Raw genomic sequence first — 72,089 nt, forward strand, 5'->3', positions numbered from 1 at the left:
CTGACAGCTATGACACCTATAACTACAGGAAACAATAAACACAGCCCAGCTTCTAACCAGATTAACATACAACCACACACTAAAGATCTATTTACCTTAGTTTTAATTACCTAATACAACATATGCAGCTTTCAACAGAAAATTACATTCAAGAAGATAGAACATACTCGGACTGTTGGGAAAAATAAAAACTAATGTGTTTGAAGGAAAGAAATCATCTGAGGCAATGCTGACCTCATAAAATGGATTTGGAAGTGGTTCTTCTTCAGTTTTTTTGGACAAAGATTAAGTAAGATTTGTGTTAATTCTTTTTTAATCATTTGGTGGTATTCACCAGTAATGCCATCTGGTCCTGGAGTTTCCTTTGTTGGGAAGTTTTTGGTAAACGATTAAATCTCCTTATTCATTACTGTTTTTTTCAGGCTCTCTAGTTCTTTGTGAGTCAGTCCTAGTAAATTATAAGATTTTAGAAATTTATTCATGTCTTCTAAATTATCTTAGTTTGTTAGCATATTGTTCATAATAGTCTCTTGTGATCCTTTTTTATTTTTGTGGCATCAGTTGAGAAAAAAACACACATATACTGGATATACACATGCAGAAGAATGAAATTAGACACTTATCTTAAGCAATACCCAAAAATTATATCACAATGGATGAAATGTCTAAATATAAGACCTTTAACTGTGAAACTCCTGGAAGAAAACATAGCAGAAAATCTTCATGACATTGAACCTCACAATGATTTCTTTGATGTGACACCAAAAGCAAAAGTAACAAAAGCGAAATTAGGCCAGTGGGACTACATCAAACTAAAAAGCTTCTGCACAGGAAAGGAGGCAATCCACAAGGTGAAAAGACAATCTACAGAATGGGAGAATATACTTGCAAACCATGTATCTGATAAGCTACGGAAATCCCAAATGTATAAAAAATTCCAACAACTCAACACCAAAAAACAAATAACATGATTTAAAAATGGGTAAAGACCTTTAATAGATATTTTTCCAAAAAAGACATATGACAAAATGCTCAACATCACTCATCAGAGAGTATAAATTAAAACCTCAATGAGATGGTACTTATACCTTTCGAGGTTACTAAAACATATATGGGCCGGGCGCGGTGGCTCAAGCCTGTAATCCCAGCATTTTGGGAGGCCGAGGCGGACGGATCACAAGGTCAGGAGATCGAGACCATCCTGGCTAACACTGTGAAACCCCGTCTCTACTAAAAAATACAAAAAACTAGCCGGGCGAGGTGGCGGGCGCCTGTAGTCCCAGTTACTCGGGAGGCTGAGGCAGGAGAATGGCGGGAACCCGGGAGGCGGATCTTGCAGTGAGCTGAGATCTGGCCAGTGCACTCCAGCTTGGGTGACAGAGCGAGACTCCATCTCAAAAAAAAAAAAAAAAAAAAAAAAAAACATATATGCACACACATACACACACACAAGTAACAAGTATTGGCAAGGATGTGGGGAAATTGGAACCTTTGTCTACTCTTGGTAGAAAGGGAAAACGGTGCAATCACTAAAGAAAATTGTATGGAGATTATCTCAAGAATTTAGAAATATTACATGATCCAGATATCCACTTCTGAGTATATATCCAAAAACATTGAAATCATAATCTCAAGAGGTTTAGCACTTCCATATTCATTGCAGCATTATTCACAATAATCAAAAGGCAGAAACAACCTAAATGCCATCAATGAATTACCTGATAAAGAACATGTGATATAATACATTTGACTATTATTTAGCCTTAAAAACAAAGGAAATTATGCCATTTTGAACAACATAGATGAACCTGAAGGACGTTGTTTCAAGTGAAATAAACCAGTTACAGAAGAATGAATACTTCATGATTCCACTTAAATGAGGTATTTAAAATAGTCAGATTCATAGAGAGTAGGACAGTGGTTTCCTGAAACTAAGGAGAGAGGAAAACAAAAAGTTGATGTTCAATGACATGAAGTTTTATTTACTCAGAACCAAAAGTTTTGTAGATCTGTGGTGCCTATAGTTAACAATACTGCGTTCTAAACAGTTAAAAAATGAGAGGATATATCTCATGTTAAGTATTCTTACAAAAATAAAAAGTAAAGTAATTTTTAAAAAATTATAAATAAGAATAAAAAATTCATCTGGAAAATGTCCAACTAGGTGAAGATCAAACAAAACACATCTAAATAAAATATGGAACTAAGAAGCAGTCTCAAAGGAGATTTAAGAATTATTTTGGACTTAATAAAAATACAAACTGTCAAAGCTTGTGTGATGCAGTGAAATCAGTGGTTAGAAGAAAATTTATGCATGGAATGTATGTACTAAAAATAAGAAAGGTCTAAAATCAGTACCCTAAGATTTCATCTTAGGAATTTAGAGAATGCAGGGCAATTTAGCCTAAAGCAAGCTGAAAAAATGAAAATGAAAGCACAATTCAGTAAAACTGGAAACAAAAATAATAGAGATAGTCAATGAAACTAAAGGCAATTCTTTGAAGGTATTTAAAAATTGATACACTTCTCTCCAGACTAATTAAGAGACAGAGAGAGAACACAAACTACCAGTATCAGAAATGAAGCTTATACATTTATATAATAAAACATATTTTTAGCAACAAGAAGAAATGACCTATCAGGCCACTGAAAGACATGGATGAATCATTAATCTACACTGCAAAGGGGAAGAAACCTGTCTGGGGAAAAACAACAACAACATCTACGACAACACAGATTGGATAAGTTCCAGAAAACGCAAAGCTATAGAGATGAAAAACAGATTAATGGTTACCAGTGTTTGAATACGTAAAGCACAAGGGAATGTTATTTTTAGAAGAAAGAAACTATTCTATGTGGTACTGTAATGGCAGATGTATGACACTATGCCTGTATCAAAATCTGTAGACCCTTACAGAATAAAAAGTGAAACTGAACGTATACAAAATTTTCAACAGGTCATTTAGGAGATTGAAGAATCTTAATACAGAATTCAGAATGTGACAAAACAATGTAACTGCATTTAAAATGTATGGGACAACTTTACAGCCAGGAATAAAGGGAAAAACTGCTAAATTAAGTAACTTTCAAAATCAATACAATCTGTAAAATAAATGCAAAAAGAACTGTACATAGCATTGCACTTTTGTTGATAAAATAGCTTCCCACAGAGGTGTGGCATAATAATTTTGATAGCTCTATATGTGTAGGCTGGTATTTAACAATTAAGTAAATGAAGGTGGGAGTGAGATTTCTCACTGTTGAAGTGTAATATTACAGGTAATCAAGGAGAGAAGGCTAAAGAGATCCATATGGAAATGTAAACATAAGTATGAACTTTAGTATAAATTAATATACATATATAGATAATTCTAGACATCTAGTGTAGTACCTTACTGACAGCAGGAGCACCATCATCTCAGACAAACACTGCCACTTTAAGTTGCAATTCCCTTTCTAGTTTAAATCATTTCAAGGAAATAACCTCTCTTCTAACTATAAGCAGCCAGAGAAAGCAGAGATTAAAACACTGATAAGACAGCTCAGACACAGAAGGAGGTGGGGGAAAAGTCTCTTGGTTAACTGCCAGACTTCTCCCTCATACAATGAACCCCAATAAAACAGTGGGCCTTAATAAACACGTTCCTTTCCCTTCAAGTGCACTAAAATAGGAAAGCTAAAAGCAGACTCAGGGGTATGCCTGCAGCTGCAAAAAAAAAAAATAAAAAAAAAAATAAAAAATAAAAAATAAAAATAAAAAAAGACACACAACTTTCCCTCCCAGATAAGCATAGCAAAAAAAAAAAAAAAAAAAAAACACAGAAGCAGTCCAAGCCTCTAAAAACTCTCCCACTTTAAATCCTTAAAAATTCTTAGTCTGTAAAAAAGTGTGCCTCTAACCTAATGCAGCCAAATGCCCCTCTCAGGTTTGTTTTCTCTAAAATAAACCTGTCTTGACTGTCAAGCTATCTTGTCAAGCTATCTTTCATGTTTCTTTCCTCTTTAATTCTTATGCTTACACACACACACACACACACACACACCCACACACACACACACACACACACACACACTCTTTGCTCTGTCAGCTGAAAGGGCCTAGAAGCAACAACATCCTGGAAGCAATCAGTACACTTAACACTCAGATCTTGATTTCTAATACTATTCTCCAATAAAAAGAACCAATAAAATGGCTGATTCTAAGGCTGACATAGCAAACATACAATATGAACCCAGAGCATTGTGTAGTGGCAAAGAGTAATAAATTGCTCAAAAATTAAAAATTAAAAGAAATAAAACCAAAAAACACCCACCAAAGAGACAGAGGAACCCAAATGAAAGAGCCCCTAGTGGCCAAAACTATAACAATTTGTGCACCAAACTAAAGTACTATTAGACTATAATCCAAAGTATGCAATGATTGTCCATGAGTACATACTGAAATAAATAGTTACATAAAAGTATAGAAAGGACAAATGACCAGGCAGAAGAATTCCAAATAATTAATTTAGATACTCTGCCCTTAAGAAGGTTAAGTACAACTCCCCACTTCTTAAGTATGAGCAGAGCATGACATCATTTCAGAGAATACAATATGGAAAGTGAGGACAAAGAGTAACTTCACAGTAGAGAAACCTGACAAGCATTACCTCAGCTAGGTGATCAAAATTAACACCAACAGAAATAAGTTATGTTGATATCCTGTAACCTTGAGAAGATATGATAAAAATAGTAATTAATATCTTTGGTCACTCTCCCCAAAAATGCACAACTCCATTTCATTCATGAGATAAACATGAGAAAAAGATTCCAATTGATTATGTAAAATACCTAATCAAAACTGTAAAAATCAATAAAAATGAAGAAAGCCTCTGAAGCTGTCACAGCCAAGAGGAGCCTAATGGCATATGACTGGTGAATGTAACATGATATTCTGAATATGACACTAGATCCAAAAAAAAAAAAAAGAGAGAGAGAAGAAAAAGAAGAAAGATGGAAAGATAAAACGAGGTAAAAACTAAACTAAAATAAGTATGAAAACGGGTTTATTAATTATAACAAATGTACTATGCTAATGTAAGATGTTAACAATAGACTAAATTAAGTATAGGGCATAGGGAAACTTAATATTAGCTTTACAATTTTTCTGTAAATCTAAACTATTTCAAAGTAAAAGTTTACTTTTAAAGGAAAATATTATTTGAGCAGTCTGATATGGGCTGAGTTTTGTCGCCCCACAATTCATATATTGAACCTCTAACCCCCAGTGTGATTGTATTTGGAAATAGGGCCTTTAAGGAAGTAACAAGGTTAAAAAATGTCATAAGGGTGGGCCCTAATCCACTAGGACTGGTGTCTTTATAAGAAGAAACACCAGAAAACTTCTCCACACCTGCACAGAGGAAAAGCCATATGAGGATATAGTGAGATGCAGACATCTACAAGCCAAGAATAGAGGCCTCACCAAAAAGGAAATCTGCCAGTACCTTGATCTGAGACTTCTAGCCTCCAAAACTGAAAGCCAATGCATTTCTGTTGTTTCAGTATTTTGTTATGGCAGCTAAAAGACCAATACACTTTCATTAACAGTGATATCAACTTTAATACACTGTGGTTGGAAAGAGATACCCAAATAAATTTCAGGAAACTTGAAAAATATTCATCTAATGTGAGTATACTCTAATATTAATGAATATGCTGTTTGATTTACAGTTGAAATAAAAGTACTACGCATGTTTGTATTGTCAGATAATCATGTTTGAAGGATGAATAAGCTTAGCAGTCAGAGAAAAAAGATTTGTGCTTAGGCAACAATGGAACTGTTACACACTGATCATCTAATATTTGTGTATTTTTACCATTTCATACAGTTAGAAGGTCAAGTTCGATATATGAGATCAAATAATTACCTCACCTGTGATTTAACTATTTTTTCAAAGTAAGAAATATTTGCATATGCCTATTTCTTTGTATAAGTCTCCCTTTGTTCTGATGTTTTGGTCTAGACTAATATAGTCTTGAAATATGATATCCTCACCAACACCACCATTATGTGCTTTATTCGCATTTCTCACTTACAAGAAGTTACACCCTAACTAGAGCAATAGCCAGAACAGTAAATTTAAGCCAAATTAACATATAATAGCTTTGCTGGTTGCAAATTCAAATAATGATGCTTAGAGGTAGAGTGCCTGTCCTAATTTAATGAGAACACTAAAAAATTAAATATCTGCTCTCTTTCTTTGACTTAATTCAACAAAATCATTGAAGTGATTTTCCATTTTACTTTAACGAACGGATTTTAGAAAGCATTTCCACCCACTTCAGAATCAACATTACACGGAGACTTTGCAAATCAGAGTTTTAATTAAAGCTCTTCTCAAACAATAATGAAATTACATGAAAAGTTTATTTGACTAGGAACAATAGAAACTTATTAACTCATTGGACTCTGCTCACTGAAGGCATGATTTTTAATAAACTTAGTTAAATATCAGAGCATTCTCTTATTAACTGTAATAGTAATTGGAGTTTGGAGTGCTAAACTTATTCATAAAATTTTACACAAAAATGTCTGAAAAAGTAGTTGATGACTGGCCAGACGTGGTGGCTCACACCTATAATCCCAGCACTTCGGGTGACCGAGGCAGGTGGATCATGAGGTCAGGAGTTCAAGACCAGCCTGGCCAACATGGTGAAACCCTGTCTCCACTAAAAATACAAAAATCAGCCAGTCATGGTGGCAGACGCCTGTAATCCCAGCTACTCGGGAAGCTGAGGCAGGAGAATCGCTTGAACCCGGGAGGCGGAGGTTGCAGTGAGCCGAGACCACACCACTGTACTGTAGCCTGGGCAACAAAGCAAGACTTCATCTCCAAAAAAAAAAAAAAAAAAAAAGAAAAAAAAAGAAAAGGTGATGACTAATCATTCACAATTCTTCCTTGGGTAATGCTCTCCAGAAGTAGGACGTAAGTTCTTTGAGGGTGGCAATGTTTCTTTCATTCTCTTCTCTATCCCCAGCATTAGAAAAGCACTGACATATAATAGGTAGTCTCTAAATACTTATTTATTGAACCCATTATGACTTTTACAGAAAGCATGAACTTGAGAATTGTTTCTTTTTTCCTAAATAATATTGCAGAAACTATGACCCTTGCAGAACCTATGTGAAGTGGCTCTTGACAAAGTTTAAAGAAGATAAATTCTATAATGCAGGATACATTGATCTGCATTGCTATCTGTGCTACCTGGCTACTAAAAATTTTAAACTGAATCAAAAACAAGATTATGTTCAGATCGTAGTATTTTAGTAGTCTTATTATTTTCTTTGGTAATCTCAAAGTACCTTTTTGAGAAATGCAAAACCAAAGTTAAATAAAACAGTGAAGAATCCAGAAATTCTACCATATTACAATTTAGCTGTAAAGTTTTGAAGGATTATTAATAGAAGTAAATATAACTATTTTTTTGCTCCAAAGTTATAATTTATTTTGAAGGAAATTTTGAAATCAGTATAAGGAATATGGAATCATTATAGCTGTTGATTTTTGAAGTGAATACTCTGGTGGAGAGGAGCTCCCTATTACTTGAATATTTTTGAGATATGTTAGATAAAGATTCTCGACACAATCAGAGACTTGAATATACATTAACTAAGGCTATTTGTAGCTTGGAAAGTCCACAAGACTATGCTTATTTTCATATATTTACAGTCATCTATTTTACTACTCTATAGTCACAAAAGCACTAAACTTGGTTCATATGTCTTTAGTTCAAGTACCTACTGTGCAGACTATTTTTGGGAAATTGGATAGTCTCTGTTAGTCATTTGGAATTGATCAAAACATTCTTCAGAGACTCATCAGTAAGGACTAAATATAATATAATATATATTCTAAAATATTATATAAAATATTATATCTATATATAATAAGTCATTTATTGATCACCTTGTATACCAATATCTTTCACTTACTTTTCCTTTCACTTATTAGGGCTACTGTTTACCAAGCAATAAGCTAATCTCAAAGATGCAAAAGCAAACAAGTACAAACATCCCTCCCATATCCAACAGATGTATTTCTCATGATCTGGTCATTCTAAATTACAGTTGAATGAAACAGTGCTTCAGTTTACGTAATAACTTGCCAAGGACTACACCACTATCTGTGGCACAGCTAGATTGGAACCACGTCTGTGTATATCAAGACCCCATAGGTAAGGTCTTTCATCCAAAGAATCCAGATATTCATGGACATTTGATCATTTATTTTCATACAATTAGTATAATATAGGGAGTTCTCTCCCTCCTCCTCCTCCTCCTCCTCCTCCTCTTCCTCCTCCTCCTCTTCTTCTCCTTCTTCTCCTCCTCCCTCTTCTTCTTCCTCTTCCTCTTCCTCTTCCTCTTCCTCTTCCTCTTCCTCTTCCTCTTCCTCTTCCTCTTCTTCTTCTTCTTCTTCTTCTTCTTCTTCTTCTTCTTCTTCTTCTTCTTCTTCTTTGTCATCATCGTCGTCTTCTTCTTCTTCCTCTTCCTTTGTTTTTTTGAGACCAAGGCCAGGTCTCACTCTGTTACCTACGGTGGAATGCAGTGAGCTCACTGCAGCCTCCAACTCCTGGGGTCAAGTGATCCCCCACCTCAGCCTCCTGAGGAGATAAGACTACAGGTGTGCACTACCATGTCTGGCTAATATTTGTATTTTGTTTTTGTAGAGATGGATCTCACTATGTTTCCAAAGCTGGTCTCAAACTCCTGGCCTCAGGCAGTCCTGCCTCTTTTGTGCCTGGCTTCTTTTGTTCACTTTTATGTTTGTAAGATATATTCCATTGTGTGATGCCACAATTTATCTTTTTCCATTTATTAGTTATGCATATTTTGCTATTTTCCAGTTCCTGTCAGTTACTAATACTGCTCATATGAACATGAGATTCATGCTTTCTGTTGAACATCTGTATGCATTTATGTCATGTAAATGCCTCGTAGTAGAATTCCTGGTTCTTAGAGTGTGTGTACATCCACCTTTGATAAGTACTGCCAGTTTTCCAGTGTAATTGTAGCCATTTCCACTCTCACTAGCAATGTTGGTCTCTCTAATCCCTTTCAAACACTGTGGGTTTTTCCCCATCCATCTTTTTCATTTTAGGTAGTCTGGTGGTTGGGGAATTGTATTACTATTTAATATTTATATCTATGATGTGTAATAAAGATGAGCTTGTTTTCATATGTTGATTGGTCATTTGTATATCTATTGTGATGTGAATATTCAAGTCAGTTGTCCATTATTCTGTTGAATGTTTAATGTGCAGAGACCCAGGAATTTTGACCCTGGCAACCTTAATATTTAGTACTCGAAATTCACTAAATTTTAAAGTCTATGAGATAAGAAATATTTGATTTTTTCCTGTTTTCTTCAGTACTGTATTCCTGGCTCCTAGACTAATGCTTCAGTTATTGGATTTTCAGTAAATACCAAAATGATTAATATAAATCTTTTCATCATATTAATGTATATATGACAGCATAGGTATATATCAAGCTGGGATTTTAGCATAGAGATCTACCTTAAAGCTTTAGTCTTTTAAATAGTTGGCTTTTGCCAAAATCAGTTGGTTTTCCAGAAGTTGGAACAGGTTTGTAGTAAGTGTATCAATTTAATTGTTTTCTATACACATAGGAAACCTCTAGGCTCCGTTTATATTTCCCATCATGATGCCTGATGCTACAGTTTTCTTCCACTTTAGGAAATCTCTTTGTCTTCAACTTGTGTATAATTGTCATACTCAATCATAGTATTAATCTCAACTGTATTCTCCCTCCAGCTCTAACTGTCTTTCCAGTGCAAGAAGTAGAAAAGAAAACACAGCTCCTTTCAGTTCAACACATCAGAGGAGGCTAGAAATCCAATTTCCTGATTCCCAGCTCAGTTTTCTCTCTATTACAAACATAATACCACTGAGTGAACTTTAACTACTATATCTACAGAAAGTTCTAACATTCGGAGTCACAAATCGACATGTATACAGTTTTCTTCAAATTCAGAGGGTGCACATAAAAGGGAAAAAGGGAAAAACAAAACAGTTGTGAGGAACATATTTGGGTAGGGATTTGATTTATAAACTTTAAGTTTAATTTACTCTTGAAATCCACACATCCTGTTTTTTGTGGTATTGTTACTTGAAGCTACCAGAGCATTTGATCCAGACAGGACCAAAATAAACAGAAAAGAGGACTGCTGGTTAAGAAGAAGAGAATAGGCCTGGTCATAAATAAAGGCAATGCCTGTGATAAAGGATTATCATTATGGATTCACACACCAACAACATATATAAAAATATCTAGACATAATATATAATAAAAATAATATCTTTTGAAGCACATCATTAATAAATTAGAAGCCTTACACTAGCAAACTTTTCCATCTGATAGTAAAATTAGAAACACTGAATTATCAAATCTCATCAAATATTCCTGTGTATAAGGATGTTGTACTGAATTATACTGAAATTGTGGAGAATGCTGAACAGTACCCAAATATCACCAGCATTATTCACACAAACATTACAAAATAAAATGACACCCTAAAAACAAAGAAAGGCATTTCCATAAAAGGAATGAATTTATTTTCATTTGATAGTTCATGCCATCATTGTATTTTTTGTTGACTGTAGTGCAAACTAAAAGCAAGGTTGAAACAGAGAACAAGTGAAATTACCAGTAATAGCAGGTTCCAAATTCCCTTTCCCATCACATCAACCACAATACAAGAATGGTCAATAATAAAAATCAAGATAGAATGCATCTTTGTTTTTAACACTCAATGTATTTTTTTAATATAGACCTATGAACGTGATAGCAGCAGTGCTCTTTTGCAATGTCTTTTTCTAACTCTTTTATGTTAGATTGGAAAATAAAAGCATTCTAACAAATAAATTATATTAAAACTGAGTTTCCCATTTTTAAACTAACAAAATATTAATTCCAAAACATTTTAACATTAACCTGAGTAAGTAGTTTACAGGCCAAATCATATAATTTCCTTTTAAAATTTTTTAATTGTTTTTATTTTTAACTTTTGTGGGTACATAGGGGTTCTATATATTTACATGTTACATAAAATATTTTGATACAGACATGCAATGTGCAGTAATCACATCAAGGTAAATGGGTATACACCCCCTCAAGCACTATCATTTATGTTACAAACAATCCAATTATAATTAATTTTTACTGTGGTCACCCTGTTGTGCTAGAAAACACTAGGTTTTATTCATGCTTTCTAACAATTTTTTCTACTCATCCCCACTTTCTCCCAACCCCCCACTACCTTTCCCAGCCTGTGCTAACCATCCATTTTTACACTGTCTATCTCCATGAGTACAATTGTTTTAATTTTTAATAAGTGAGAACATGAGAAGTTTGTCTTTCTATCTCTAGCTTATTTTATTTAACATATGACATCATGCTGTTGCAAATGACAAGATCTTATTTTTTTATGGCAAAATAGTACCCCATTGTGTACATGTACTAAATTTTCTTTATCCATTCATATGTTGATGGACACTTAGTTTGTTTCCAAATCACAGCTATTAAGAATAGTGCTGCAATAAACATGGGAGTTCAGATATCTCCCACCAGCAGTTTATGAGGGTTACCTTCTCTCCACATCCTCACCAGCATTTGTTATTGACTGTCTTGGATAAAGGCCTTCTTACTGGGGTGAGATGATATCTCATTGTATTTTTGATTTGCATTTCTCTGACAAGCAGCGATGTTGATCATGTTTTCAAATGCCTGTTTGCTGTTCATATGTCTTATTTTGAGAAATGTCTATTCAGACAATTTTCCCAACTTTAAAGCAAATTATAAGTTTTTTTCCTATAGATCTGTTTGAGAATTGATGTATTCTGGTTACTAATCCCTTGTCAGCTGGGTAGTTTGCTAATATTTTCTCCCATTCTGTGGGTTATCTCTTTACTTTGTCAATTGTTTGCTTTGTTGTGCAGAAAACTTTTTAACTTGATGTGATCCCATTTGTCCACTTCTGCTTTGATTGCCTGTTTTTGTGGAATGTTACTCAAGAAATCTTTGCCCAGGCCAATGTTCTGGATAGTTTCCTGAATGTTTTCTCATAGTAGTTTCAGTTGGAGGTCTTAGATTTAAGTCTTTAATCTATTTTGATTTGATTTTTGTATATGGCAAGAGATAACAGTCTAGATTCATTCTTCTGTATATAGATATCCAGTTTTTCCAGTACCATGCATTGAAGGGACAGTCTTCTTTCAATATATGCAATATACGTTCTTGGCAGCTTTGTCAAAAATGAGTTCACTGTAGATGTACAGGTTTGTTTCTGGGTTCCCTGTTTTGTCCCACTGGTGTATGTATCCATTTTTAATGCCAGTACCATGCTGTTCTGGTTACTATAGCTCTGTAGTATAGTTTTAAGTCAGGCAATATGATTCCTCCAATTGTCTTCTTTTTGCTCAGAACAGCTTTGGATAATTCTGGGTCTTTCATGATTACATATAAATTTTAGAATTGTCTTTCTTATTTCTGTGAAAAATGTCATTGTTATTTTGATAGGGGTTGCATTGAATCTGTAGATTGCTTTGGGTAGTATAGACATTATAACATTATTATTTTTTTCAACCCATGAACATGGAATATCCTTCCATTTTCTTGTGTCCTCTTTAATTTCTTTCATCAGTGTTTTATAGTTTTCATTATAGAAATATTTCACTTCTTTGGATAAGTTAATTCCTTGGTATTTAATTTTATTTGTGGCTATTGTGTAATTTCTTTTTCAGATTGATCAGTGTTGGCATATAGAAATGCTGCAGATTTTTGTATGTTGTGTCCTTCAACTTTGCAAAATTTCTCAGTTCTAATATTTTTTGGTGGAATCTTTAGGTTTTGCAAAATATAAGATCATATCATCTGCAAATGATGATACTTGCTTTATTCCTTTACAATTTGATGTTGTTTACTCCTTTTGTCATGTCTGATGACTTCATTTAGGACTCCTAGTACTATGTTGAATAATGGTGGTGAAAGTTGGCATCCCTGTCTTGTTCCAGATCTTAATGAAAAGGTTTTCTATTTGTCCCCATTCACTATCATACTAGCTGTGAGTCTGTCATTTATGGCTTTTATTATGTTGAGATATGTTTCTTCTATGCCTAGGTTTTTAAGGTTTTTATCATGAAGGGATCTTGAATTGCATCAAATGCTTTTTCTGCATCAGTTGAAATGATCATATGGCTTTTGTCCTTCATTCTGTTGATATGATATATCACACTGATGGATTTGTGTATGTTGAACCATCCTTGCATCCCTAGGATAAAACCCACTTCATCATGATTTATTATCTTTTAAATATATTGTTGAATTTGGTTTGCTAGTATCTTATTGAGCATTTTTGCAGCAATGTTCATCAGAGACACTGGCCTGTGGTTTGCTTTTTCTGACATGTCTTTGCCCATTTTTGGTATCAGGGTACTAGTGGCCTCATAGAATGAGTTTGGATGCATATCTCCTCTGCTATTTTTTCATAATAGTTTGAGTAGGATTGCTATTGTTTCTTCTTTAAATGTTTGGTGGAATTCAGTAGTGAAGACACCAGGTCCCAGGCTTCATATTACTAGGAGACTTTTACTATGGCTTTGATTTTGTTACTTGTTATTGGTCTATTCAAGTTTTGGATTTCTTTATGGTTCAACCTTAGTAGGTTGTATGCGTGTAGGAATTTTCCGTTTCTTCCAGATTTTCCAATTTATTGTTATATTGTTGCTCACAGTAGCAAGTAATGGTCCTTTAAATTTCTGTGGTATCACTTGTAATGTCTCCTTTTTTATCTCTGATTTTATTTGGGTCTTCTCTCTCTTTTTCTTATTAGTCTGGCTATAGCTTTGTAAATTTTGTTTATCTTTTCAAAAAACTAGCTTTTCATTTCATTGATCTTTTGTGTTGTTTACTTTGTTTCAGTTTCTTTTATTCCTGATCTGATCTTCATTATTTCTTCTACTAATATTGGGTTTAGTTTGCTCTCGCTTTTCTAATGTTTAACATTCATTATTAGTTGGTTTATTTGAGGTTTTTCTTTATTTTTGATGTAGACACTTATAGCTATAAGTTTTCCTCTTAGTATTGCTTTCACTGTATGCCGTAGGTGTTGGTATGTTGTGTTTCAATTATCTTTTGTTCCAAGACATTTAACTTCCTTCTTAATTATCTTTTGTTCCAAGACATTTAACTTCCCTCTTAACTTCCTTCTTAATTCTGGTTATTCATAAGCATTATGTTTAATTTCCATGTGTTTGTCTAATTTCCAAAATTCCTGTTATTATTGATTTTTAGGCTTGTGTATTGCTGTCACAGAAGAAGCTTGACATTATTTCAATTTTTTGAATATTTTAAGGCATTTTTGACCTAACATATGGTTTATCCTTGAGCATGATCCATATGCTGAGGAGAAGAATATGTATTCTGCAGCTGTAAGATGAAATGTTCTATTGGTCCTTTTGGTCTATAATGCAAATTAAGTCCAATGTTTCTTTGTTGATTTTCTGTTTGAAAAATCTGCCCAATGCTGAAAGTAGGGTGTTGATAGCTCCAGCTATTATTGTGTTGAGTTCTATTTCTCTTTTTATTTCTAATATTTGCACTATATATCTGGGTGTTCCAGTGTTAGGTGCATATTTTTTAACAAATGCCATATTCTCTTGCTGAATTATTCCTTTTAGAATTATATAGTGATCTTCTTTATCTCTTTTTAGGTTTTGTCTTGAAATCTATTTTGTCTGATATAAATATAGCTACTCCTGTTCTTTTCTTGTTATCATTGGCATGGAATATTTTTTCCAATCCCCTGTTTTCAGACTAAATATATACTTATAGGCAAAGTGTGTTTCTTGTAGGCAACAGATCATTTGTTCCTTTTTTTAAATCCATTCAGCCATTTTATGTCTTTTGATTAGAATTTAGTCTATTTACGTTCAACGTTATTATTGATTAGTAAGGCCTCACCCCTGCTATTTGTTAATTTGTTTTCTGGTTGCTTTGTGGTCTTTTCTACCTTCTTTCCTTTCTTTGTGTTTTCTTATAGTGAAGGTAATTTTTTCCGGTGATTTAATCTAACTTCATGCTCTTTACGTGTACATGTTGTATTTTTTGAGGTTATGATGAGGATTGCAAATATTATCTTGTAACCTATTACTTTAAACTGGTTATAACTTAACACTGATTGCATAAACAAACAAATAAGCAAAAAGTAATGAATAATGAAAATTCTATACTTCAACTTAGACACATTCCTTGCCACTTTTCCCTCCCCTTTCCACAAGCAAAAAGTAATGAAAATTCTACACTTTAGCTTAGACACATTTCTTGCCACTTTTCCCTCCCCTTTCCACAAGCAGAAAAGCTTCACCCCATTGCTACCACCATGACAAGCCCATAGGGAGTACTGCCAGGCTGCCAACAATGTACATTTCAGGCCCAAGGTCTCTTCAGTCAGCTTATGGTGAATACTGACTGACCTGGGACTCACCCTTTAGAACAGAGCACTGGACTGCCCTCTGTCCCAGGGCTCATCCAGAAATGCTATCCAATAGCTTAGGCCTAGAATCAGGGACCCGAAAAGCCCGTTTGATTCTCTATTCCACAGTGCCCAAACTGGTACCTAAGATGCAAGGCAATGTTCAAAGTTCTCTTTAATTTTCTCTCTGCTTTTCTTGATCAGAGTCTCTTCATATGTACCACTTCTGGGAATACGCTGAGTCTCATCTCAAGTCAGCATGTCTCAGAGTCTTACCCAAGGCTGATGACATATTACCTGAGTATCACTGCTGGTTACTCTGGGCCCAAGGACTCTGTATTCATCTGGTGATGAGTTCATCCAGGACTGAGTCCCTTTCTTCAAGGCAGCAGATTTCCTTCTGGCCAAGGATATGTCTTTCTAGAAATGTTGTCTGGGAGATAGGGCCTGGAAAGGGGAGCCTCATGACTCTGCCTGGTGTTCTATCCTACTGTGGCTGAGCTGGCATCCAATAAGCAAGACAAAGTCCTCTGTGCTCTTCCCTCTCCTTTCCTAAAGCAGAAAGAGGGTGTCTCTTTTGAAGCCATGAGCTATGTCACCAGGGGTTGAGGGAGGGGTGGCACAAGCACTGCCTTAGATACTCCAGCTGCTGCCTCAGTATGTTGCATGCCCCCCCCCCAGTCCACTGGCTCTGAGTCAAGTTTAGCACTAAGAGTCATCTAGGAGTCACAGTCATTACGGCCTAGTCTTCCTCACTAATTTATTTGGAACCCAAGAGCCCTTTAGCCCATAGTAGTAAGACTTGCCAGAACTCAAGTTCTGACCACTAGTATGAACAATTCCCCTCTGGTTAGGGCTAGTTTAAATGCTCTCTCAGTGGGCAGGTATCAGCTGAGTTGAGCACAGTTTTGCTTTCTGCTATGATAGGGCAGCAGTGAGTTAATGCAATGTCTCACAACTGATGCATGCTCCCTCTTCCAAGCATACAGATTTTCTATCTATGCCACAGCTACTGCAATGGGTTGAAGGAGGGGTGGCATCGGCAAATCAAAACTGTCTTTCCCAACTTCTTCAGTGCTTCCTTCAGTGATATAAAGTTAAAACCAGATACTGTGAGTGCTTACCTGATTTTTAGTTCTTATGAATATACTTTTTGTGTGTAGATTGTTGTTAAATGTGGTGTTGTTGTAGAGGGGATGATAGAGGGAGCCTTCTATTTTGGCCATCTTTCTCTACCTCTCTTGTCCTATCACCGTCAGATGCAGAATTTATGTAACCTGGTCACATGGACAGCATCTATTACATTGACAACAAGTAATTTGGTTTCTGAGCTATGAAATAAATGTGTAGGGAAATTTTTTTTCAAATTTATTATTAATGTCTTTCAAAACTCATACTAAAATAAACCAGATTAAAACACTGCATATGAAAACAATGAACCAAAAAATCCAGTTATATACTATACGTTCATGAATTTGAGTTACTTGTTTTTAGGTCAAGAAGTAAAGAAAATGAAGAAGGGAACGATATTATTAAATAAGTACTTACAAAGAATTGCATTTTGACTTTTTTCTGACATTATTGATAGTACAGTTTCCCATGCATTATTAATCTGTTATGTGTATCAATGAAATATTAATTTAATTATCTAAATTAATCTAATTTTTTCAATTATTTTGTACAAATAATCTTTTTTATAATTGGAAATTATGTTTGTTTTTATTGCTAGTGTTGCATGAAACAAATTTGAATTAGAAATAAAGACACTGTAAGAAACATTCAAACACAATGGAATTATTATACATCAGCAGTAACTTGTGAGGAGATGGAATAAAAAACACTCATTAAGATTGCTCTTATGAATTTGACACTTACTTTCAATTTTGCAGATATTCCTAACCTAAAATCTACATTTGCTTGATTACACTGAAGCTAAACTCTTGGATGCGAAATAGATTTTAGTAATTTACGGTATTGCTGCCCAAATTTGAAAGACAGAAATTAAGCAGAAGCCCTCTTCCAGGTGACCTTCTGACAGCAAGCAATGTCATAACCACATGAATACTGAGAGACAGTTGCAGTGGCCATGCTTCACATCTAGTAGCCAGCCAAAAATTCATGAACAGTGTAGAGAAAGCAATGGCAGTTTTCTGATCTTTGGGTTACAGACATAGGAGTGTTCTCAAAATCAGTGAGGTACAGATGTCCCCTGATTCTCCCTCCTTTAGCCCTTCTAATCATGCTCTAAGAAACAAATATCCTGTTTAAAATTCCCTAATATTTGAAATATCTAATGAGCAATATTTTTGCTGTACTATATGCTGACTTATAGGAAATAAAAATATGTGGGAAACTAAAAAAAGAAATCTAAATACATGCATGTATAAAGATATTTATATATATGAAGATATTACAGAAGATACAAATGAACAGAGATATACTTCATGTTTCAGGAAAAGTATAATTTTTTTAATAATCTAATTTCACTAACATATGAGATTAAGTCAAATGAAAATAATAAGTGAATTATTATGGAGCTTATGAAACATGATTTTATCTGTAAATATAAATAGATATAAATATTCTAAAAATAAAAGTGATATGGATATTATATTAGATATTAGCTAAGATGTAGCTATAAAAATTAATTCAGTATTATGCTAGAAAAAAAACTGTAAATAGATCCCCAAAATACAAAATAAATAGCAGAAAAATGTGTTCTTATATCTAAATAATTATACAAAAAATAAATCATTAAAATCAGTGAGGAAAATACAAATTAAGCAATAAATGATTTGGGTAAAATAGGTATTTCAATTAAAACAATGAAAAACACAAATTTTGCCTCACATAATAATTCAAACTTAGTTCCTTAAGAAACTTAAGTTACAAATTGTAATCATATACTCTAAAAGGATATTTACAATTTGATTTAAATATTATGTAAATGATTTAAGAATGGACATATACATTGAACAAAAAGACATTGCAAAAAATCACAAAGAAAAATAAATAATGAAAATAATTTCAGCATGTAAAGCAAATATTTTTATGCCAACAATCTCTTAAATGAGATTGAAAACAAAAAATTGAGAAAATATTGGCAATGATTATGGGAGACAAAGAGTTAATTTTTAATTTAATTACAATACTGAGATTACAAACAAAGCAATAAAGAAATTGTGTCACCGGAAAAGTGGAGAAAGAAACTGAGTTATCCTCAGTAATAAACAAAAAAGAACATTCAAAATAAATGATTCTGTTTCACATTTTAAAACTAAACTTCAAGAATTTTTTTCTTATTATATAATTAGAGATGAAGATAAACAATATGAAATAAAAGAACAGATTTTAATGTTGTTTAAAATGTTGAAAATTAGAAACAATATAAATTTGCACCATAAAGGAGCATTTGAATTAATTTTGCTGATGAGTTGTTAAAATCTTTCTTTTAATACTGAATAAAAAGATGATCGAAGCATGGGAGCAAGTGATGAAAATCAGCATCTAATACCTTAGGTAAGAAATTAGTCATTTAAAAAATGTCTATAAATTACTCTATTTATTTAAATATATCCTGGAAAGAAATGTATAAAAATATCAGTTAATTGCAGAATTAGGGGTGATTTTTATTTCCTTTATACTCTTCTATATTTTCTCATTGTCTGTAACAAGCAGAAAAGTATTTTTAACATAGTACATTAATTGCATAACCCAACAAAACAAAAAGTATTTTAATCTACAGTTTGGATATTTTTTTTCACATTGAATGAAAATATGATATCTTACAAAAAACCAGATAACTTTAATGAAAAATGAAGGGGGTATTGTAAGCAGAATTCAAAAAACATCATTATAAAATTGTATTTTCTGTTTAAAATGACTTCACTATGACATGTTATTTTTGCTTAAATAACATGATTAGTGTGCCAAAAACAGCATTAAAACAACATGTAAATCTTACAGAGTCCACATTGCAAGTAATAATTTAGAGAAAAATATCAGATTGATGGTAAATTATAAATGATACCTTTGATCAATATAGAGTATATCTGTTTCTATAACCAGAAGTGACTACATCTATAAATGCTTGTTCTCTTTCCTGATTTATATTGCAGGTCTCAAGCATAAGGAACACAAATGACATTTATATTTTCCAGTACTTTATTCTGAATTTTCTCAGCCATAAATGGAAATTATTATGCAATGCCTATATTTTTTCAATAGGGCTCTTAGGATCATCAAAATGAACTGAAAATATAACGCAGTGATAGCAAGAAGAAAACTGAGGACATAAGAATGTACAACAGGACAGAATATTCAAGTAACATTAAATAACAATTTTTATAGTATAAATGAGGTTAAGCTTGAGTATTAATTGGGATGCCGTTGAACACAAGTGACAGAATATGTAATCCATACCAGCTTAAGAAAAAAAAATATACTGGCTTATGAAATAGAATTTTTTATGCTAGTATGAAGTTTTTCATCCAGGCTTGATTCTGGGACCTAAACAATGTTGACAAAACCCAGATCCTCCAGTTTCTCACTTCTAAGTTACGTGGGTTAACCATGTTAATCATTTTCAGGATGATCCATACATCTAATTGTCCAGAACTTTTGTATATTTTGCTCATTTCTGTATTATAAGTGCCTATGCTTGGCACAAGGTAGATGTAGCAGAGATATTTGTTAAGTAAATAAATAAACAAAAGATGAAAGCAATATGGCTACAGTAATTCCAGCTTCCCATCCTTGCAGTTCCAGTGGAAAAGAGTTTTTCACTTATATGAGTAGCCCCGGTCTAAATCTCTGTGAGTCTCTTTAGTTCATCTTTTTTTTTTTTTTTTTTTTTTTTAGAACTAATGACTTACAATAAATCAATTAATTTTTTTGCAATTGATAATTTTTAAAAGATTAATCTAGTCATTTACTGTAAATATCACTCAAAAGATTATTTTCTTTTTTTGCCAGTTATTTTATTTTATTTTATTTATTTTTTTATTATTATACTTTAAGTTCTAGGGTACATGTGCATAACTTGCAGGTTTGTTATCAAACAATGGGTCTTTATCCAGATTCGGGCAGAGGCCAAGCCCAAAAGATAACTGTCCTATCTCAATCAAGGATGGAGGAGAAATGGGTATTTACACAGATGAAATACCAAAAGAATGTGGTATAATTTATAGGAACTCAAACAATGGCAATGAGTCATTATTGTATATCTATGTTACTAAAAAATAGCCATACATAATCCTAATATATAAGTTATGTCTATGAAGCAATGGATAGACTTTCCTCTATTAAGACAGGTAAAACTTAAGAAACGTTCTATAAAATCATTCAGGGATAATGTTTTGCAAAATGCAGGTTTTGTTGATTGAGCCAAGATACTCCAAGTTTGCAGTTGGCTGCTTACGGGGAAATCAATAAATGCCTTTCTTCTTAGAGAGGATGACATAGAATAGAGCATAAGTCTGAAAGAAGACTAAGAAAGCGCTGACCTATTAAGACGAATTAGTTACCTTTTGTATTAGAAAGCAAAAACAAAGCACAAGAATGGATGACCCCACTCACGGAAGGCTTTTCCATTACAATTTTATCTTCGGTATTCTTCAATGGATTGGTAAAAATGTTTTTTGAATGGGTTTCAAGGCATAAATCCATTGATGTACTTAGAGACTCAGCTATCAATACAGCGTCTCCAGGCTGTCTGGCACACAAGTCACCTCCAGGCAGTGTTTTAAATGAAGAGTAGGTAAACTGCCTTCATATTTATTGGAGACTTTCATCTATTGATTAAGAATTATACTAAATAATAAAATATGAAGAAAAATTGCCCATTGGCTAATATTTCCATATAATATGTTGATGATGTGATTCTTAATACAACACCATAAAACCATTCCATAATGTCTTTCTCAAAGTGCTTTGTAAACACTTTGCAGGTAGATTCCTAAATATTTTCCGGATAAACTTTTTCTCAAATAAACCACTTGCTCACTTTGTATAGATGGAAATTGAAATGTAAATGTTAATCTTGCAACCTTAAGTCCTAGGGCTGATTAGTTACTTGAGATAATTACATTGCATTAATTCAACCAAAGTCTACTGATAGTTTACTGTCTTAAAGTCAGTGTGCTATAGTGTTTAAGAACGTAGACTCTGGAACCACACCCCTACTTTACCACATACTGGCTGTGCAACCCTCATAAAGTTATTTAAACTTCTTTGTCTTAATTTCTTCATCTATAAAATAAGAGAGGTAAGAGAGTACACGAATTTACAGGACTGTTGTAAATAGGTTAATATATGTAAGTCACTTAGGAAAAAACACCGTGGCATATGATAAATACTCCATAAATACTGGCTAATATTGTTATTTTGTAAACTTTTACAACAATCCTACATGGCAGAGACTGGTACCTAAACACTCACACTATCTGGATATGTATCTCTCTCTCTTTTCTGTGAAATGTAGCCATGTGACTAAGCAACAGCTAAGAGACTATTAGCAGAAGTGAGCTGTGCCACACCCAAGCCAAGCCTAGGAAAGCTTCATTATACTCACTCTGATTTTCTCTTCTGGCTGATTGTAATGTTAATGCCAATGATAGCCTTGAAAGGTAATTGGGGAAAACGGAAGTCTCTGACTGCCTGGTTCCTGAATGTTGTAGAGGACATCTGCACAGCTAACCTGTGTACTTGCCTAGCACTTTTTCATGGGTGTTAAATGTGTTTCCAGTGAGTAGAAACATATGTCTTTCCTGGCTATTACTTTACTTTTTTGGATATTTTTACTATAGTCTGTGCTTTTCTAACTGCATTGTTGGCAAGAAATAAAAAGCTGAAGAAGCTTATAAACTTATTTTTAAAAAAGCAGAGACACAGGTGTAGAGCCAATCTCTGCCATGTAGGATTGTTGTAAAACTTTACAAAATAACAATATTAGCCAGTATTTATGGAGTATTTATCATATGCCACGGTGTTTTTTCCTAAGTTCAGAGTTGTGAAAAGTTTCAAAGGGAAAAAAGTATCCTGAACTGTAGGAACTCAGGGGGTTCCAGGGAGACAAGAGCAAACATGCAGTTGGGAAATCTTGAAATGTTTCCTGCAATTGTGCCTTTTGAACTGTGCCTTCAGTAAGCAGTAGGATCATGACAAATCATGAAGCTTCTCAGGCACAGGAAGTAGCATGAAAAAATGCAAAGGGAGAAAGTGTCAAATTGTTTTTGGAGAATAGCAAATATTAAATTTGCATAAAGTGGAAAAACAAGTAACTAAGGATGAACAGGTGGGCTAGTCTTTTTTTTAAGAAAACCTTTACTTTCATTTAGAAATAGTCAGGATTGATGATATGAAATGAGAAACACCTAAAAGTATGAGAACAGCAGCTTGTGATTATAGTCATAATTAAGGAAGATTTTATAACAATTCATATTGTTCCTTGCTGAATTTTCTGCTTTTCATACTCCATAATTCAGCAATGCTCTACACCTTGTATATACTGAACTTCCACTATTTTACATCTCTATACCTTCGTATGTATTGCTCCCTTAATTGTAGCACCACCTGGTTCAGATGTCATCTTTTCTTTTTAACTTGCTAACTTTCTGAAGTGCAACTATTTCATTATTCTGTGACTGCACTGTGTATATGAGTTTGGCACTTACTAGATACCTGATAAATATGTATTTAATTAATATACTTCTGCTCTAGATTGCCTCATGAACTATATCTATCTTTACTACAGCACAGTGAACTCACTGAATACATTTGTTATGTGTCACCCAGCTTTGTATTATCACCTTGTCAGGAACATAGTAATGATGTTTATCAAAGTAAATTGACATGTGGTATGGATTAGTGTGATGAGAAAATAGAAGTAGAGGAACTCTTTAAAAACGTACCAAATTTTCATCCTTAAAGAAGCATCATACAGTTATTTCAAACTCACTGTTCAGGTTACTAGGTTAACAAAAATGCTATACGTTACTGAATTAGTAGCTAATACAATATAAATGAGTTTGGGATGCCACAGGCCTTTTGTAAAAGCATGATGCTCTTTGGATTGATGCTTTTAAATCATGGTGAGACTGAAGCTGATAGACTCTCAGCAAACTTAGTGGTATCACAGCAAAATAGGTTGAGATACCAACAGCTCTTTTATGTAGGTAATCATTCACTAAGTCCAAGACAGATATAATTTAAAATATATTATTAATAAAACTTACAATATGATGTGAGGTGCAGTGATATGGTAATGTTTTTGGAGATGCATGAACCAGACTTGCTAAGAAGAAATTCTGTGAGGGATTCAACTTACTTGACCAGCTATCCCCATCCACTAGAACCTTAACTATAAATGTCAGGTTTATCTTCTTGTCTTGTTAAAAAAAAATATTTAAGTGATGTTTTCTTAGTTAATAAGTTGGAATTAATAAAATGTCTTAGTTAATAAGTTGCAACTCAATTTTCTAAGTAATAAATCTTTTTCTTTTTAATTTTTATTTATTTATTTTATTATTATTATTATTTTTGAGACGGAGTCTCTGGCGCCCAAGCTGGAGTGCAGTGGCCCGATCTGAGCTCGCTGCAAGCTCCGCCTCCGGGATTCACGCCATTCTCTTGCCTCAACCCCCGGAGTAGCTGGGACTACAGCCGCCTGCAACCATGCCCGGCTAATTTTTTTTCTATTTTTTAGTGGAGACGGGGTTTCACTGTTTTAGCCAGGATGGTCTCGATCTCCTGACCTCGTGATCCACTCGCCTCGGCCTCCCAAAGTGCTGGGGTTACAGGCATGAGCCACCGCGCCCAGCTAGTAATAAATCTTAATGTTAGTGTGCGGGTATATGAAGAGACCACAATATGCATGATATAAAATGCTTTGTTCTTAGATGTTAGTAAAACTTACAGGCATGAGCCATTAGGGAACTGCTCATCTTTTCTCTTTCCGCTTAGCTTATCTTGGATTGACGGCATCCTTGTAATAGGACTGACATAGCAATTTCAGAGACATCTCAAGCTACAGAAAGCAGAGTCCTTAATATATAGTCTTTATTATGTGTTTTCATATAACTCGGATATTTTATTCATGTTATTATTATTCTGCAGAGATCTTCTCAAATACCATGGTTATATATGATTGCCAGGGAATGGCTTCTATGGTGGTATCAAAGAAAACGTATAGTTTTTCTCGGCTTCTGATAAGAGTGAAACAACTTCCACATACAGTGTCACAGAAGATGTTTCTTCCATTCTTTTAAGGTTTTGCTATCTATAATTTTGTTTCCTGTGTTGAATCATTATTTCCCCATGTATCAGTAAGTAGATCTGTATAAAGGTACTCACTATTTGTTGCTTTGATTTTACATTTTTTGTTTTATACTCTCTTAATTTGGTTTGCATAATGATAAAACGCAATAAAATTAATAACGTTTATGACCAAATCCTACAAATACTATATAAATCTATAAGAGGTGTGTGAAATGAGTAAAAGCACCAGCTCTGGAGCCAGTGGAACTGGTTGCAATCTCAGCTGTACCATGTGACATTGGGAAAGTCACAAATGCTCCAAGACTACATTTCCTCATCTTTAAAATGGGAAAAATAATAAAGCCTGCCTCCCATGATCGCTGTGGGGATTAAATGAATGAATAATATACAAAACTTTTAGAAGTGAAGCACCATAAAATGTTTGCTTTTGAAATATACAATGATTTGGTTCTTAGACTATATTGAAATGAGTGGAAAGCCTGAGGAAGAGAATTTTTTAACAATATTATCTGATTATCACAAAAGCATGTAGCTATTTAAAACATTGAATCAAAACCACTAGAAACTTAATTTCATTTGGGTCATTAACACTCCCTAGGAAACTTTCCTTCAGCTGTTTCTTCTAATGATTTCCCTTAATAGATATCCCTAAATTTTCAAATGTCTTCTCATAGCTCCTATATTACTTATGCCTCGGCCTCAGCACACGGCTGTGCTTCCCACTTTTCTGAGTAAATTAAGCACATCAGCCAAGAACCCTTTCCACTTCCTTTCAGGGCAATATCAAAGCTATTAGGACTCACATTTTTCCCTTTCTTTCTTTCCTCTTCCTATAATGAGAGAATATTCACCGGGTGTATCTTTTATCCCGTCCTTATTCCCCTTCTCAAGGACTTTATTCTAACAATCATCAATTCTATATCAGAACAACTCTCTTCGGGATTCTATATGTACCTCAAATTCAGCATGTCCAAAATTGAATTTGATTACCCAGCTCACTCTTTATAAACTGATGTTCTTCCTGTCTTCCCTATCTTGGTGAAGAGGACCACCCCCGAGCCCAGTATCCAAGGTTATAGTCACTTTGTATCTTTCCACTGCCTAATTCACCACATTCAGTGTAAATCTCTTTTTCCGTTAGACAAAAAACTTCCTTCCCCATCCTCATTAGAATTCCATTAGCTTGTCCATCTTCATCCGTATTCTAATGTTTGAATTATGGCAACAGCCTTCTACCAGGATGTTCTACCCCTAGACTTGAGGTATGAAAAAACAAAGGGTAACACCAAAAGAAATCTATTTTCTAACCCGTGGTATATTGAAGCCAGTTCCTGCTGGTTCATGAGAACCAATTGTTAAATGCTCAGTGATTTTTTTGAGTGGATTTTCAAACCACAGGTAGCTTAAAGTCACCCATGGGGAAAACATCTAAACTTCAAAAAGCAGCAAACACTTCAACAGATTTACCAGCACACGACAGATCTCCACTCTAAAGCAAGACTAATACTCTTCAAGAATAATTTCTATGATTTCATTTTCATGTTTAAAATTGGTTATAGTGGTTTCATCTTCTTCCTGCTCAACCATGGTGGTTAGAGTGGAACAACAGGACTTCTCAACCTCCACACCTCTGCTGCTTTTCTACTTGGTAAAGCCTACTGTTCTTGCCAGCAGATGTACTGCCCTTGTGCCTGTCTCAGCTCAAAAGAATCACGAACCTCAAAAATCGTAAAATGATTTGTCATCTGCATCTTCCTGTTATTTTGTCTTTTAGTGGCTTTTTGTCCTGTATATTGAGAAATTTGCTACATGGATCTGGTCCCAGATGTCGCTTATAATCAGGACTATCTTCCCCTCCCACACCTTCTTTTCCTTCTACCATGAGTAGGGTGAGTTCAAAAAGCTGACATTATTTTCCTAGTTTCATTCAAACACTAGGGACAAAGGAGACACTGCGTCATCACCTTTCATTAGGAACCAGGGAATAAAGCTGCAAAGCCTGACAAATGTAGGTTTTTATCATACTTTTTACAGAGTCATGATCTGGAGTTTGACTGCCTGGAGAGTTTGTATATGCAGGGAAAAAAAATCAAAAGATTAATTAGCTGCTGCTGCAGAATATGGCTAATTTTCTCATCCTCACCATCATAAACAAACAAGAAAAATTATCAAAGTATTGAGGATTACTGAAGGGAATGTAAACAGTCCCAACCAATATAACCTAAAAGATGAAGAAAGGAAACTTAAGACCTTTCCACAGTAACATTACTAGTAGTCACTGTGCTAAATAGAGATCTGATTATAGAAGTAAGAGTCTTTGCCAAAGTCTCCATCATTCTGTCATCAGTGATTGTGAGACATGCATCTCACTAGGTGACTAAGTGTCACCATCTACCACTTGACCTTCAGTATTAGAAGCTTTACTTCAGTAACAATTGCTACCTAATTCTAACCACTTGTTGCCGCATACTTGGGGACATCAACAAAGAGAATGACAGGTATAGTCTAAGGCTTCCCAGCTTCCTTCCGTGCACAGCTAAGGTAAAACACTCAAAGAACTGATACTCTGAGGTCAGATGAGTTTTCATTACATGTTTGATATCCAGGCCACAAAGAGAAATGTGACAGTTTTACGATGTCCCTGTCTTTTAAGTAACCACACTTAAGTGAAAGTCATATGCCATAATAAAGCATTAAAACATCATCTATAAATGTTTATTTCTGAATAAAAAAATCTATAAACTCCATGAGGAAAACAACTTTCTCTGCTTTGCTCACTACTCTATCTTTACCACCTAGGATGCTGCTTGGCATTTTCTAAGGTCTTAAAAAATATTTGTTGGTTTAATGAATATATGGTGATATGAACGTGTTATTAAAGGAAAGGAGCACAGAGGCAGAAGTTAATAATTCCATTTCAGAAGCTTCAGGCACTAGTCTACTCCCCACAATATAGAATAATACAGCGGTTCTGCCTTTCAGGCACTATCTATCTGAAGAAGACCCTGACACACTGAATAAGAACTTAGTTTTGTCTTCTTCTGAATGTGCAATGTGGAACTCAAGTGTCTATGTTTCCAATCAATGTTTTAATTTAAAAAAGCTCTAATTGTTCCAAAGGTAGTTCATGTAAAATATGATGTGATTTTACAGATGTTCTGGAATATACTTATATCTACAATAAAAGCATTGTGGCTACTGGCCAGTCATCAGGTCTCTGTTCATGGTAGGCCACAGATGAGAGCTCTGTAGCTGGCAATAAAGCTCAGCATGGAGGGCATTGCAGGAAGGCAGAAAGTGCCATCACTCTTGCTTAATCCATGATACCTTGATTCCAACATGCTTGTTGCCAACATAGACATAATTGAAGAACTCTAGAAATTTAAAAGACCATATTACCTCTTAAAATTTTCCCACAAAGTGGATGGAAAAGATCAAAAGCAATGAGCAATGTGGAGATCAACATAATTGGATAAACCCTAACGAGGTCATCATGTCGCCTATGGAAAGGGCCATTCTATAATCAAGCAAAAATGCCAAACCAGTTTTCCTAGTAATGACCCAGTTTTTGAACCTGGAACTGTAGACATAGATTGGGGATGATAGGCTTTTGAATACTGGCTCTTCTGCTCTTTTGATTCTCTGTCCAAGGGATCTTGTATATCTCAGCTAAATTTAAAAGATGAAACATAAGCTTATAGCTCTAGCATAAATAAATCACATGGTAAATGTTCTATAATATTGTGTTTACAATAAAGACTAATAATAAATATCTATCAATTATTGAGCATGCCATTCTATTTTTTTGATGTCTCCAGGTATGTGGCAACAGTAAGTTCAAATCAGAGAGCAGTTGTCACTGAAATACAGCTGCTAACAGTGAAGGTCAAGTACTAGAATTGATCTTCAGGTCATCTGCTAAAATGTATGTCTCCAGAGGCTTTTAAGACCTGCAGAGCTTTCCAGCTTTTCATCTCAGTCACTATAATTAATCATTAATTTTATTTGAACTAATCCGAAAAGTTATGTCAATGTTTTTAAATTGCTCAACGTTTACAAAGTAGGAAGTTGGCCAGAAATGAGGAAACACCATTTAAAAGATGAAAAAATCAGAAATAATTAGTGAAAGAATGAGCAAAATGTATGAAGAGTTGCAAATGACTTTTACATATGCCAAAATCATCAATGTGAAAAACCACATCCTGTGATGAAATATTGATTTTCAATCAAATTGTCATTTTATATAGACTCTCAAGCTGACCAATATGCTTTTGGCCAAATTATTTTTAGCCAAATCACCTGGTGTTAGCAAATGGGCAATTACAACATGTTGGGAAATATGCTGAGAGCTGGATAAGTGTAAGATGCCATGGAAGAACACAATTCCATCTGCCTGCAAGGTATGAGTCAAAGGAGGCATCCCAGAGCAAGGAATCCATAGGCGGAACCTGGAGGGGCTAACAGTATTAAACAAGGTTAAAGTAGAGAAGAAGAACAAAGAAAGAGACTACTACACATGGAAAACTCCAGCATGATAGGAAGCAAGTACAGTTCTCTTTGACTGGAACAGAGAAGACAAGAAATTTATTGTCAGCACATAGCACAATACCTGATATGTATTAAGCGCACTGTAAATATTTGTTAATAAGTTATTTCATCTTGCTTATCTGTAACCTCTATGAGTATATATTCCTTTTGCACTGAAGAAAAACACACACATATTTCTCAAAAAAGGAGATTATAATAATACTTTTTAAACAAATTCCATGATGCTCTAAATTAAGTGTTTACAAAACAGCTGACCAAGGTTGTTCATTGACACCGAACTAGTGGATTCAATCGAATGTGTCAAGTGCATCAATTTCCAATTATATTCTTTGAGCAAAGATATCTTTTTCACTGTTGTCTCATCAGAAACTAGCTCAGTACTTATGGCACACTGCACATATTTAATAACTCTGGACTGAATGTGAATATGCTGTTTCCAACCCTTGTGCACTTAGTCTGGAATTCTCTATTCATCTTCATGTTCATTACCTCTTGGACATTTCACTTGGATGTCTCATAAGCAACTCAACACAAAATTTCAAAATATGTACCTTTTTCTCCATTCCTTATACTAGTAAATGGCACAACCACATCTAATATTATTAACTATTAACTATTTTTTCTCAATTAATGACTGACTTCATCAATTACTAAGACCTATCCATTCTCTCTTTCTAAGTCCTTTGAAATCATTTCACTGTCAATATTTCTCCTGCCATTCTCCAAGCTCTCATCCCTTATTAAGTGGATTATAGTCATATCCTCCTAATTCTACCGACTTCCACCTTAGTGTTGTCACAGTGATATTTCTAGAATGCAAATTTGATTAATTTTTACCCTTTAAAAAAATCCTTTAATATCATTGGGATACCTTTCAGGATAAATTTTATACTCTTCTTTAAGTTAGTCTTTCTAGTAATCTTTGAGATTAAGACTACCTAGCTCTACAAAGAATTTAGAGATCCCAAAATAATTTATAAATAGTATCAAAATGTTTCTATAAAATATGAGATATCCATTATCCGTAAAACATAAACATCATGAGTTATTTACTAAAAGTGAAATATAGGATACTTTTTCATGATTTTAATCTAATCAGATCACTCCCTATTATAATTTTACATACAACCCACACATTTTTCACAGGTTTATTGTTCACCTTTTTTAATTTTCCTATGCCTGATTTTGACACTCAGAGACACATAGGTTTTTAGCCAAGGTGACATGACCCCTCAGCATTTTGCAACAAAATAATTCATAGATACAAAGGAAGGATTAATAATAATCCTTAGTACATTTTACTAATTTTTTTTAGCACTTTTCTCTCCCTAATTTCCAAGAAGTTTCCCTGCCTCTTTGAGTATTTAAGCCACTGGGGAGTCAATATCCATGCCTTCTTTTGTTATATGTTATACTTGCTCATGTCTCTTAACTGCAAGCTTTCTGGGACAGTAAACTATTTGTCCAGAATTGGTTCATCATATATATTTCCTGTCTTAAACAGTAAATAAGAAGAACCAGCTGGTACCTGTAATGTAAAAGAACAGCATGAACAGAGCAACAAAGCAAATCATGATTCAGAATGTCACAATCATCTTGGATCTTCACATTTGCATCAGAATGGTAGAATGTCCAATTGCCTTGTCCTCCTCATCTAAAATAGCACATTTATTGAAATGATATCTCCACACTATGCTATATAGACTGTTTTTTCTTCTGCATACTAAAATATTTTCTTCTACTTTGCTAATTCACAGTTTGCATGGGTATTTTATTGCTGCCTGTGTATTTTCTGCCAATAACTTTGGTTTGTTTTTATCAGTTTACATTGTTGGTTGTATGTATTGAAGCTTCAATTTAAACAGAAAAGCAGTTAACTTCATTTAACTTTTATACCTGTTCTTCCTATGGATGCCACATTACTGGTGTTTCTTTTTAAATGTAATCAAAATAAACTATCAAGCACTCATTTTCAACTGACCCAAAGACTAAATTTTTCTTGTTAAAATATCATTATGTTTTCTTATGCTTTCTCTTGCACACTATAGACTAAAACAGAGAGGAAGTTTCATTTGAATCCCTATGTCAGAGATGTTTGAGCCAGAGCAACTCCATCTTGACTAGGGGCTTGGTAAAATAAGGCTAGGATTTTCTGGGCTGCATTCCCAGGAGGTTAGACATCCTAAGTTACAAAATGAGATTGGAGATCCGCACAAAGTACTGAGTAGGAGATCAGTACAAAGTCATAAGGATGCTGATAAAACAGGCTGCAGTAAAGAAGCTAGCCAAAACCCACCAAAATCAAGTGGCGACACGAGTGAATATCTGGTCATCCTCACTGCTACACTCCCACCACTGTCATGACAGTTTACAAATGCCATGTCAATGTCAGGAAGTTAACCTCTATGGTCTAAAAAGGGGAAGCATGAAAAATCCACCCTTTGTTTAGCATCCACCCCTTGTTTAATAAACAAATAACCATAAAAATGGGCAACCAGCATCCCCCAGGAGTAGCCATTCTCTTATTGCTTTACTTTCTTGATAAACTTGCTTTCAATTTACTCTATGGACTCACCTCAAATACTTTCTTGAGATAAATCAAAGAACCCTCTTTTGGTGTCTGGACTGGGACTCCTTTTCGGTACTACCCACAACTACAAACAAATGCCCAGTAGAATAAAACTCCATTTGGATTTCAGCTGATTAGTGTAGAAACAAAACATTGTTGATATTTACAAATAATTTTATCAGTAATTTTATGAAAAGAGAGCCTTTCTATCATGCCTAATAATGTAATAATTAATTACCAAAAAATGGCCACAAAATCCTCTCTTCCTCAAGGCATGTACACTTGCAATATGACTTTGCTATTAGGAGGTGAGATCTATCTCTCCACTTATTGCTTCTGTATTAGACTTCATAACTAATTGGACATTAGCAAGTAAGATTAAGCAGAGGCTTGAAAACTACTTATACAATCTTAATCTATTCCCTTTTACAGTTGGGGATATTTTTATCATCATGTAAAGAAGCCCTGGCTAGCCTAATGGAGGAAGCACATGAAGCAGAAACAAGCCATCCCAATGGCGGATCCCTAATGCCAAACAGGAAAGTTGCAACTGTCCTAAACTCTCAGCCGCAGTCAAATCACCAGCCCCAGTCAAATCACCAGCTGATGGTAGAAATCAAACATGCTAACCCAAACCAGAGGAATAACCCAGCAGCTGATCCAAGAGTGGCAAAATAGTAAAATGGTTGTTACTAAGCTTTGGCTTAATTTGTTATGCAACAATGGATGAAATAGATAAGGGTTTGCTCTCTGTATCACAGTCAGATAAAAATGACAAAGGTGCAATGGGAAGCTGCAGCTAAGCTGGTTCTGTCTTGTTTCATGCCACCAAGAAGTAATTATCCTTTAATTTCCTTTACTCCTTAGGGTTTTTTTTTCCTAATCTCAATCATCAAAAAAAATGTTATCCAAAACCCCAAGCCACCCAAGAAAACACAGTGACTCAAAGAGACAGTTAAAAACCTAGAAAAGAGTTTATTTGTGCATTTTAACAGCTGCAATTTTCCTTCCTCCACTACTAAATCTGATCATAATACCTGCATTTATTGCTGGAGCCTCAGAAAGCAAAGGTGGCTTATAGAATCATACTAATTTTAAACAATATTCATGATTTAAAAAAGGAACTGGCTATCTCAGAAAGTTTGTTATAATATAATTTAACAATATAAAAAAATTACATTTAGATAACCTTATCATTTAAAATCCTTTTAGCTTTTATTAGTCAGATAAATATTGAAAACTGATGTCACTAAATTCTCCTCTGTGATAAAATACATATTTAGTCTTCATTTTTGACACCTGTTACAGAGCTCCTAAAACCATTGGAATTTCCTGATTGATAGGAGCGTCTATTGTTATTAATTATCAGTCACTTTTGATCATGCCTGTGTTCATGCTAATGCGGTGACTTAGGTTGGAGCTCCTAGATAGCCTCAGGATTGAGCTGGTCAACAGAAAGACCTACTGATTAGAGGGTTAACACTTTCAGCCACACCTTCTGACATCTGAGGAGCAGAGGGAGACTAGAGAATAAGCTCTATAAAAACTCTTGAACAAGGGTATTTGATGAGCTTTGGTGTTGTTGAACAGGGGGTTTACTGGGAGGATGGTATATCCGGAACAGGCCTAGAAGCTCTGCAACACCACCACCCAGCCCTTCCCCATATCTTGCTCTATGCTTCTCTTCCATCTGGCTCTTCCTGAGTTGTATCCTTTTTAATAAATCAACACATCTAAGTAAAGTGTTTCCCTGAGTTCTGCAAGCCATTCTAGCAAATTATTGAACCTAAGAAGGGAGTAGTGGAAACTTCTGACTTATAGGTGGTCAGTCATAAGTCATAGGGGCCCAGACTTGGCACTTGGCATCTGAAGTGGGGTCAGTCTTATGAGACCGATTCCTTACCCTGTGAAATCTGATGCTAAATGTAAGTAGACAGATAGCATCAAAATTGAATTAAACTCTAGGGCACCCAGCTGATGTCTATAGAGTTGGAGAATTGCTTGGTATGGAAAAAACCCACACATCTTGTGTCAGAAGTGTTGTGTGAATGTGTAGAAAACAGTGTGTTTTTGTCATCTATCTACTACTCTATCATGAATGAATGATAGAGTATATACTTATCCATATTATCAGTTATATATTTAGATAATTGTATTGAACACAACTTTATTCAAGAGACCTTATGGATTTTCCTGTTTTTCCCCTCTAGTCAGTGTGTTTACAAAGAATAAATTTAAGAAAATTTAATAAGAGACAGCCAGATAAAAGAACTATAGTTCTGCAATCAAAATCCACGGTAGCTAAAAGTTTTATGGATTTTATAAATTGTTATAGCATGTTATTCATGGAGGGATATTTTTCAATTATTTTAAGCCATGCTGTAAACTATATGTATGACATATGCTAATAGGCTGTATTGTTGTGTTTTTTTTTTTTGTTAGTAGTTTTTTTTTTTTCATTAAGCTCTTTATTTTGAAATAATTACAGATTCACAAGAAGTTGTGAAGGTTGTTACATTTCTGTGTTCCTAATGTCTCCTGTACAAAATCTGTAATATATGAGACAAAAAGAAAACCCAGGGATTCCTCAATATTTCAGGACTCAAGGTCTCCTCTGCTTTCTTTCCTCCATCTTCTAGAGATTTTTTATTTTTGTTTTGTATATAATAGTCAAGTCTTAGCTATACTTAGAAGAATAAAGAAAATACTTTTCTTTATTCTCACAAGCAAAAGTCATTAGGGGAAACTCCAGTAAATTATGTAAGAAGTATGTGGGAGTTGTATTTAGACATCTTTGAAGAAAAGAATGATATAGTTCAAAATATGATCTGAGTTATGTTGATGTTCTTTTTGTAACTTTTCAAGTAAAGCTTTCAAAATAAGCTCTGTGGTGATCTATATTCTAAAAGCTTTCTCTGTTCCTACTCATTCAATCAGTTGTACAGAGAATTCTTGGGAACATAAATGGATTTTCCTACTTTTGCTGCTATTTATTGTTTAACATGTTTGTAGGAAATAAATGTAAGAAAATTTGATAAAATCCAGAAAAAAAAATAGCTACAGTACCACATTCAAGTCCCATTGTAGCTCAAGTTTTTATACATTTTTAAAAACACTGTAGCATATTCATCATGGAAAGATGTTGCTCAATTACTATAAAGCATGATGTGAGCCATAAACATAATACATGATGGTAACTTCATATTATTATAATGGCTTATAGTCACAAGTACCAAGGGGGTCTCAAAAATTTCAAGAAGTTCTCCGAGGTCCTACAGTGACTGTCTCAGGGAAAACAATCAAAATCTCTTCTTCATAGAGCAACTCACAGTATCCAATTCTAAGTATTTTAGACATTAAGCAAAATGTAATAGTCTTTTGTTTCAAGAAATATCTTATCTAATGTCTTTTTTCCCTTGGAAAAAATCATTCACCTATACCATAGGAATTCATTGCCTATAAAACATCGTTTTAGTTTCAAATGGAGAAACCCCAGAAAATAAATATCTAGATAATAGTGTTTTTACACCTCTATTCAGAAGGGTTTGTTTTGTGTTCTGTTTGTTTTATCATACATATATTTGTAGTATTCTATGAGCCAGAGTGCCTTAAGCCAGATCATAGTATTAGGAAATAGAACTAAGTAACATTGTCAAGGCAAGAATGACAATGATTTTACTGGTAATAGGAGAGACCCTTGACTACAATTTAGTCCCATCCTTAGACTAATAAAAAAATCCTGTTCTTGTAGTCTCTAACATAATATATTTCTTATTTTGTAAGGGCTTCTTTGACCAACAGACTTGGAATGTGCCTTCAGGAGAAAAAAAGGCAGGCAGTGAAGCTGTTCCTATTGGTGAATGTTGACCTCTCTTACTGTTTTTTTACTTGGTTAGTAGTAAATCTAAATGAAAGAACTTCGACCAAGCATGAATTGTCATCCTAAAAGGTCTTATAACCTGGACAAAATCTCCTTCACCTAGCAAAATGTGTCATCACATGCTACTTTAAAGCTACTTTGCAGCTTCTTCAATCAATTGGACTTTGGTCTTCCCAGTATGCTTCCCTGACATGACTATAACCAAAGCAAGCATATTAATAGCATGATCTGCCTCGGAAATGCACTCAAATGCAGCATTGCAGCATCAGAGCATTTTCTGCTCTTCCCTTTTCAAAATAATAGTAATTTAAAACCCTTATGCATACTCTCTATTTTCTGTGTCTATGAAAATTAATTGGGACTGAAGTACAATGTATTATTTACATTGCTCCTAGAATTTAAGCCCTTTGGTCCTTCAGCGTATTGGAATTTATAAAATTATCTTCTCCCAATATCCTATGACAAATAGGTCACCACAGTCCTTCTCCTAAATTTATTACTGTGAAAAATGAAACAGGACCGTAAGAAGACCTGAGACTTATGAGAATAATACTGGGAGGGGAATGTACAAGTATTGTGCTCTAAAGTTTGCTGTCTACCAGGCCTTGAGTTGAATATTGGTTTTGTATGAGCAGCTTAAAGACTGTGAAATTTACATGGAAAATAAGCACATGTAAGAACAATAATTGACAACAGTGACTTAAAAAAAAAGAAACAGCAAGTGTTCAAGATATACTAGAAACTTTGTACATGAGCAAGACAGCACAAAACTAAATCAAGGACACCTGATAAACTACTTGTTGAAAATAAGCTCTAGATTTAGCTTTTGTTTCTCCTGGCAGCCAGGGAAATATCGATTTTATTATTAGAAAAATAAAAACACAGAAGTGATTTTGAGAGCAAAAACATTATTTGCACTAAAGTCTGGGAAGTACCTACCTGGTACTCCCCAATATAGTAGGGAACAGTGTTTTCAGATATATCTTTGTAAAGATATACAATCATCCTTCCAAAGGCCATGTCTTATAAAAATCATAAGCCTTGGTAGATACAGCCTGGGAAGTGAAACTAAATGACAGCACAAGAGAGACTTCCTATAAGCAACGAAAGGAACATCATCCATAATATTATCCAGGTCGTCATGAACTGAATTGTTTACTACCACCCCACCCCCACCTCCACCTCCACCTCCACCTCCATCCGCCTCCGGAAAAATGCTCATATTAAACTGCAGGAATCCCCAGCCGCAGGGACGCGGACTGGTACACCGGTCCATGGCCTGTTAGAAACTGGACCACACAGCGGGAAGTGAGCGGCGGGCAAGCGAGCATTACCGCCCAAACTCTGCCTCTTGTCAGAGCCGCTGCGGCATTAGATTTTCAGAGGAGCGCGAGCCTTTTTGTAGACTGCACATGAGAGGGATCTAGGTTGCCGGCTCCTTATGAGAGTCTAACTAATGCCTGATGATCTGAGGTAGAGCAGTTTCGTCCCAAATCTTTACGGTTCAAAAAGGTTGGGGACTGCTGAATTAAGGCCTTATCCCCCAATGTGATATTTCGAGATGGGGCCTTTAGAAGATAATTAAGCTTAGATTAATTTATAAGGGTGGGGCTCTCATGATAGGATTAGTGCCTTTATAAATAAAGGAAGAGAGCAAGAGAGCTCTCGCTTTCTGACAAGTCAAGAAAACAAACCTCAGAATTACATTCACCTTGGCAGCACCTTGATCTTGGACTTCCAGCTTCCAGAACTGAGAAATAAATTTCTGTTGTTTAAGCCACCTAGTCTATGGTATTTTGTTATGGCAACTAGAGCAGATTTATACGTAGGTATTTCCTTTTCTCTTGCTCTAACATAATACAGTTGATGTGTTTGAGAAAACTACTCTCTAAAGAGAACAACATAGTTAGCCTGTCCCTTAGACTCTTATGTTTTAGATACCAGATGTTTGCACAGAGATTTTTGGCAAGAGCTGGATTACGTATAATTCAAGGTTCAATTCTTTGTTTCTATAAAATCAATCCTGTGAAATGGTTAAAAGAGCAATACCTTATATTTTTATAGCTGTTTAAGTTTTACAGCTTTTGTTTTTAAATATCTTCTCATCTCAACAAAACCCTGGGTTACAGGCATATATATATATATATATTTTCCATTTTATGGATAAGAAAACTGAGGCCTTTAGAGAAAAGTGAATTGCTTGAAATCAGTTTATTTTAGTGCCTTATTTTGTTTTCATTCCAGGCACTGTGCTTGCAGGGGGAATATGTTGATAAGTGACTCGAAGTCAGATGGGGTCTCTAGGCTCTCCATAAAATCTCTCTTTCTTCAACCAGGTTACCTTACTTCTACCTGCAAGGCCCAGCACAACCATCATCTCTCAGGCAAGCCCAAACTTCTACAGAGATATCTCAGATACAGCATCAAGTAACATTTACTGAAAGTTTGTCTCTATTTTTTATTCAAGATCAGGAAAATGTCAGTCTTGTCTATTGGTAAGGAACAATCCTGTTTTTCACTTTATTTCCTCACATAATTGTGAATGTGTACAGCAAAATCTCTAGAGGTAGAGTAATATTCAAGTCTGCGGTCAGCCACTTGCCAACTTTGCAAAGTATGGATATATTATTTTATATACCCGAGACTCAAATGTTCGCAACTGTAAAAAATACATATTAGTACTATTTATCTAATGGATTTCTGTGAGCATCATATTATTTTCAAAACACTTAAAACACCTGACATACAATAACTGCTCATTAAAACTAAATACTTTTTAATAAGTGCCTCTCAGTATCACAGCAGCACATGTGAATCTCAGCTTACATTATAAGTTAGTATTCTCTAATTTAGCTTAATTGCCTACTCCAAATCCATTCTGCTTAGATGCATAAACACATAACCTAAGTTCTCACCTCTATGTCACAGTTATGCTAGAGGCCTGAAACTACCTATGGTGGCAAGCTCTTGATAAGAAAAGAGGTTGGGGACATAAGGTCCTTTGTCATTGGCCAGCTCTGTTAACTCCTATTATTTTTTGTGCTACCCTATAGCAGGGAAATAATGGCCATGCTGCCTCGAATTCTCTCTGCTGAAATGTCTTCTGTTACCATCGCTCTCTTGGGCCTTGCTACATCTCTATTCTAGGACCCATATATTTTCATGCACTTTGTCTTCCATTTTTTTTACTGTCCAAAGTAGTCTCTTTGTAGACAAGAAAACTATTCTTTATCCCTCGTCTTGGTCTGTTTTCTGTTGCTTATAAAAGAACACCTGCAACTGTGTAATTTATAAAGAAAAAGAATTGCTTTATTATGGTTTTGGAGGCTGAGAAATTCAAAGTTGAGAAGCTGCATCTGGCAAGGGCCTTCTTGCAAGTGGGGACCATGCAGCATCCCAAGTGCTACAGGGTGTCACATGGTGAGAGAGTTGAGTATGCTTACATGCTAACACACTCAAGTCTTTCTTACTCTTTTTACAAAGCCACTAGCCACACTCTCAAGATAGCTTATTAATCCATTAACACATTAATCAATAAATTAATCCATTCACAAGGGGAGAGCCCTTATGACCCAATTATCTCTCAATACTGCCTGATTAGGGATTAAATTTCAACTTGAGTTTTGGAGGGGTCAGACACTGAAAATAAAGCATCTCTCATCACATTCGTTTTAAATCATCTTCTCACTTTAGTGCTTAATTTTTTAGAAGGAAAAAAGCCACAGAATATGTTATATGTTTCTCTTCCCTGAGCCATCTTCCAAATAAAGGAAAGAGGGAAAGATATTATCTAATGGCCCCAAATACTATTTCCACTCAAAATTCTGATTCTTCAATTCTGGGACCTTGTGTCTGAGAGTATCACCATCTGTGATAGATTTCCCTGGTGCTTCTGCATGCTTCACCTTAGTGTAGAAGTAGCATTGATTCCCAACCATCTGCCATGTCCCTCTGCCTGCCTTTACAGGAACATTCCATTCCTCTCATCTCTGAAATGCCTGGCTCCAGCCAAATTCCTATGTATGATTTTTGAGACTTAACCATAAACAATCACAGTCTTTCTCCTGCAGGCCTCATTGAGGAACACTGTCCTCCCCACAGCAGGCTTGGAGCACAGAGAGTAAACTGCAGTCTCTGAAAGTAGTTGTAGTCAAGGACACAGGCCCTCCTAGCTGGCCAAGCTGTTAACACTCAACTGTTTCCCTATCTCAGGTGCCTCCATTTAGAGGCTTTATTTATTTATTTATTGAGACAGAGTCTCGCACTGTCACCCAGACTTGAGTGCAGTGGAAATCTCAGTTCACTGCAATCTCCACCTCCCAGGTTCAAACAATTCTCCTGGCTCAGCCTCCCAAGTAGCTGGGATTATAGGCACCTGCCACTGTGCCTGGCTAATTTTGTATTTTTGGTAGAGATGGGGTTTCCCCATGTTGGCCAGGCCAGGCTCGAACTCCTGACCTCAAGTGATCTACCCACCTTGGCCTCCCAAAGTGCTGAGATTACAGGCATGAGCCATTGTGCACAGCCCAGAGATGTCTTTATAGGGTGCCTTCATTTGAGGCCTCCCCCAGGTGCTTCTGCTGCTGAGACCTCCTTATGGGGATTGGGGTGAAACTTGAGGTCACTTTTCCCCATTCTCAGTACTCAGCACTTTTCCACCATGAGCTCTTCCTTTCCTCCTTTTTGTCAACCCACTGGTCCATGAAATGGCAGAGCCTTTGGTTGAAGGCTTCCTTGGGAGTGAGACAATCCCCACATGGGTGCTGATCCACTGACCTGGAACCATTACTTGGCAGGAGGGTGTGGGGGAGGGGGGGATGAAATGATGGAGAGCTGGCACTGGTTCCCGTTTTATAGCTTGCTTAGACTATCACAGTGCTTAAAGGTGTGACTGCTACTTTCATTTTGACTGGTTGCCTTAATCGGCTCTCTCCAGCTGAGCTCAGCTCTTGACAACCTCCAATGCTTAAAACAGATCCAGACTTCAGTCTATTCTATACTCGTTAGAACTATGTTCATACTACCTCATACACATTCCTTACAACTGATATTGTTTCTATGGTCTCTTCTCCATCCTCTGTATACAAATCTGAATTCACATACCCGAATAGTTGGCTCTGCTCCTCTGCAGCTAACAGGGACCTCACCAGTGCTGCCATGAGACTATAATATGTGGTAAAGATTTTTCTCCCAACTACACCATTTTTCATTTATTAAAAAAATACATATGCCTTAGATATTGTAAAATTTCCTTTATGTTTTGGAAACATAGGAACCAAATTATATGGGCCTATTATCTGTAGGTAGTAATAGCTTCAATTTTTTTTCTCCAAGGAATTTCTCATGCAGTGGTTGTGAAGAAATTTGTGTTTGCTTTAGAATCAAAGAAATATGGGTTCTTAGCTCAGCTCCTCCACTTCCAGCTTTAAGTACCCTGATTCTCAATTTTCTTAAATGTAAAAATGGTTATTAATACTCCCCATAGGGTTGTTAGTAAGTAAAATCAGATGGTATATGTAATGTGTTTAGGGATGCACTTACCCAAAGGTATCCACTCAACAAATGTTAACAACATTTTGTTCCCTTAAATTGAGAGTAAACAAATATGCATAAGAGAGATTATTAAAATATTTTTAATAAAGGAGGAGAGTTTTTATTAATTTATTATCTTAATCATAAAATAACCTATTGTCTATTGATTTTCAATGACACTGTCCTAAGATGCTCATCAAGTTCAATTAATCATAAATGCTTTCTCAAATGGCATTTTAAATTAATGTTTTAGGTAGATTATCAGTAATGTTTATTTAGGTGTTGAAGAATAACTGTTCAAAAAACTTTTTTTAGTAGAGTAGTTACAGAAATGTTCTCTCTCGTACTAATTGGATGACAGCTACAGCCACACTTTAAGCAAAATTTAGTTCTTAATAATAAAGCATATCATTACTGTACAGTGGGATTCACACCTTTCTATATACAATAATATAGAGAAATCATTTTGGTTCCTTTGGATCAAAGTTTATCAGAACTTGCATAGGTAAGCAAAAAGAGAAATTGATGAAATGTTAATGACTGTTATCGATAATCTTATCAGCTATCTCATTGAAATGAGGCAGAGTGTAGTAGTCATTCTTAGTAGAATTCTACCTAAAATTTGTTTGAAACTAACAAAAATTTAATAAAATTTTAATTAAAAACAACTTGTTAAGCAAAATAATATCTGAATGGCTATATATTAAAATGGTTCTAGAATTTAATGTAATTGGACATTAGCTTTTAGTTCTCAAACCCACACTAGGTCTTCAGCTCCACGGAGAGAATGGGCTTTTGTAAATACTGATCTCTGGATTATACTTCCTTCTCACTTTTATTCTTCCAGTAATAGATACAGCAGAGGCTTCCTATAATTTGAAGTCTAAGTAAACCCACTTTCTCCCTTTTGTTTCTCAAACCCCTGCAACATTTTTATAACTAATTCCTTGCAATATATTATCTGTTAGAATATCTACTGTAGTTTCTGTTTCTTGCCAGGGTGACGGCAGATGTGTTTTAGTAAACAATAGGTGATATTTGCCATGATGTAGTCTGTATCTACCATAAGCAGATTACATCTAAGAAGTGAGGAATAATGTCTGTTGAAATTAAATTAAATTAATTTCATCTGGTTAGTTGACATAGCAATTCTCCAAACATTGTTTTATTTGATTCTTACAATGATTAAAATGTAAGAACATAAAAATATGTTTGAATATGCAAATATATATGTACAGTACTTGAGATTAACTGATCTGCTTATAATCATACAGCTAATTTATTTATGGAATAACTAAGATATCAGGAAGTATCTTTAGCTGAAATGAATTTGAGTATTCTAAGCATAAAAATAGTTATTAAAATAATATTGGGTAACTCATAGAATTATTGTAAAACTCTAGTACCAGGCTTGGAAGATAAGCAATGGCAAAGGGAAGCTGGACAGAAAATTGGATAAACACTTATCTACCAAAGTCATACTATCTGGGATTGAATCCCAACTCTGCCACTTAATTATTGCCTTTTTTGGAACAATTTGATTTTCTTTTCTATTCCTTATTACTTCATGTGTGCAATGGGGATAAAAATAGGGCTTACCTCAGATAATTTTTATAAAGAATACATGAGTTTAATCAATGCACAGTGCTTTAGAACAATACTGGGGCTACAGAGAGATCTCAATAAATATTAAATGAATAAATGAAAAATCTTACCATTCTGGGGACAACAAACAAACTCTGAACTAGTTTCTACACTTTTCACTACCAGACATTGGAAGCTGCTACTGCACAGCTCTGTCTGAAACTGGAGACAACACGTGAACTTTCCCTCCATCACCATGATACATGCCCACTGTCTCTGCCTACATTACCAAGTCCTGATTGCTGATAACGAGGCACATATTCATGTTTCAACTGATGTAAATGTCCAAAGGTCTTGCTTAGGTTCTATAATTGCAGGTAGATTCTAGCTAACCAAGGTTCGTAGAGTAGATAATTACACAGACATAAGAAAGGGCTTCATATGATAGTCAGGAGAAAAAAGGAAGAGAAAAAAGAAATAGACAGATGTTCTCTAAAACTACTTAGTATCAAAGGCTGGGTTTTTAATTCTGAGGATAAAAAGATAAGTAATCCATCATTATTACATGACAATACACAGATTGGGAACGGGAATAGTACTTTACTCATGTCTTTTGCATTATTGAACAATATAATTTTAGTAGTAGTCCATAGTTAAAAATTTCTTTAGAATTCATATGCAGGTTCTATTATTTTACATGTGGATAAACTCTGTACAGATTAGACTGTATTTTTCTTCTTTGTTGTCTCTTTGTGTCTAATTCTACTGCTTTCCCATGTTTCTGGGCTATAATTAAAAAAAAAAAAAAAACTGATAGACATAGTGAGTCAAAATAGAGAACTTTTTGTAATATGTTAACCAGTAAACTCAGTGAATCAGGTATAATCATTGAGTAACATATTATTCTTGCCTGGAAGATTGTTTCTTTATCTCAAAGTTTGTAGCCTAGCTGAATTTTATTGCACATAAGCAGGAGTTAACACCTCTCTCTTTGTTCATTCTCCTTTTTCATCTCCTCTCCCAATATATGAGATAGGTAGTATCTTGCAATAATAGCACAAAAGCACAAAATGTGACTCCACAAGGATAAGCCTGATATATTTACAAATATGCTGGTATATAAATATGCAAATAAGTACACTAACAACCATATCTTTTGAAATCTATGCATTACTTTAATGATGATATTGGTGTTTGATCACATCTGGAACTCCTCTTCCAAGAATTGCTTCTTAATCAGTTTAGAGTCTACAAATACTTTTTTTTCTAAATTACATTTCATTAGTTATACTAAGCATACAAAGATATTACTGATAATAATACAACTTGATTATGTTATTTATTAGATTTGGTTTTGAGTAACTTTTTTTTTTTCAGTTAAAAAATCCAGTCCATGCAACAAAAATATTTTTCCACTAAAAACCACTAAAAAGGATTTTATTTTTTGCTTGGGAAATAATTCCTAAGTATATATTTTGTTATGTGACTTTTTAGAATCAGCCATGTTTGCCTATACCATATTTTGTGGTGGTATTATTCACAAAATCTGAAATTAATCTATTTGCTTTAGCACACATATCATTTGAAACTAACTTAAGGTCATAAACATCCTGTCTGATTGATTCTGTTAGTCCTAGTTCCTAGTTAAATCACAGTACATACTTACCAAAGAGAAAAAATACAATATATGGCAAAAGAGAAAAGCAAGGGAGAGAACATGAAGTAGAGAAAAATAAATGATATAGTCCTACCATTACACAGGCAGCTATTTAACCCCAGAACCTTCATTTCTCCTGGCTAGATTTCTCTGAGAGACAACATCTTGAAAACTAATTCCATTTCCTTAGAACTCTTTAAAGGCTTCAATTAAATTGTGTACGTACACAGAAGCTGAACCAAAGGTCACCTACCCAAGCAAACAGGGAAAACACATAATTGTAAAACATTCAATAAATGTGTTTTAAACAAGTGCAGAATACACCAGGTTAACTTCCAAATTATATAGTAGAGAAAGCAGCTAGCCTAGAATGCTGACATAGTTGCTTTCCCTCCCTCAACCTCTCTTTCTAATAGAGTCCATGATGTGTCTTAATCATTAAGAAATTCCCATTATTAATTAATTTGCTTTTTTAAATTCCAATGAATCATGTCCATTAGCTTAACCTAAGAGGCATATTAATAAATATGGTATGATTGTCATTGGCTTTGAACTTCTGAAGACCCCAAAAATAAAAAACTTGTTCAATGATTCTTTAAGTACCTGGTGTCCTATGTTGTGTTTTGGGTCACTGAAATATACTTACCATTTCATATTCAGACAAAAACCCATTTCAACAAACTTACGAAGGAAAAAATGGGTAAATGGAAAAATAACAATTTATTTTCACAGCAATTGTTTTCATAATATGAAAGAGAAGAGAGCTGCCAGCTCCTCTAACTTTATTTGCAGTATTTCAAAAGCCAAACCCATTTTGTTTACTTTATTTGTGGTGAAGTATTTGTTTTCACAAGGCCATGGCAATAAAGACAAATATCATCTAACTATAGGGCATCACACTGCAGGCTTACAGCTTTATTATCTCATAAGTATGAAAATAGAAATTGAACTCATATTTTAGAAAAGTTAGTCAATTTCTAAGGTGTGTAAGGACAAATAATTTTACAAGCAAATATTACATACTTGTCCACTGATTAGAAAAAAAATGAGAGGAATGTTAAGCTTCATTAAATGGTGGTGTGTGTTTAAACAAAACTGAAAAGAAATATAACACTTTTAAAAATAATACCAGAGCTTAAATATGTAAAAATGAAAGACTATATTGTTAGACATGTTCAATTTAGAATGTATTTCCTGAAGATGTTTAAGGTCTACATACTGTTATATATTAAAGAGTGGCAAATCACACAAGACAATGAACTGAGACGAGCACCTTGCTTTCTCTTACAAAACTAACCTAGAGAATTTATAGAAACCAGAAAGTAACTTGGATTCCAATAATTAACAAAAATTAATGACAACAAAAGCAGCAACAATAGAAATTACAAGCCCTTTGGATACAGAAAGAATGAGGGCTATGTACCCCTCCAACCCAGGTGTGAGGACAGTCATGGGTGGCAGGAAGAGACTGCAAACATAGTTTACAGCAGCAGTGGGCATCCAGACTTGAAGTGTGGAGTTCTTGGGAATTCAACTCACTTAAATAACATAATTTATTTTACACATAAATTAGGACACTTCCACTATGTTTATATTATTATAACTTTATAATTATTGTATCAATTGATATGTGTCTAAGAATGAATGAGAAAACCGAAAATCCAAAAATAGTTAAGGGTAGCTAATTTTCTTATTGAATCGACTAGACCACTTGCATAGCACTTATCATGTGCGAGACATTGTGGTGGATAGTGCCAGTGAGATAAGGTGATGATCTTTGTGAAAAAAATTCACAGCATAGTGATTAAAAAAAAAAGTACTAAGTACTGAAGTTCTCGAGGGAAGCAGAATGGGATGAACCAGAAGACCATGAGAATTCCTTCCTCCACTGCTCCTCCTACAAATAACCAGGAAGGCTGGATAACAGAATGGAGACACTGGCTCCCCGAAGGGGTTTATAAGGACAAGTCAACCTAAGATGTTCCTTGGCATGTTGTTGTCATGGGGTCCTCTATCCTGGCATTCAGGGTTCACTTGTCCCTAATCTTCATCAGACCAACACAGAGTAATGCTCGGTTTGAGCCCTTCCCAATACACAATCAAGAGTATAGCTGAAACTTCTTCCTAGAGGAACATGAAGTCACAGGTAAAAGTTACTGGACACAGGAGTTACATACCTTAAATACAAAATATATTCCTGGAAAAATTATCATTCAATGTAGAGTTACTGAAACAAATTCACATATAATTCAAAACAACAATAATATGTCATTATTATTATTTAAAATTATAATATATCATTTATACTTAGAGGATAAGAGAAGATAAGAGAATAATTAAATCAGAAAATTACAATAATGAATCAGAAAAGAAGAAAAATGACATGAAACAAACAAAACAATCTATTGTATAAATAGTAAGATGGAATCTGCTGAAGGACAAGTAATCAGATGCATGAAGGAGGCCAGAAAGGATAAAGTGGATCTATAGAGATAGATGGATACGCCACTCAGATAGTAGGGGTGCCAGAAGAATATAAAAACACACAGATGAAAGACAAAATATCCCAAATATAAGCAATCCATACATTGACAAAGAGAACAAATATGGTGAAATGTGAAAACACAAAGAAAGAAGAAAATATATAGCCTGCAGACAGAGCAGATCACCTGTAAAAGTATGAGTCAAATAATGTCAGATGTCACTGGTTACACAAAGACAGCATAATATTTCCAAAATATTAAAGGAAAATAATATTGAGCCAATTATTTGATAGCCAACTTAATTATAACTTAAATAGATGGCATAATAATAATAACAACAACAATTCCAGACAAACAGGACCTCAGAAAATATGCTGTGCAGGAATCTGAATTGGAAATGTTTTTAGAAGAAGGATTCAAATAACAAAAGAACTCAGAGAACCTAAATATTTGAGCTGGTACTTGAATTTAACTCAGACTGTTTATAAAGTCCTATTCTTTCTACTCTACCATACTGTCTCTAAAATTAATCGCAATATTATATATCTTTAATGTCTTCGTAGGTAAAGCATGGTACAGAAGCAAAAACTATAGCAGTGGTTTTAAACTTTTAGTGGGAGTTACAGAATTCAACTCACCTAAATGACATAATTTATTTTACACATAAATTATGATACTTCCAGTGTATTTACATTATTATAACTTTATAATTATTGTATCAATTAATACGTGTCTAACAACGAATGAGAAAACCGAAAACCCCAAAATAGTTAAGGGTAGCTAATTTTCTTATTGAATCTTCTAGACCATTTGCATAGCACTTAACATGCACGAGACATTGTGATGGATAGTGCCAGTGAGATAAGATGATGATTTTTGTTAAAAAAAATCATAGCATAGTGATAAAAAAGAAAAAAAGGAAGACAATCACAGACCAAACTTTTTCAAGTTGTCTTTACTCATTTTTCCCAGCCTATATCCATACATTTTATTTGTTCACTGTCAAAATGTACCCTAAAGACAACTCCTCCCAATTCCACTGGCACCACTACAAAAGTCTTCTAACTCTTTCTCTACATTGAAGCTTCTCTTCCTTTTATATCTTTGCTCAATATTAGCTACAGTCATCACATGATGGCCTCTTCCTACTCAGTTTTCTTCAGTGGCATTCCATGCATTGAAATGAGCACTTTCTACATGCACAGCACTATTTTTAGTTCTGACTTGCACTAACTCACTTGTTTCTGAAACATATCTATGATGCTGATAAGTAAGTTAAGGCATAGAGAAATGAAGCATTTTGCCCAAAGTCATCTAACCAGTAGGTGGCAGTCAACTTTGAAGTCCGTGGACTCTGCTTTAGCTCTATCCAAACTGCCTGATTGTGAATGGATACTTTCCAATATTCCTTTTCTTCTGCCTTCTTAATATTAGATTCCCACTCTTAGTTGGACATGTGGATGCTTCAAAAACCATACTCCCTAACTGCTGTCCTAGCTCCTTGCAGCCATGTGCCTAAGTTATGAGCAAAAAATATATATATATAAGAATTGTTTTGAGGCAGGTTGCCAGATATCTAGAGTGTGCCTTAGACCCTTCTTTTTATTGTTCCCTTTCCTGATTACTGGGATGCAGACAATGACAGGTGCTTTAGCAGACATCTTGGAGTGGAAAGAAGATATACACCTTAAGGATAAAGGAGAAGGTTTAGAAGGGCCTGGGTCCATGATTATACTAGCCCTGGCTATCTTAACTCTAGATTTCTCTCTCTTGAGGAAAATACTCTGTCTTGGTAAAGAACCGGCATGTGACATTTTTGATAACATGTAGCCAAACTAATACCTAACTATAAAACATTCAAGTAGAAATATTGAGTATTTAAGTTTGACATAAGAGGAGTTAAGGTCATTTATATTAGATATGATTTTGTTATAGAGCCTGAGATATAAATAGCAAGTAGATATTATTCAAAGGCACAGAATGAATCAATTGGAATATGCACAGGCATCATTATCACATTTCTTAGACAAACCAATGAGGTCAACGCATGGGTGATATCATTATTTATAGTACATGGTATGGTTTGGATTTGTGTCCCCACCTGAATCTCATGTCGAATTGGATTAGGGGCCTGGTGGGAGGTGATTGAATCATGGAGGCGGATTTCCCCTTTGCTGCTCTTGTGATACTGAGTGAGCTCTCACAAGATCTAATGGTTTAAAAGTGTGTGGCACTTCTTGCTTCACCCTGTCGTGTGCCCCTGTGTGAAGAAGGTTCTTACTTCCTCATCACCTTACACCATGACTGTAAGTTTCCCAAGGCCTCCCAATCATGATTCCTGTTAAGCTTGTAGAAGTATGTGTGAATTAAGCTTCTTTTCTTCATAAATTTCTCAGCCTCAGGTAGTTATTTATAACAGTGTGAAAATGAACTAATACAGTAAATTGGTACCAGAAGTAGGGCATGGCTATAAAGATACTTGTAAATGTGGAAGCAACTTTGGAAATGGGTAATGGGCAGAGGTTGGAGAAATTTGGAAGGCTCAGAAGAAGACAGGAAGATGTGGAAAAGTTCAGAACCTCCTAGAGACTTGTTGAATGATTTTGACCAAGATGCTGACAAGGATAAGAACAATGAAGTCCAGGCTGAGGTGGTTTCAGATGAAGCTGAGGAACTTATTGGGCACTGGAGTAAAGGTCACTCTTGCTATACTTTAGCAAAGAATAGTAGCAATTTGTCCCTGCCCTAGAGATCTGTGGAACTTTGAACTTGAGAGAGATGATTTAGGGTATCCGGAAGAAGAAATTTCAAAGAAATAAAGCATTCAAGATATAGCCCGACTGCTCCTAATAGTGTACAGTCATATGCATTCACAAAGATGTGATCTGAAATTGGAACTTATATTTAAAAGGGAAGTAGAGCATAAAAGTCCAGAAAATTGCAGCCTGACCATGTGGTAGAAAAAAGAAACTCATTTTCTTGGGGGAAATTCAAGCTGGCTGCAGACATTTGCCTAAAGAGGACCCAAATGTTAATCACCAAGACAAAGGGGAAAATGTCTCCATGGTATGTCAGAGATATTCAAGGCAGCCCCTCCCTTTAGAGATCCAGAGGCCTAGGAGGGATAAATGGTTTTGTGGGCTGGGCCAAGGGCTCCACTGCTTTGTGTAGCCTTGGGACAAGACACCCTGCATCCCAGCTACTCTAGCTCCTGCCATGGCTAAAGGGTGCCAAGGTACAACTCAGGCCATGGCTTCAGAGGGTGCAAGCTCCAAGTCTTTGTGGTTTCCACATGGTGTTGGGTCTACAGGTGTGCAGAAGGCAAGCGTTGAGCCTTAGAAGCCTCCGTCTAGATTTCAGAGGAGGTATGGAAACACCTTAAACTCCAGACAGAAGTCTGCTGCAGCGGCAGCCTCTACTATGGCAGTGCAGAGGGGAAATATGGGGTTGGAGCCCCCACACAGAGATCCTACTGGGGTTCTGCCTAATGGATCTGTGAGAAGAGAACCACCATCCTCCAGACCCCACAATGGTAGATCCACCGACACCTTGCACCGTGCACCTGCAAAAGCCACAAGCACTCAATGCCAGCCTGTGAAAACAGCTTCAGGTGCTGTACCCTGCAGAGCCACAAGCGTAGAGTTACTCAAGGCTGTGGGGACCCAAAAGGGCATACCCTTGCATCAGTATGCCCTAGATGTGAGACATGGAGTCAAAGGAGATTATTTTGGAGCTTGCCCCTTTGCCCTCTCTCTCCTGCCACCAGGTAGATGCTTGCTTCTCCTTTGCTTTCCACCATGATTGTAAGGTTCCAGAGGCCTCTCAGTTATGTTTCCTGTTAAGCCTGCAGAACTGTGAGTCAGTTAAACCTCTTTCCTTCATAAATTACCCAGTCTCAGGTAGTTATTTATAGCACTGTGAAAAACAAACTAATACAGGATACTATAAGAAAGCTAAATGTAATATGTTTACAATTTCTGTGATTGCTATCAAAGTCAATCGTAAAATGTGCTGGGTACTGTTACACATCTCACAGGGATTGATATATTTCAGATTCTCAACACCATCAGGAGGTAGATTCGAATTCCATCTCCATTTGAGAGATGAGAAATTGAGGCTCAGAGAGGTGAATAACTAACCAAAGATCAAAGTATCTGTAAGCATTGAAAGTTGAAGTCGAACCCCAATCATCCGGCAGCATGTACATCCCTGTCTGGTGCCTCTCATCAGAGACTGCATCATCACGATTACTTGTTTAGTATTTACTTTGAGATGTTCTCCAGGCCAGGAATCAAACCTTACCAGCAGAAACTCAAGAGCCAGTGAAGTGCCTGATACTCAGGAACTGAATACATATTTTTATTTTGGGTTTTTTCAAATTCATACAAATGTATGGGGTATAAGTGTAATTTTGTTACATGCATAGAAGGTGTAACGGTCAAGTCAGTGGGTTTAGGGCATCCATCACCTGAATAAAATACATTGTACGCATTAAGTAATTTTTCATCATTCCCCATTCTCCCAACTCCTCATCCTTCTAAGTCTCCACTCTCTATCATCACACACCCTATGTCCTTGTGTATGCATTTGTGTGTGTGTGTGTGAGACAGGTTCTCCCTCTGTCACCCAAGCTGGAGTGCAGTAGTACGATCCTGGCTCACTGCAACCTCCGCCTCCTGGGTTCAAGCAATTCTCCTGCCTCAGCCTCCTGAGTAGCTAGGATTACAGGCACGCACCTCCACACCCAGCTAATTTTTGTATTTTTTAGTAGAGATGGGGTCTCAACATGTTGGCTAGGCTGGTCTCGAACTCCTGACGTCAAGTGATCTGCTTGCCTTGACCTCCCAAAGTGGTGGGATTACAGGGGTGAGCCACTGCACCCAGATGTGTTTGCATATTTTAACTCACTTTTGAGAACCTGTGACATTTGTCTTTCTGTGTATGACTTATTTCACTGAAGATAATGACCTCCAGTTCTATTAATGTTGCTGCAAAAGACAGTATTTCATTCTTTGTTATGGCTAAATAATATTTCATTTTGTATGTACACCACATTTTCTTTAGCCAGTCATCCACTGATGGACACTTAGGTTGATTCCATATATTTGCTGCTGTGAACAATGTTGTGATAAACTATTGGGCAGAGACCCAATAGTAGTATTGCTGGATCAAATGGCCATTCTTTTTTTCATTATTTGAGACATCTCCATATTGTTTTCTATAAGGGTTGTACTAATTTACATTTCAACTAAGAATGTATAAGCATTCCCCATTTTCCCACATCCTCACTAATGCCTGTTATTTTTTGACTTTTTAAATAATAGCCATTCTAACTAAGAAAGACAATAACTCATTGTAATTTTCATTTGCATTTCTCTGATGATTATTGACCTTGATTACAGTGGCACAGTCTTAGCTCACTGCAAAAGTGAGCTCCTGGGCTCAAGCAATCCTCCTGCCTCAGCCTAGAAGTAGCTGGGACTACAGAGTAGCTAATTTTTACATTTTTTAATAGAGATGAGGTCTTACTATGTTGCCCAGGCTGGTCTCAAACTCCTAGCCTCAAGTGATCCTCCCCCCTTGTCCTCCCAACGTGCTATAGTTACAGGCATGAGCCACCACACTTGGCCAGGAAAATCCATGTCTATTCCCAACATCAAAGTTTTAAAGATCTAGTATTTAAATTATGTTTTTAGGCTGAAGTAAATCTATTCCTTATCATCAGCTAACTAAACTAACAAGTAATTCACATAGTACCCTGCCTGACACAATCAAAAATGATCCTGAAATTTTCATTTAGGACCATAAAATCTGTATACATTAAGTATTGAAGTCTGAATTAAATTAAAATATGCAACTTGATTGCAACATAATATAAAAACTTTGCTCCAGGTAAAAACCTGCCAATAGCACCTCTCTGATGTATATGGCTTTTTAAATATTACAGCAGCATGATAAAAGATCATACCTTCAGTTTTAGTCTTGTAGATTTATAGGATATTGGCTTTCTTCCTCATCTGAATCCATTTTCTTTTTGTTCTGTGTCATACAGAGGACATTTCATTTACTTCAGCCAACTCTGAAAGATGCTGGGATTTTTTTTTTCCTCATTGTTGCCCATTTGCTCAGCTTTATCCCCACTTCCATGCGTACATCCACAGGGTAAAACAGCTAGATTTTTGGAGATGCCAGTAAACTGCACAGTCTCTTTATGGTAAATAAAAAGCCATACACTATTCATTAGTCCCCTCTCTGTCTTTGTTCACAGAGTTGCATATGTGGAAGCAAAGACAACACGTCTGTATTGTCAAAAAGTCAACTGCTTTCAAGCAGTTACCCTGGCTCAATTCCTACCTTCCAGCAGATGTATGACTATTTTCCCAGACCTCCATTACAAATCATAACCTGTAAACTGCCAAAGAGAGGCAGCAAATCCCAGACCAAATTCCTGAAACTGAAGAATGAGAGCACCCGTGGAACTGAGTAACACCAAAGTAAGATTCCCAGTGAGATGCTCTAATTCTTACCAAGGTTCGTCTGTCCTGTTCCAGGCACCAATATCACTAAGAATTGCCAGGAGCTGGAGGAAACACCGGCAGAAGTGGAAGAAGGCCTCCCACAACTTATTCAGAAAACCCTAATTAAATCCTCATGTACTTCATTTGCCAAAATGTGAGCATGATGAATGAATGTGATACATTATACACATTTAGACTTACAAAATTTCCAAGTGTGAGCACCACAGGAAAAATAGCAGAAACGGTTTGCATGGCAAAATTTCCATTTATTTCTTTCTATAATGAGTTGTTTAAAGTTGTGAGTATCCTTAGATCCCCAGAGGAAAGGCATTTTATTTTATTCAAGATTTCATTTCTTCAATTTGGACTTTGAATATACACTGCCAAGCCTCCACTAGTATCATCACACACATACTGCAGATTCCCCAATAGGACGCCTTTTCTAAGTTTTGTTACAGAGCCATATTTGATCTGTAGTAGCAGCAATGCTTTTAACACCAGCTCTTTTTCACTACTGTTATTCAGATGGAGTACTCACCACAGTTTAATATTTCTTGCCAATCCCTGAAAAATCAAAGCCATGAAATACAGACAAAGGGATTCCAGGTCATTGGACATGATTTTAGGCTACCTCTGACAAAAGCAATAGCAGATTGAGAAAACATTTTTTTATTAAACACTTACATTGCCTCAGCATAGTCCTAAGCATTTTATATGTATCAGGTCATTTAATTCTCTGGACAACTCCATGATACAGTTGCCGTTATTACTGACTTTTTTTTTTTTTTTTCTTTTTGCCACAGATGAGGAAATCGAGTCCCAAAAAACATAAATTAACTGTCCAAAATGACAGGAAGTAAGTAGCTGTGACAAGATTCAATTCCAGGCTGTCTTTTCTCAGAGTCCAGTCTCTTAACTACAATATGCTGCTACCTCTCATTAACAGTGATAGCTAACTTTATTTAAATACATTCTAGGTCTTTCCTAATTTCTTGGCAAAAGTGGGGTCACTATTTTTAAACTGCTCATCAGACTGTGAAATAACCTTATCTTCCTGGGTACTGTGATTTGAATGTTGGTATCCCCCACCTCAAAATTAATATGTTGAATCTAACCCCCAAAATGGTATTAACAGGTGAGGCTTTAGGGACATAATTAGATCATGAGAGATGAGCTCTCATGAAAGGAATTAGTGTCCTTATAAAAAAAGAGGCCCAAGCAAGTTTCTATGCCTCTTCCACCATGTAAGGCAACAGCCAGAAGGTGTGATCTTTGAGAATGCAGGCCCTCACCAGACTCTGAATCTGCCAGCACCTTGATCTCATACTTCTCCACCTCCAGAATTGTGAGAAATACATTTCTGCTGTTTATAAAGTACCAATTTATGTATTTTGTTATAGCAGCCCAAATGGACTAAGACTCTGTGTATTCAATTGATGTTAAAGTGGTAGGACCTGGAGGTATGGTCTTCAGTTCATATTTTCACGGTGGACTATACGAATGAAGGGGCAAAAATATGATGTAGCTGTTTGAAAGGGGTATCTTTGGTTCACACAACGAATATTTTCAGTTAACCATTCCCTTTACAAAACTGACAAAAATGGAACAAGAATGGAATCTGAACTTACTATGATTTATTATTTTGTTAATAATTATTTTATCCCATTTGGCAATCCTCTTTTGTATGTTCAGTTTAAAAGTTAAATATTAAATAAAGAAACAGTTTAAGCTATCTGAAGGAAAATTTAACCTAAATACAATGTGGTTTATGTTCACTGCTTTTTATACCGGGATTATTCAAAAATTATTTAAATCATTGAGTTCAGAACTCTGATTCAAGTTATAATTGGAGTGAGAAAATGGATAAGGAATCTCAAGATAGCATATGAGGAAAGAGGTATGAATATAGCAAGAGATAAATCAAATATTGCTTTAAGAAAGAAAAGAAAAGGGTTTTCATTGCTTCTAGTGTGTTAATACACGTTGGGGGTTTTGGATTATAGCTGAGTATGAGTAAGAATAAGACAAGGGGATGAAATTTCTCTGCTTGAGAAAGTAATAGCAATGTGGATATTTCCCATTTGGTAGCCTGGTGGAAGTAGTAAAGGAGATCAGACTAGGCGGTTCAAAGAGATGGTGACAAGCTGAGGTCTAATGAAGCACAATAGCAAGAAATTTCTCTTGGTATGGAAGACATAATAAACATTTAAGACAGTGGTTTCTACTTAATTTTTTCCCCTTAGGCTCTAATTATCCTTTACTCCTTTACTACGCTTTTGATGAGTGTCTATAATATATAATAGCTTATGTAAGCGATGATTTACGAAAATGAAGGGAAGGATCAAGCCATTTGGGCTTGGCATGACAGCAGTTGCAGGAGCTTAGAATGATGATGAGAATGAGCTTAAAATGGTGAAGTCAGATGCAGCACCTTCCTCGAGGAGGATTTCAAGACCTCTCATATTGATGACAATATAGAGATAATCCCAGAAAGTTAGACCAGCTGATCTATCATCTATCTATGCCTATGTATCTATCTATGTATCTATGTATCTATCTATCTATCTATCTATCTATCTATCTATCTATCTATCTATCTATCTATCAACTATGTATTATCTATTATCTATCTATCTATCTATCTATCTATCTATCTATCTATCTATCTATCTATAATCTATCTATTGAGACAAAGCAGACAGACAGAAAGGGAGGAAGAGAGTTTATTTTCCTTAGGGAATTTTAATTATTTTCACAAAGGGACTACAAGGAAAGATGCCCACCCTGCCCACTCCCAATACCTCACTCTCACTTCCACAAATGACTACAGAAAGAGATCAAATTAACACATGGAACTAGCACAGCAGGCAATTTCCACAGTAATCAGTGCATCAAGACAGAGACCAAGATTCCAAACTAGAAATATAATAATCACATTATTACCTTTTCTCTAATAAAAACAATGACCTCAATCCAGTGGTTTTATTCAATATAAAATTTACAAAAATTATTTCCTTCGGCCTGCAATTATTTATATTTTTATGTCACTAATGGTTAGCATGTGCAAGAAGGAAAAGGAACCAATTTTAAATAGAGTTGTTACTTTTAAAGTCTGGTTGTATATTGGCTTTTATTTGGTAGCCAGGATGTCCATGACTACATGCATAAATTGAGTAATGAGATGTCTTAGTCCATTTTCTGCTGCTGTAACAGAATACTTGTGACTAGGTAACTTATAAAGAACAGATATTTATTTCTTACTCTTCTGGAGGCTGGAAGGTCCAAGATCAAGGAGCCCATCCTGAGAGGGACTTCTTACTGTGTCATCTTCTGGCAAAAGGCAGAAGAGCAAAAAAAGAACAAAAGGGGGCTGAACCCACTTTTACAACAAACCTACTCTGGTCATTAAACCACTCCTGAGATAACAGCATTTATTTACCCATGAGGGCAGAGTCCTCATGATCTAATCATCTCATGAAGATCTCACTTCTCAGCATTGTGCATTGAGGATCACATTTCCAACACATGAACTTTGAGGGAAACACTCAATCAAAAGCAAGAGAATATATTTGTGAGCTAATTGTGGCATGGTTTAGGTATATTAGAAAGAATAAAATCATACAGAACCAACAGTTTTCATGTGGTAGATAAGAGCAAAAGAGAAAAGTACACAACATTCTATTTGCACACCATGAAAACTAGGGGTTAGAGGTTTTTTATTTTTTATTTTTTTGGTTTTAAATATATATTAGTGAAAAAAGGAGAAAAAGATAAAGAAGGGAAGGAAAGTAAATGATAAAGGAAAAATTTATCTGCAAATTTCCACTTTTCAGGACTCATAAGGAAGTAAATGGCAGGCTAAGACAATAAATGAAACTATCAAGACATAAAAAAATAGACTTTCCTAAATTCTCCATTTGTATTAGAAGTGCATATCTTTGCTTTCTCCCTTACTGCAGATGGATGGTGCTATATAAATAGACATAAAGCAAATAGTATCTACTGAAGCAAAGTGCAGGTAGGTCAATGGCTGACTTTCTAGGGACAGCATCACCGCTCATGGCATAGAAATAGAAAATGACTATTGTCTATAATTAAAACAAAACCACAAACAAAAACACGTGTTTTCTATCTGAGTGAAAGCACATGTCATGTAGTGGCTATAACTATTGTTGGAGTTTCATGTTTCTAAAAAATAAAAAGTTGTCTCCTTTCCTGTGTCCTGGCCCTTCCTTTGCTCTAGTTACTGTTATTGAAGACTCCATTTCTGAGCTTCTGCAAGAGTGAGTAGTCATTTCATCAGGAAGAACCATCCACACTTTCTCTTCTGGGCTTCAAATATGATATGACAACAGTTTTGCATTCATCAACCCTGGAAGAAAGTAGGGCACTCTTTCAGTATATAAGTCCTATGTCTCTCCCCTCTCTCTACACACAGTAATTTGGAAATAGAGAACTAATAGTTCATAATAATTTGCTTTATATTAAAAGTCCATAACCACAAATGCTAATGATGCATACCTTTTTTTTGCCTCTGTTATTTTCAAGACTGGTTATATACACCCACTTTAAAGAAGTGACAGCATATACAACCACTTTAAAGAAGTGACAGCTTTGGCACTTTCCTGTAAAGTTAAATACATTACTGGGAGTGGTGGCTCATGTTTGTATTCCTAGCACTTTGGGAGGCTGAGGTGGGTGGATCACATGAGGCCAGGAGTTTGAGACCAGCCTGATCAACAAAGCAAAATCCCGTCTCTACTGAAAATACAAAAATTAGCCAGGCATGATGGTGCATGCCTGTAATCCCAGGCACTCAGATGGCTGAGGCACAAGAATCACTTGAACCCAGGAGGTGGAGGTTACAGTGAGCTGAGATCACACCACTGCACTCCAGCCTGGGCAACTGAGCAAGACCCTGTCTCCAAACAAATAAAATAAAAAATAAAGTTAAACATATACCCACCATATGACACAGCAATTTCACTCCTGAGTATTTACCCAAGGCAAATGAAAATATGTGCAGTCCCTCAAAAACTTACTAAAGATGTTCTTAGTAGCCTTATTTACAGATACCAAAAACTATAAATGACCAAATGTCCATATGGAATATTTGAACAGTGACATACTACTTAGCAAAAAAGGAGATTAGATGGTGATGATGAAGAAAGACAGATGATAGATAGATAGATAGATAGATAGATAGATAGATAGATAGACAGATAGATAGATAGATAATAGACAGATACACACTTACATGGATATGTATCTTGTGTGGGTGTATATATACACTCAACATAAAGAATATAATATAAATAAATTCCACAGATATTATGCAGAACCAAGGAAGCCATACCAAAATGAGTTTATACAATATGGTTTAATTTATATGATATTCTTGATCAAGCAAACAAAATATATAGTGGAAAAAATAGAAAAACGGTTTTCTCTAGGAGTAGGCTGTGCTGGGCAAGTTAAGAGAACCATCAGCACAGCGAGCAGCATGAACCCCTCCAGACTGTTGTGCCCCTCTTCCTCTGCCATCCCACAACTGGCTCCCAAAGGACCTCCCACAGCCTCGTGGTGATGCAGGAGGTCTTCACCACCAATGTCTTTCCCATCTGTCCTCCACTAAAAAGGCTAGTACAACTAGGCTGAGGACACTTGGTCAGGTAGGAGACTTTGAAACTCAGGTATCAAGAACTGAACCAGATGTGCATCTGGAAATCAAACGAATGAAATCGGTAGTTTGTGGCTCTCCTGCTCACCCATGCTGTCTGGAAGAACCCAGTTGCATGTTTCCACGTTCCCCTGCAAATAGGTGCCAGCAGCCTTTGTAACTTACCTGTGGGTGACGGGTGCTGAGCCCAGGTCTGCAGTAGGGCTCCCACGCAGCTTGCTGGCACCATGGGCCGTTTGCTCTGTGGTGCTTTCCAGTTAGGAGTCAACCTGTTAGATTTTTTTTTCCTCTTTTGTAAAATGTATTCAAGTCGCATATAACCCACATCCCTCACAGGTTGCACAAGTACCACACAAATGCATTTCAAGTTTAATTACTTTTTTTCTTTACAGAGTGAACCTTTTTGATTTTTATTTTATTGTTTTATTTTATTTTTTTTAATACAGGGTCTCACTCTGTGGCCCAGACTGAAGTGCAGTGATGACATCTTACCCCATTGAAGCCTCAATCTCCAGGGCTCATCTAATCCTCCCACCTCAGCGCCCTAAGTAGCTGCGACCACAGGTATGTGTCACCACCCACACCTGGCAAATTTTTAAAATTTTTATAGAGATGGAGTTTCACTATGTTGCCCAGACTGGTGTTGAACTCTTGGCCTCAAGTGATCCTCCCGCCTCAGCCTCCCTGAAGTGCTAGGATTACAGGCATGAGCCGCCACACCGAGTCTGGATTTTTAAAGAAGCCTGTTTGTGCAAGATTTAAAATATCTCTATTGAGTCTCTAGAATCTTCAAAAAATTACCTTTTGACCTGTCAGGCAAATTGGTTTAAAACATTTCAAATGTTCTTTTTCTTAACTTCATTTGAACCAGCTCACATGGATGGGCACGTTATTGTGTGCTGACACAAGCGTCGCCAGGAAATTCAATGTTGTACGCTCGATAACTGCTCATGGCCACTGTGTCCCAAACTCCCTTTCCTGTGCTCAGCTCCCAGCCCACGCGGCAGGAGTTAAGGGACTTGGCTGGGCGGCCTTCTGGCTTTAGCGCCTGAGCCTTCATAACAGAAGGAGAGCCTGAGCCCTTCGGGGGCCTTAAATACAGGAAGGAAATGAGTGCTCTGCACAGCCCCTCCCTGGCGATCGCTGCAGGGCGAGGCCATCTGCCTGTGCGGGGCCATTGTGCCATAACGGGACTCAGTTTAGGAATACTGTGTGCTAGGCTAAGATACAGTAAAGTGTAAAAATGTATTTTATAGCCACGTGCTTAGTTTAACATGTTTTGTATATATGATTTTTATAAATCTATTAAAACTTGTGTGATATATGGCAAGGTTTCTCTTCAAACAGCCTGCTCAGCTTCTTATTCTCTTATTCCAAGTACCTTCTTCCCTTTCGTCTCCTTTTCTTCTTTCTGATTTTGCTGCATGCCCAGACATGCCACAGCCCCAGGTCACATTTCTTTCCTTATTTGGGAATGGACTGGCTTTCTAGTCCTCTGTTGATGACTGCTTCCTCCTCTCCCCTCTCTCCCACCACGCACCCACCATATCTAAGAAAGTTTAAATGTTTAGTCAACCGGGTCTAGCTTAGATTGCGCAGTCAGCTCCCAGCCAATGGGGAAAGGGCAGAGAGGCAGAAGTCGTGTCAGGAATAAAAGATTCTACTCTTCTTTGTTCGATATGCTTTCATGGCAGTCAACCCTACGAGAAACAACCTTCTGTGCAGAAGTAAATTTGCTTTCCTGAGAAATCCTTTGTTTGAGTGCTCATTTTTCTTTATGACTCAGAGCTTTATTTCTAACGACTTGACTTAAATTAAAAAAAAAAGAGAGAGAGAGAGAACCATTTGGGTAATGATTGCTATTTGCCTACCATTTCTTTTTGTAACAGAATCTGATTGGCTGGTTGGTTGATTGGTTGGTTGGTTAGTTGGTTGATTGGTTGATTTTCAGGTTTCCGAGCCATCCGCAGCTCCAGGGAGGGATCCCGGAATGGCAATTCAAGGGGACCAAACATACTTACAGGAGGAAATTATAATCCATGCTTGGGATGAAACCTTCTGTCTTACCCTTCCACAGGACATGAACAAACAAAACATTAACTTAGGTAAATCTAGTAGCTGTTTTTATTTTATTTTATTTTATTTTATTTTATTGTGCTTGCTTGTTTTTATTATTATTATTATTATTGTTTGTTTTTTTTTGTTTTTTTGTTTTTTTTTTTTTTTGTTTTTTTGAGACAGAGTCTCGCTCTGTCGCCCAGGCTGGAGTGCAGTGGCCGGATCTAAGCTCACTGCAAGCTCCGCCTCCCGGGTTTACGCCATTCTCCCGCCTCAGCCTCCCGAGTAGCTGAGACTACAGGTGCCCGCCACCTCGCCCGGCTAATTTTTTTTATTTTTTAGTAGAGACGGGGTTTCACCGGGTTAGTCAGGATGGTCTCGATCTCCTGACCCCGTGATCCGCCCGTCTCGGCCTCCCAAAGTGCTGGGATTACAGGCTTGAGCCACCGCGCCCGGCCTTATTATTATTTTTAATTGACATAATTTTACATGTTTATAGGGTACAATGAGACATTTCAATACATGTTACAATGTGATCAAAGAAGCATAATCAGCATATCATCACCTCAAACATTTATCATTTCTTTGTGTTGGGAACATTCAAAATCTCTAGTAGTCCTTTAGGAATAAAACGGAAATCAATATCAAAGTGAAGTCTGCTTAGGATGATAAAAAAGAGAACCAGAAATAATTGCTGTTCTAGCCATTAATTCAGTCAGCTCTGGAAATTGCCCTACTGTGTACTTCTCCATATTAAAATCTACAATTTTTCAAAAGTTTACAGCAGTTTGAGTGAGATATTCTGCTGTCAAAGCATACTAAATGGCATACTGTGGTTCTCCATTTGGAACTCCTATAAAATTATTTCACTTAAAATTATTTCACTTGGGTCTTGCAGTTTAATACTGCACCACACAAGATTTTCTTGAGTTTGAGGAACTTTACATATCTCAGACTTCTAGATTATGACCTGCCCCAACTCATTAGACAAGAATAGCAGGAAGTTTACTCTTTGACCCAAAACTAGCATCTCTTACACATTTCCTACTCTATGTAAATGGAATCTGCATACTTCCAGTTCCTCTTACCAAAATTTCAGAATCATATTTGACTCTGTCTTTTTCTAACATCCATCAGAAAATACTGTCAGTTTTGCCTTCAAAATATTTCCAGTATTATTGTTATGCGGACTATTTTTCTTAGAGCCTGCATGATAAAGCATTTAGGAATGGCATCATGATTTTTCTATAAACTACTTTAAGTAGTTTTTCTGTAAACTACTAAATAAGTTGGGTCACCTTAAATTTGTGTGTAAACCTACATGCTTACATGCATACACAAACACTCAGAGGAAGATAAAGCAAGGATAGTGAAATAATAATTGGTTAATCTAAGTTAAATGCATATGGTTGCTTATTTTGTGGTTATTTCCACTTTCTGTAGATTAAAAATGTTAGAATATAAAGTTTGGGCAAAATGCTGATTCTAAAACATAAGCAGAATTTTTCCAGAATCTAACTACTTATTACCACCCCCAAACAAGCCTACCTTCTTGTTCTTAGCCTCTCTTCTCTTGCCAGGCTACTGAAGCAGCCTCAGAACTCTTCTCCCTGCTTCTGCTCATATGCCTCTATAACCTATTCTTCCTAGCAGATTAATCTTCTTCAAAATGACAATATACCACACTTATAATGGTGTAATATATGCTGTAAAATATTCCTACGGCTTTTTAGCTCACTCAGAGTAAAAGCCAAATTCCTGACCACAGCTAATTAGGCTCTTGGATCTGCCCAAGTCACCTCTGATCTTCTCTCCTCTGACTCCTTTTTGCCACTACACACCTGCCACCCTGCCTTTCTTTTTTTTTGCTCCAAAAGAACATTCCCACTGCTTGCTCATATTTCTTAAGTGAGAGAGCTACATAGTTTACTCCATCATTTCCTTCAAGTCTCAACTCAAATGTTAGCCCCTTAGCCAAAAATTTCCTGATGGGATGTAGCAAAGGAAGTGAGCTCTCTACCACAGATAGTTTTCCTCTTCCATGATGCTGCTGGTAACTGGCTGCCCAGACATGGACTACATTTCCTAACTCCCCTTGCATATAGCAGGTCCACTTAGCTGTATAACATGCAATGGAATGGAGGAAAAGAAAAGCAAGATCCACCACTCTATGCCTACTATAAAATCTCCTATCAGAACTCTACACTCTCTTCCCTTATTTGCCATCTAGATATTGATGCCCAAGGGGGCACTGGAAGCCACACATTAAAGATGGTAGAGCCTCCCATTAATCTAGGTCTCTGAATGACTTCAAAGAGCTGAGCACCTAACTGTCACCAACATATGCATTTGCATATGAATGACAAATTTATATTTGGATAAGCCATTGAGATTTCAAGTTTTATCTGTTACAAGGGCTATTGTATGCTTTAAATGATATACCATCCTATATACAATAGAAAGCTCCTGATATCAAGCTAATATGCCACATATTTATTAGTTTGTTGTCTATTTTCCCCAGAAGATCACAAATTGAATGATGTCAGAGACTTATATTGCTTTTGTTCCTTATGAATCATGATTACTTGGAACACCTACTTCTAGGCAGTAGAATCTCAATAAATATGCTTTAAATAGCATGCTGATTCTAACCAATTGAATGTGATTACCTGGAGCAATAGTTTGAGAAGGATTATGACAGTGCATCCGGACTAATATTAAAAGTTCTATGGTGGATTAATAATTTCTATCATGGATTTGATAACAGAGCTGTGTGTGGTGGCCTTCTGGCTAAATAATTAATGCCCCAGTTCTAGAAATAGTACTCATTCAAAGGTATTCACAGACCTAGAGTTTAAAAAATAATGTAACAGAGTAGCTATTCTTGCTACTGATTCTGTAGACGCCTTGCTCATTTATTTATTCAACCTCCTTTGGCCTTTTATTTTGTATTCATTCTTTCGGCAAATAATTATTGAGGAACAATTCTAGTCATGGAAGATAGAGTGGTAAACAAAATGCAGAGTTAAACAAAATGCAGAGATAAACAAAAATACAAAGACCCTGGGGTTAGTCTAGTGGAATAAACAGACTATTTAGATGATTTAATGAATAAATGAATTAATATCAAGTAATGATATAAACTAATAGCAGGATGTAACATAAGCAAGGACTCTAGCTTTTGTTCCTGCCGCACTACTGAAATTTATCCTCTCAAGCCCACAAACAACTTTCCTTTTGTTAAATTTAGTGAAAATTTCTGTTTTCATCTTACCTGAACCATGAGCAGCATTTGATACAGTTTATTAGTCTCTTCTCTTTGGAACACTCTTTATTTGGCTTCCATGACACCAAATTCTGCTTCCTTACTGCTTGCTCCACGTTTCTTTAGCTGGTTCCTTCTTCCCTTTTTGACCTCTTAGCAGAGTATTGCTCAGAACTCGGGCTTTAGATATTTTTTTCTCTCTATATATTATTCCCTTCGTGAGTTCATCCAGTCATGCCATAAAAATGATGTATTTCCTGATGACTCCAAAATCTATATTTCTAGTCTTGTCTCTCGAAATTCAGATGCATCCATCTTGACATCTTCACTCATATATCTAATAGCATCAGAAAGAACAATTCCAAAATTTAGCTTCTGCTGTGCTATCCCAGCATCAATCAAGATAAACTAGATGATGATGCAAAAGTAAGTAGCCCCAAAATCTTAGTGGTTTTGTGTAACAAAAGGTTATTTCTGGCTTTAGCTATATCTCCAACATAGATTAGCAGGGAAGTAGAATAATCATAGTTATTCATGTACACAGATGAAGCTCTGTTGCAACTCATGTACCCAGAGGCTCTAACTTACCGTACACTTCCATGATCACTTCTGAAAACAACTGTAAATGTGTGTAGTACCATGCACAGGCCCTTAAAAGCTTTGAATGGAAAATGACCTCCATCACGTCTGCTCATATTTTATTAGCTAAAACAAATCACATATACATATCAAAGTTCCAAATTTATAAGTGCAATCCTTTTATTCTCCTAGAAGGTGGAAATTTGAAATATTTGAGAATATCTCAAATGTTATCCAACCACCCCATTCTGCAATAACCTGTTTTTATCACAGTCCAATCCATCTCCATAAAGGGAAGTTCCTTTCTTCTGGGTACTTGGACTCATTCTCTTTTTCTCAGATTTTTCTCAAGTCCTGTTTCTTAACCGCAAGCATATCTATTAGTTCTACCTTCACAATATATCCAGAATATCTTTACTTCTTACTATTTTCACTGTTAACACCATCACCACCTCCTGAATGACTACAAGATCCCCCTAACAGGTCTTTATGCTATTGCCAGGTCCCTCTTCATTCTGTTCTTAACAAAGTAACTTAAGAGATCCAGTTCAAACTTCACTCATATTCCCTTTCTGTTCAAAACCCTACCATCTCAGAATAACACAATTTATTTTTTCGAGTTTTTGGATTTTGTTTCCTTTAGCCCTCCTCTGTCTTACTATGATCTCCAAATTCTTACACCATCTAAACCTTTTTCTCCCTTTATCTATTAATATGCTCCCCCTCAATCATTACTTTAGCTATAGTGGCCTCTTCTATGATTCTGAATGAAGCTTGTTGGAATCTCAAGTCAGAGCTTTTTCATTTGTTATTTCCTCCTCTTGGAGAGCTCTTCTGTCACATCACTGCATTGTGTGCTCCTTTATATTCTACACGGCTTAACTAAGTATCATTTTTCTTTTCATCTGAGGCTTCCCTGGCCATCCAATATTTCCTGTTCCCCTTCCTCATTTATTTTTCCACGCTCACTAACATAAATATTTTATGTTTTATGTTTGTCCTTTAGTATTATGTATCTCCATGCTAGAATTTAATCTCCATGAGAACAAAGATTTTGGCGTATGTTTGTATGCTGTATCCCAGTGCCTTGATAAGTATTCGGTACATAGTATGAGCTCAAAACACATATATTGAATAAAATTAAAAATTTTATAGAGAAATACAAAGCGAGTAAACAGAGACAAGTGACAGGTAGGGCTATTTCAGATTGGATGCTAGGGAAGTCCTCTTTAAATAGGTAATAAATCAGCAGAGACTTGAATCAAGTGATGAAGTAAGCCATGCAGCTATCTAGGGGATGAGACTTCCAGCCAACGGAAACAGAAATGCAACAGCAATGAGACAGGGGTGTGTTTTCTAGGAATAGCAAGCAGGCAAGCATGATTACAATTTCAGAGAGAAAAAAGACATGGTAAGAGACAAGATTATAACTTTAGCCAGGGTAAAATTATATTAGCATTATAAGCCATGATAAGAAATTCAGATTTTAGTCATAAAGTAGATTTGACAACTAAGTTTCAGAAGCTGTGGTAGAAGATAGGAATACAATATTTATCAGAAATTTCTAGTTACTACCCTCTCGACAGTCTAATGATAAAAACACATGTTAATGAACCAAATCAGTTGAACAAATGTAAATTGCAACTGTGTTATCAACATGTACCCTATTTTCTATGATGACTACCACCACCAAAAGGGTTGTTCAGAAGTGGTAGAGATGTAAAGCTCTATTCTAGGTTTTCTAATTAACTGACTCCTTGACATTGAAATAATTGATTAACCTCTTGATGTCCCTGTCTCTTTCTAAACATTTCAGAACAATATTTTCACACTGAGAGAATGTAAAATGAATCATTTAAATTATATCTAGTAATTAAAAATAAAACAAGTACAACAGGGGGTATTTTCATCCTGTGCCATGTAAGTGAAAAAATAATTTTCCTTATTTTTTACCTACTTAAATTCCAGTTTCCTTCCACTCTCCCTTTCCTGATGACTCCATTCCCCCCTCCCTGTTTTTTTTTATTGTTTATTTTTCATTTTTTAACTTTATTTTTTTGAGACGGAGTTTTGCTCTGTCACCAGGCTGGAGTGCAGTGGCGCGATCTCACCTCACTGCAACCTCCGCCTCCTGGGTTCAAGAAATTCCCCTGCCTCAACTTACCAAGTAGGCTGGGACTATGGGCGCCCACAACCACGCCTGGCTAATTTTTGTATTTTCAGTAGAGATGGGGTTTCGCCATGTTGGCCGGGATAGTCTCGACCTCCTGACCTCGTGATCCACCCGTCTCAGTCTCCCAAAGTGCTGGGATTACAGAGCTTAGCCACGATGCCTGGCCTTATTTTTTATTTTGAGACAAGGTCTCACACTGTTGGCCAGGATGGAGCGCCATAGCACAACATGGCACTGCAGCCTCGACTTCCCAGGCTCACGACTAGCTGGGACTACAGGTGTGCACCACCACCCCTTGCTTTTTTGCTTGTCTGTTTTCTGCAGAGAAGAGCTCTTGCTTTGTTGCACAGGCTGGTCTCAATCTTCTGAACTCAAGCCATCGTTCTGCTTTGGCCTCCCAAAGTGCTGAGATTACAGGGGTGAGCCACCCTACCCAGCCTCTCCTCTTTTTTTTTAATCCTCATGGCTCCATGTAATCCAAATGTCTCCTGGAATCAGTCCCTTCCCACTGTCAAAGGGCAGTGTGCTTTGGAGAAAAAAAAGTTGGGAAATAATGTTCCATTGGTTTACATAAAGAAAACATTATAATAATAGTTATAGTTTATTCTCATATAAAAATAATATGTAAGTTTATAATATCGAACGAATACAGTAAGTATAAGTAGAAAATACATACACATATATTAACAGTGCTTGCCTTTAAAAAGGAAGCAATCAACAAACAAAAACTGATAGTTATATGTGTGTCCAAAGAAAAACAAGACTATTTTTACACCTTTAGACATAAAAAGATTAATGTTCAGGCCTTGTGTCTTTTCTTTCATGTGAAACACTCTCTCAATATTATTAATCTTAATTTCTGCTTCCATCTTCAATTTGATTACTCTTAATTATCACTAGGAATACCTTTAAATAATAGTAATAACTATATCTGCTATTATCACATTAAGTTTTTCAGACAAGCCCCAATTCTACTTACTATTACCACTATTTTATAAATGAAGAAACTAGATCTCAGAGTGGTTAAACAAATACAGAATAGCCATAATAGGAAATGACAGTGTCTGCTTGGTTAACTATCTTCAACCTTTAGCAAAGTTCCAGGTACGCAATAGGTCACCAGTTGTGATGGTTAATAATGAGTGTCAACTTGACTGAACTGAGGGATGCAAAATATTGTACCTGGGTGTGTCTGTGAGGATGTGCCAAAAGAGATTAACATTTGAATTAGTGGACCTTGAGAGGCAGACCCACTCTCAGTCTGGGTGAGCACCATCTAGGCAGCTGCCAGCTTGGCTAGAATAATGCAGGCAGAGGAGTGTGGAAGGACTAGACTGGCTGTCTTCTAGCCTTCATCTTTCTCCTGTGTTGGATGCCTCCTGCCCTCGAACATCAGACTCCAAGTTATTCAGCTTTCGGACTCCTGGACTCACACCAGTAATTTGCCAGGGGCTCTCGGGGCTTTGGCCACAGACTGAAGGCTGTACTGTCAGCTTCCCAAGTTTTAAGATTTGGGGACTCGGACTGGCTTCCTTGCTCCTTGGCTTGCAGATAGCATGTTGTGGGACTTCATCTTATAACCATGTGTGTCAATACTCTTAATAAACTCCCTTTCATATATACATCTATCTTATTAGTCCCGTCCTCCTAGAGAACCCTGTAAACTTTTTTTTTTTTTTATGAATGGGCATGCTGAGATCAAAATTCAATCTTCTAGACACAAAAAGTCCACTATATCTTGCAGTACATGCTAAGATACTTATGTTTCAATCATTAAAAATGGGGCAAGGATGTCTTAGAAAAATTTGAAGTGAAGTGTGGGAGTAGTCTTTATCCATTATGTGTCTAGATGAGGTATCTGAATAACAAATTATAGCACAGAGTGAGGGACAGCCAAAAACACATTAATAATTATGCTAACAATAAACGTATTAAGCATTTATTATAGGAATATCTACCTATCTTTATATCCATATGTATAATGTCATTTTATTCCTTCCCATATTCCTTAGAGAAAAGCATTGTTTAGTAAATTCTTCAGGATGAAACAGACATTCAATGGCTCTGTCAGGATTTATGACCTGGCCTGCCTGGCTTCAAAGCCATTATGTAAGTACTTAAGAGAGTATTTTCTTATTCCACCTGAGACAAGGTAACAAAAATGTGTATAGAAAAGAGAGGGTGAATTAAAAATGTAATTTGATAATATAAATTATAAAATTGGAAGAATGATTAGATATGGAAGTAAAAGGTAAGTTAATGTTAAAGATGACCTTAATGTTTTTAACCAAGTATTTATAACATTACTAGGAGACAGCATAAGAGCAGAAGAATTAAGACAATGGAGGTAGAGTGAATAGTGATATTGAAAATGTTTCTCAAAATATTAATTCATGAAGTTGAATATAAATTACTATAGGGCAGTTTCAGAGAAAAGGTGGCATTGAAGAAATGGAAGAGGAGAGCTCAAGATATATTACTAAGTTATATAAAGATGAAAGATATAAAATATTAAATTGCTATTGCTCAGATAATGTACTTGTGCTCATGTGAAGAGGAAAACAATAAATCTTTTCTCTGAAAGATTGTTTATAAGATGTACTACCATACGGAGCAGCATGAATAGAGTCAATGATCAATATAGTATTTGTGGATGATGATGATACGTTTTTTGGAAGAAATAGCTATATCAAGTATTTTCTTCAAGAAACATTTTGGGAACAAAGCTTTCCATTTTCCTATCTCCAAACAAGCTCTGAATTCTAGCCTTAATTTCCTACGTAATAGATCTGCAGTGATGAAACTTAAATGTTTTAGACTACAAAGTTAATTCATTGCTCAGCAAGAGTGGTAGGTCATGTCCCCTCAGCCATAGGGAGGGAGATTGTACACCAAGTGCTGTTTCCACACACACTGGAGTCAATGTGCCCTTCTTAGTCAAAACCGACATACATTCTGGCTCTTGAACTAGCTTGCCCCTGGTCCATCTGCCGTGATGGCAATGTGCCCATTCAGAAAATACTCTGCCAGGTTTAGCTGGACAAAGGTACCAGTCAAAGAGAGATTAGAAAGGGGGTTTGTTTCACATTCAAATGAATATACTAAGGTTAAAAAAATATGCCTTCATCCTTGAAGATGCATCGGAACTGTGAATACTGAAAACACTTTATACCATTTAATCAGAATAAGTAATGGCCTTCAAAAGGCTTGAAGATTCAGGTTGTACCCCATTGAGTTAGTTACAGGTCTGTTTCACTAAATCTAACAGGAACTAACTATTGACTCTTCAGCACATCACTATAGACTTTTAGAGCAGTAAGCCTTTGTAATAATTAAGTAATAGTAAAGGCAAAATTAATCTTTAAATTAATCGTGGTATCAAAGAAGAATAACAGAGAACAGAGAATAATCAGTCTTCTTGACAGGGGCTAAATCATAGTGTTCAAACACTTGGATATTCTATATTCTTTATTTTTCTCATTTTGCTTTCGTAACTGTAGTGGTTCCTCACCTTATATTTCTAACATATGCAATCATAGGAATTCCATCAACAAAGGTATGTCACACAATTTCCAATAAAAGTATGGCATTGACTCAAGTAATGTGTTTCTAGAGAAGTTAGTTGGCTGAGAGATGATAACCATCCCCTTTAAGAAGAAAACTAGTTTTTTATAGTATTTGGCAACAATAATTAAGTAAGTACCCAGCTACCAGAAATAAGCCATTTTTGCTACTTTTGTCATGTCGTCAGAATTACATTTCGTTAATAAAGAAACTATCCATACATTACTGCCAAATTGTAGGTTTTGCCTATCTTTTATTATAACTATTTGTTACTTAGCTGTAAAATTCACTGGAAGTTCTTAGTGTACCAACCATAATTTTTAGCTCCAGACCTACAGATATTCTCCCACTCTTTTTTTTTTTTCTTTTCTTTTCTTTTTTTTTTTTTTTTTTTTTGAGACAGAGTCTTGCTCTGTCGCCCAGGCTGGAGTGCAGTGGCCAGATCTCAGCTCACTGCAAGCTCCGCCTCCTGGGTTTACGCCATTCTCCTGCCTCAGCCTCCTGAGTAGCTGGGACTACAGACGCCCGCCACTTCGCCCGGCTAGTTATTTGTATTTTTTAGTAGAGACGGGGTTTCACCGTGTTAGCCAGAATGGTCTTGATCTCCTGACCTCGTGATCCGCCCGTCTCGGCCTCCCAAAGTGCTGGGATTACAGGCTTGAGCCACCGCGCCTGGCCCTCCCACTCTTAATGGTTGGCTTATTTTTCTCTTTCAGACAACTCTTTTGATCTAACTAGGCTTCTTCTTCCATAACTACTTCATCCCTTCTGTTTTCTTCATAGCATGATTACCATTCGAGCATACATTTATTTGTTTATTTACTTGTTAATAATCTGCTTCCCTCAATAGATTTTAACTTCCATATCTAGCTTGCCAGTGTATTTGTGGTGCCTAATTCAGCGTCTTAGGTTTAAGAATTATTTTAAAAGAATACGTACATGAATATGGATTATCTTATATTAAGAGGCTTTAATGAAGTTCTTTCAATTTGCAGAAGTTCTGTATTACTTCAGCATTCTTATTTGCAGACAACAGAATCTACTCTGGCTAGCTTAAGTAGGAAAACACTTATTACAGCCTATTACTAACTCAGAATTTGGGGGAACTCCAGGGAATGAAACATGATGCTGAAAAGCCAGAGTGACCCAGCTAGAAGATATATTCAACACTACCACCAGAAATTTCCCTA

Source organism: Rhinopithecus roxellana, chromosome 2 (genome assembly GCF_007565055.1).
Source record: "Rhinopithecus roxellana isolate Shanxi Qingling chromosome 2, ASM756505v1, whole genome shotgun sequence".
NCBI classification, from domain to species: domain Eukaryota; kingdom Metazoa; phylum Chordata; class Mammalia; order Primates; family Cercopithecidae; genus Rhinopithecus; species Rhinopithecus roxellana.